General features: G+C 37.5%; 2 protein-coding genes across 4 annotated transcripts; one reads left to right on the top strand and one right to left on the bottom strand.

Annotated features, from left to right (window-relative positions):
• Nucleotides 1-6,978: 6,978 nt before the first annotated feature.
• Nucleotides 6,979-11,342, bottom strand: LOC137036302 (zinc finger protein 501-like). 2 transcript variants are annotated; one of them, XM_067410400.1, is made up of 2 exons: nt 11,106-11,342; nt 6,979-9,339 (listed from the first exon to the last, which is right to left on the bottom strand). In XM_067410400.1, exon 2 carries the CDS (start codon nt 9,332-9,334, stop codon nt 8,360-8,362), a length of 975 nt encoding a protein of 324 aa, XP_067266501.1. In that variant the 5' UTR covers nt 9,335-9,339; nt 11,106-11,342; the 3' UTR covers nt 6,979-8,359. The 2 variants fall into 2 exon arrangements, with proteins under 2 accessions (XP_067266501.1, XP_067266502.1); XM_067410401.1 differs by having other exon boundaries at nt 11,068-11,112.
• Nucleotides 11,343-11,922: 580 nt separating this feature from the next.
• Nucleotides 11,923-42,437, top strand: LOC137036376 (sacsin-like). 2 transcript variants are annotated; one of them, XM_067410514.1, is made up of 8 exons: nt 11,923-12,014; nt 13,929-13,982; nt 14,553-14,640; nt 14,748-14,859; nt 15,662-15,808; nt 29,597-31,025; nt 31,129-31,217; nt 31,322-42,437. In XM_067410514.1, the coding sequence occupies exons 2-8, from the start codon at nt 13,948-13,950 to the stop codon at nt 42,133-42,135; spliced, it is 12,714 nt and encodes a 4,237-aa protein (XP_067266615.1). In that variant the 5' UTR covers nt 11,923-12,014; nt 13,929-13,947; the 3' UTR covers nt 42,136-42,437. The 2 variants fall into 2 exon arrangements, with proteins under 2 accessions (XP_067266615.1, XP_067266617.1); XM_067410516.1 differs by having other exon boundaries at nt 11,983-12,014; nt 13,932-13,982.
• The last annotated feature ends 12,749 nt before the right edge of the window (nt 42,438-55,186 follow it).

Genomic DNA, 55,186 nt, shown 5'->3' on the forward strand with positions numbered 1-55,186 from the left:
TATATTCAATTGTTCGTTTTTGTGATGATTTAGATTTTAGCTAGCAATTTGATTCTATAAAAACGGGGCGTGTCGTCATGATTCGAAGTTGATTGACAGGTTGTCTGAGGACTGTCGGAGCTTCGAGGGGAGATTGAAGATGTATTAACTAACTGTTAATTTTCGATTTCTTTGTCATTAACACCAACAAAATGAGTTGTTCAGCAGTAAACTGTACTAACCGACCTACAGGATCTGACGGATCACTGAACTTTTTTTCTGTAACATCAAATGTGGGCGTTATAAGCTAATTAATAAATGTTATTAGTTAAGATAACACACCTAATGTTAGCCATGTCGGGAAAAAGCAGGTGATCGTTATCTGGCAGTTACTTATTATTTTTATGGGTATAAAATAATAATTAGCAGGACAAAACTAATGATAGCTTACTCTAATTACAGCAATCGATCTCCTGTAACGTTAGTTGAACTTGATTTAAAATGGCAGGACCGTTTCTGACGATTTAGAGTTGTTTCTAGTGGCATATTATATTGATTTTATCTACTGAATTTGCTGTTTCAAAAATATTATTGCTCTAGAAACAGAATAGCCTATTATTTTATAGGTAGACTTTTAAATTGTGTATAATTTTTATAGTCTATTTAAAATACATGAATGATGACGCAGTCGTCTGGGCGGAAGTTTGATATCGCGACTCCGCCTCCGGCTCAACGGACGATTCCTTCTGCGCATGCCCAGGCTCCAAACTTTTTTTTTTTTTTGACGTATTGCGTAACGTGTCAGCGCCCATTCATCAGCCCATTTTGGCTTCAGTTCAATACAATGGAAGGAAGCGACGTCGCGTCGTCCATCTTTTTTTACAGTCTATGGAGGTGACAGAGGGGGTAACGTTACGCGAACAAAATGCAGAATTTTGCCATTCATTTAATTCTTCTCTACATTAAAATAACATTAAAACTGATCATGTATTTTCTAACAGGTACAATATGCCATATAACATCCAATCAAAATACCACATCTTTTGCGGTCAAATCTGACAGAGTCCATTTCCACATGCAGCGCACATATGGGTGCATAGCCAGTATAGGTTGCGTGGGGAGTCTGCAGCCTGAGCAAAACGCGCAACATACTGCCATTCTGTACCTGCATATTTAGCACTTACTAGCACGGAGAACAATAGCCTGGCACAAAACGGGCTTAAATATCAATTTAAGATTCAAACTCTTGATCATACAAAACATAGCCTACCTTTTGTGAGTTCTTGTTTTTAATGTTGATAATATTATATGAGCAAGAATGCAAATCCAAATATCCACACAACAGTTCAACAAACAAAGGGGTAATATTAAGTGTAATTCTTCACAGTATTGTCAGTATTTGCTCTATTTTGCAACGAAAACAACAGCAGGATTACAACACAGCAGTGCTTCGAGAACGAATCTGCAACTTTGAATGAATTGTTCGTGAAAGTCATGATTCATTCATAAATACAGCCACTTGCTTCTTTGAATGAATGACTCGATGACTCAGGCATTAAGACAGTGACTTACCGCCATCTACTGGCGGTTTTAGTATTTAAAATAATCACTTTTCATGTTTTTAGCATTGCATATTTCTCTATTGAACATTTTTTAATTTAAAACATTATTATTGTTGTAAAAGTATTCATAAAGATCAAAAACTGCACTAGAAAGTCAATTTAGGGGGCAAATATTGTCCCTTAATGGAAAATTTACAATCTAAGTGGAAGAGAGGGGGTACGCAGAAGGATGGTAAGTGTCTCAGGGGGTACTCCACTCTGAAAAGTTTGGGAACCACTGGTTTAGATCATCGTATGTTGCTCGTAATAGTAAACTGTGCATATTTTGTCATGTATTGTTTTCCTGTAAACAGATTTATAGATTGTCTTCCATGTACAGTATGTCATTGACACGGGTGTTGGTTTATGAATTTGATCACATTTTAACACTGAGATTATAAAATTATAAAGTTAAGCAATAGCCTTCACATCAGTGTTTTCCCCAATATTAGAGCAATTGCAAATGTTTATTGAGCTGTTGTATAAATCAATATAGCTATAAGTTAATTTTGAATGTGTTTTTGCACTATTTTAATAAAAGGAGTATCAAACAAAGTCACAGCAGAACAGCTTCGCTCGTCTCTGAGCAACACAGCAGTGTTTCATTAATGAATTCCTGATTTGAACGAGAAGTTTGAATGAACTCTCCGCCACCTACATATCTGTATCTGTAATTTTGTTTTTATTTAAAACATTAATCATATAGTATTGTGCAATTATGTAGTTATGTAATTAAACACAATAAATGTGTGAATAAATCACTGCATATCAAATCCACCTGGTTTCTGTAACTATCTTCTCTGTAACACTATCGTAGTCAATGCAGAGATGATACATTCAGTCTTAGAATTAATTTACCTATGATCGTTTAACAACAATTAAGAAATATTAGCTACAGTAGCCTTAGCATATTAGCACCATGAGCCAAGTAATATTTTAACACCAAATACCATATATTATGAACATAAAGATTAACAATCATAAGTAGACTGCACAATAAAAAGAGGAATTATTTGTCCATAGTTCAGATAACTTTACAGATCGAAAGTCCTTGTAAAGTTTCAGATTAAACTGTTATGTTCTCCTGTATGAGTGTGAGCATCAGTAGCCATGAGTCGCATTGAAGTGATGTCATCTCCCTCCCTTCGATTGATTGGCTAGAGGAGGAGCTGTCAATCTAGAACTAGTGGACCAATGGTGGCGCTTAAGCCCGGCCTAATTTACATGAAACTCGAACTGCAACATTTGGAAAAGCAAGAGCAGAACGTAGAAAGAAGAGCAAAGAGAAAAACTGCACAAGCGCACAAAAGAGTAAAATATAAGCAGAAAATGTAAAGAGAGCAGAAAGAAAAGAGTAATAAAAGCAAGGAAAACAACTTTTAAGAATGCATAAACACAAGTTTAAGATTTGTGCAATATCATTTTTAATGTGTTTAAAGTTTTGATTCATGCTTGTTATGTTTTTTAAATGTGCTTTTAATTTTTCGATTTACGTTTATTATATTTTGATCCGTGACCATGTTCTTTGCCATTCCGATCATTTTGCATTATTTTTTTTTAAGTTTGTGCTATATATTTTTACATGTGTTATACATGTGGTATTATTTTTTGATCCGTGACCGCAATACTATTGGCGGGAATCTGATCCCATAGCTCTCCAGCCATCGGAAGAAAAAATGCAGGCATGGGTATGGATGCAGACATCATCGCCAGATTTTGTAATGTTTGAGATTCATAATGAAAGAAATTAAAAGGAGAGATGATGACTAGTTTCACAACATTATCAACACTTCTTTCTTCTTCTTTTTCTCAGTCCTTCTCAACAACAGAACATTGAGTCTCGCAGCCTCTGGTGGACTGGCCCAGTATTGCAGTCTGTGAACATTAACACGGGACATAAAAAAAAAAAAAAAATGATAATGGTTAAGAACTCGGGGAAGTGTTAACTGACCAAAACTGTAAAGTAAAAGTTTTCAAAACTGAGAATAGTGTAGTCTGTTTGAGCCTAGTATGATCCAACTAGATGACCATTTTTAAACTAATAAGCTGATTTATATAATGGCTTGAATCATTATTCATTGGCACAGCCTCTTTGTTATTATTACACAAGAAAAAGAGGACAAAGCAGTGAGAAAAATGTGATTGTGAAAGTTTTAACTTCAGATTTAATCTAAAACAGGATTTTTTATTTTTATTTACGCGGTCTGCATATTTATTGGAAATAGACATTAAACATGCCTATTTTTCACATTGTTGACTAGCAGACTTACCAAGGGGTTTATGGACAAGTGTTTGCTGTGAAAAAATTCACAAACCAAGCAGGTCAAGATGACAGTCTTCAAAGTGTCCAACTTTTGGAGCTATAGGCTTTATCAAATTTAGAGCCACTATGAAAAAACACCAATTTCAGACCAGAGGACCACGTCACCTGAATTTACAAATCGAAAGCACACTGCAATTTTAAACAAAATCTGAATATAAAACCGCAAACTATCTTTACAACTTTGTTTCTTGCTTGCTCTGAACTTGCTCCACACATGCCATCCCTGTCATCAGATTTTATATGAACATTCTGCTGATGTTGACAAGTTAACGATTAGCCAGCTATTTAGATAATTAGTTATTTACTATTTAAAATATTTACTATTGTTTGTCTTTCACAGAGGCTGAGGTAAAGACAAAAATAGACAATACAAGGACACAGTACAAATACCTGAAATCCTCTTCTTCTGGTATGGAGGACATCTGACTCCAAGGCAGGAATGATTTCTGAGGAGATTTAAGTTTTTAGAGGTGCACATGAAAAAGAGACTCTCAACATCTAACCTACTTTCATGTTCAAAATGTACGTTTATTCAAAAGAGCATGTTTACTTGTGTGTGTGTGCAGAGGAATATTTACAGTATTTTAGTCCATTACCATGGACTGTTCCTCTCTCAGAATTAAAATACTCCCATGAACCTTTCTTTGTTTGGTTAAAAATGTACTGTAATTTAAATAAAACATATATAGGGAACAGGCCCCAAAATACAACTTCTGTCATCATTCCCTCATCCCCATGTTGTTCTAAACCAGGGGTGCAAACTCAGCTCCTGCTCCAACACACATAGTTTTCATAAGCCTGAAGGACTTGATAAGCTGGATCAGGTTTGTTTAATTAAGGTTGAAGCTGAACTCTGCAGGGCTGTGACACTCCCTGATATATAAAGCCATATGACTTTATTTGTATCTTATTCAAAAAACCCTTTTGTGTTTAATGAAAGACAGAAGCAACTGGATTTGGAACAACATAGGAGTGAATAGATAACACAAGTGTAATTGGTAACACTTTTGTCATGGGTTGGTTCAATCAAGGTGAAAAAAAGGTCAGTCTTGCAGCAGTTTTAATAAGCAAAAACAATACACTAGAGCACTGGAGAAACCACAAGAACACCACAACCCAATTTAACCTGAGCGCAGCAGAGAGAGCGTGTCCCAAATAAACAAGGGCCAGTAACCTCTCTCCTCATTACTAGCCAAACAGCGCCCTCTAGTAGTGCTATAAAGCAATAACATTATTAGTGCACTAACACTTTTTTTTTGTACTCAAAGATAAGCAATGTCCTTTTTGCAAATGTTTAAATGATGCCCTTAGAATACACTACGCATGTTAACATTTCATTAGAGTGAGTGTAAAAAATACTCGTCATTAAACTTACTCCAAAAAGTAGCTTCCGAAAATTCCATGTGTTGTGATAAAAAATGACAGTAAACACTTTTACATACATTTTTAATTCTGTTTAAAGCAATAGAACACTGGTTGTGATTTGGTCACAGGTTAAATCCAGAAGCCAGATGTTTGCACAAACACATTCCCAGCTCAGGTTCTGCTGAGCCCAGACTGATGTCCATCACAGATGTTGTCTTGTGTTGCTCTATAACAACACAATCATCTAATATAAATTTAACAGCAAATCAAATTCATTTTTTAGCAATATTTTACATTTAAAACAAAATAAATAAATAAAAATGTACAGTATTAACACAAGTGATCCAATCAACAGCATTGTTCACTGTCAGACTTGAGGACATGATAACTGCATAAATTGACAAAGCATTCATGTATTGTGAGTTTCTGTGTATTTGTCTGTGGAATGAAACCAGCTGACTGCATATTATATATTAATTCAACAGCCCATTGTCAATAATACCTTACTTGGGCTCTTTGAAATTACACAAAAATCATATTGCTGTTTTGCTATATTTTCTTCCTCTTCAGATTTAACCTTATGTGCATTATGAAATCTGAGATGTGCATTGTGCAATATGACTAGGCCCAGATGGGATGTTTATCCAAATTTTCTGTGCTGATTTTGAGGGAAAATCTGCAGAAATCTAAGGAACGTTTTTAAACATTTAATGAAGTCAGACTTTTACAAGACTATTACAATCTTAGTATTAAAAAAGGAAAATAAAATAAATAAATAGCCACTCCAGGAGTGTCAATATGTAGAAGGTAACAAAAGAAAGGCCTTTCAATTCGGTGGAAACCTACAGATCTTTCTGTGGGTGCAGGTTTTAAGCAGGTCTCAATTCTTTTACATTTGTCTGCATTTTTATATGTAGTATGTATAGTAGTAAGTTTTAGTATTAATTAGGATTGTGCATAATTCAGAACTGAAGAATTGGTTTCATTTTAGTTTGAGTTGGAATTTGAATCAAAATGGCTTTAAGGATTAGTTCACTTTCAAAATGAAAATTAGCCCAAGCTTTACTCACCCTCAAGCCATCCTAGGTGTATATGACTTTCTTCTTTCTGATGAACACAGTCAGTTATATTAATAAATATCCTGACACATCCGAGCTTTATGATGAAGCTCAAGAAAGTGTCTCCATCCATCATAAATGTACTCCTCACGGCTCTGGGGGGATAATAAAGGCTTTCTGAAGTGAAGCAATGCATTTGTGTAAAAAAAAAAAAAAATCCATATTCAAGTTATGAAGAAAGCATAAACTGGCATCGTGTCAGTTAGCTTTTTCCGTAAGTTGAATAGGTAGCGTAAGCGTTTTGAACTTTGAGCTAGATATTTTACTTTGTAACTTGTTAAATATGGATTTTTTTTACACAAATGCATCGCGTCGCTTCAGAAGGTCTTTATGAACCACCTGGAGCCGTGTGGAGAATGTTTATGATGGATGGATGTGGATGGAGACACTTTCTTCAGCTCATACACTTTGGTCCCGTTCACTGCCTTTATAAAGCTCGGATGCGTCAGGATATTTATTAATATTCCTCTGATTGTGTTCATCAGAAAGAAGAAAGTCATATTCACCTAGGATGGCTTGAGGGCGAGTAAAACTTGGGCTAATTTTCATTTGAAAGTGAACAAATCCTTTAATTAATTTAAAACAGTGACAAGATGACAGATTTGTAATGCAGTAAAATTCAACATAAAAAGGTTCACAAAACTTACAATATTTAAAATAAATACAAATATTTAGGTACTAATCTGTTTGCCACCCCATTTCAAATTCAAGGAATTAAATATGAGGGAACAGAATAGGAATTTAAAAGACAAGCTCAGTTCGATTCTGCATGGCACACACATATTAAAGGATTAGTCCACTTTTAAATAAACTTTTCCTGATAATGTTTGGTGCCCATTGAAGTCTATTATATGGAGAAAAATCCTGGAATGTTTTCATCAAAAACTTTAATTTCTTTTCAACTGAAGAAAGAAAGACATGGACATCTTGGATGACATGGGGGTGAGTAAATTATCAGGAAAAGTTTATTTAAAAGTGGACTAATCCTTTAATATCTTCAAAGCTGAGAAGATTATCCCCCGGTTTCAGTCAAGGATTAAGATAGTCCTAGACTAAAATGCATGTTTGAGCTGCTTTAACTGAAAGTAACTTGTACTGACATATCTTAAAAAATGTCAAGAGCCGTTGTTTTGTCTCAAGATGCACACCGGTAATGTTTTTTTCTAGGCTATGTTTATAAAAGCTACTTAAATACCTTAATTGAAATAAAGCCTAATCCTGGCTTAGCCTAAACCCTGTCTGTGAAACCGGGCCATAGTGTTTTCTGATAAGTATGTAGAGATAAAAAACTAATTTGATTAAGTGTAAAAAGCTCTGCAAAGACAAGTGTTGGTACACATGCACATGATCCATAGGTCTGTATGTGTGCAGAGATGTTCATAAATACAAGCAAATGAAGGCATCATTTATATCATAAATCATAAATACAGTAGGACATTGTTAAAGGAGTTCTATTATGTTTTATATCCATGTTCATCTGTCTTTAGTGTGTAATGTTGCTGTTTGAGCATGAAAAGCTCTGCAAAGTCCCTCCAGCAGGAGTTCTTCTCTATATCAGTGTCAGTGTTTCTGAACTCCCTGAAATGCCTTCATTGTAGTCTTGAGTTTTCTTCCAGGAACAAACTTGCCGCAATATTCCTCATTTAAATAATTCCCGGCCCAAAATAAAAAGTTAGTTAGTAGTGTGTTGAAACTGGTGGTTATGGCAAGGGGTGGGACATTTCCCAAACACACTCAATGTGCTTGACCAATCACAACACACTGCTCCAGTCGACCAATCAGAGCACATTGTGCTTTTCAGAAGGAGGGGCTTCATAGAGACAGGAACTAAACAGAGCATTACTGACAGACTGGGAAGAGAGGAGCTGCAACCATGGAGAATATGAGGAAAATAATGAACATTCAAACATGAAAACCTGTTCTAGTAGCGCCCAAAAACAACATCAAGACTAGTTTTCCAAGTCAGTCCATTATTACGAGTTGTCCATTGTACTCTTAATTTTGGCTCTTGTTTTGGATCGTGTGTTGACTTCTGATGTCGATGGTGTCGGGGATGCAGCCGTGTGCAGCTCAAATGGGGGATCTTCCTCTTTTACGGTGTCGTCCTCACCTTCGTCCATCTCCATCTGATGTTTTTTGCAGTGTTTCTCAAAGGTGGACATCTTGACGAATATTTTGTTGCACACCTTGCAGTGGAAGAGCTGCTCTCCGTTGTGTAAGTGCAGTTTGAGCTGCAGATAAGAGGATTGAGCGAAGGCCCCCGAGCACACGCTGCAACAGAGCGTCCCGCTGCCCTGGTGGCTTTTCTCGTGCTGTTTCAGCATGGACACCGACCTGAAGCCCTTCTGACATGTGGCACAGACGTACCTGCCCTCACCCAACTCCAAAGCCTGATGGTTAAGCAGGTGGGCTGACGTGCGGAAGGCCTTCCCACACTTGTCACACTTAAAAGGGCGCTCCCCTGTGTGCAAGCGCAGGTGGATGATAAGTCCGGCCTTTTGAGTAAAAGCCCTATCGCACAGTGTGCATTTGAAGGGCTTCTCGCCGGTGTGGAGCCTGCGATGGGTTTTCAGGTGTGAGGCACGGCCAAAGCACTTGTTGCAGTCTGGGCATTTGAAGGGTTTCTCGCCGGTGTGGATGGTCTTGTGGCGCATAAGTTGGGACGACTGCATGAACATTTTGGAGCATACGCTGCATTTGTACTTCCTCTCTCCAGTGTGTGATCGCATGTGCAGTGCCAGATGGGCCGAAGAGATGAAGGTCTTGGAGCAAATCCGGCAGGTGTGAGGCTTCTCCCCGGTGTGGCTGCGTTTATGCATTCTCTGGTGTTTGGTGAGCATGGATATCTGGGTAAAAGATTTGTCACACAGGCCGCAAGGGTGAGATCGAGGCTTGGATGAGTGGGACATGTTGGATGATTCAAAACCCAGAGCTGACCAAAAGTCCATCACACCTAATGACAAAAACATTGCCTGAGTTATCAAATCATATTATTTGGCTGATTATGCAGTGAGTTTAAAAATGATTTCAGGTGTAATTGAAAAGAAAAACAGCCTTTTCCTGCATAAAATCACAGTGGAATATTCCAGCTTAAGCCCTGGGTATAATACGTTTTTTACGCGTACGCTAGTGTACAACACACAGCCTTGCAAAGTTTACTTGACTCGTACGCATACGCAGTTTTGAGCAATCTCTCTCCACGTGTTACAACCCATGTAAACATCTTTGTATTCTTTCATGCTAGAGTTGAGGTACTTTCTAACTCTCCTCTATGTAGGTCTCCATTGTCGCTGTAGCTTGCATGTGTTCCGGTCTGTTCTGTTTGTGCAGGTTTTCTTTGACTACCTTGTGAATTGACACACCCAGGGCATGGTTGCCACCGTGTGGATAAACTATTTACTTTCCAAAAAAATTCAATGCACCTTTGCGACCTGCGCCTTCAAGTAGGCGCGGCTATAAAAATCCAGAGGTGCGTGTACAATACATGCATACTCTTCTGATGACGTAATTCACATCACACACACTGTACGCTGACCCTCACATACGCGTAAAAAGTGAACTATACTTTGGGCTTAACGGGAAATGTTTTCAGAACTCTGGTTAATGTTGTGGCAATGTTCCCTCAAAGTTATGAGCAAACGTTCTTCCAATAAAGCTATTAAAGTATTTGTTCAAAGTTCTCTGGTGTGTAATAATGTTCTCAAAATGTAAGCATCAAAACATTTTCATTCATGGAAGGTTTCTTCTAAAAGGTTTTAGTTAAAACATTTCAATGTTAGCTACTATTTGTTTCGGAATGTTCAGAGAACATTCAAAAGTAACATTGCTTGCAAAATTCTGAAATAGAATGTTCTCTAGTGTTCGCCTAACCAAGAAAAACTGTTTTTAAAACATTTAAAAAACTGGATGTTTTGAACATTCAGAGAACATTAAGAAATAACCTTTTCATAACTTGGGAATGTTGGGAATGTTAGTAAAGAACTTTCTTAGGACATATTTTTGTTAGCTGGAGGATATTAATGACAAAATCTTTCCAACCAATCAGCTTGTGGTAAGTTTTAGTACCTCTGCATTATGGTTTTTCCTATTTAAATTGCAAATATTTCATCATATAGCAGATTTCTTTCTTTCTTTTGTTTTAACCAGTGGCTGAATTTTATGAAGGGCTCTTAAAAGTGTGACTTATATTTCCTTTTCTGCTTCCTTTGACGTCACAACTCAAGGTCTGTGTGTTGCCAATGGCAGCATAATGTATTATACTATATAGACTTTCTTATTTAATATGTATACAAAATGACTTAATAAAAGAGGGGATAATTAATTTCCTCTACAAATAGTAGCCTAGATGAGCATCTCCATTTAAATGTTTGGAAATATGTCTGAATGAAATGATTGTAAGGCGTTAAACAAATTTTAATATATCATCTATAGCAAAACCAGACCATGTTAAAGGTCTAAAAAAACATATTTAGCCTATAGTTTGTGGTTGACGACAGCAGGTTTGAGCAACATTTTGCATATTCCCTTCCTGGAAAACTGCCTCGAGCACCGCGACTGTCATCATCCAAAATGAAACAAAAGCACGCAAGCTGAGTATGTCCGCTATCTGACTGGGCGAGCTGTAGCTGTGTGTGCAACTCAATGTTGTATTCTCCACAAAAGACAAGCAAACATGACTTACGCAAGGGGAAAACCTTTCTTGAGGACTGATTTACTTACAGATTCCCTCATTGCGTTCCCTGTTCGTCAATATGCAGCATCCAGAGCAACGAATGCAAACATGCAGACTCACGCTTTCAGCAGCGGTTCCGCCCAGAACATCACACAACCCAGGCTGAAGCTTTCAGGGATCTCTCCAAGCTCGTTACATTATTCAGAGCATGAGAGTCGCATCAGATTGTCCATGTGGTTAGATACTGTAATTCACCACAGATGAACGGACAGTGATGTAGAATGGCGCTATGTGATGCATTGTCAGGGTTTGGGCGAAAATCACACGACTCGACAGCGATATTATCCTGTAAACAAAGGGAAATCAGTTCTCGCTTTCAAGGTGGAAGCCATACAGAAAGAAGCCTGGCTCCATGCTATCAAAATAAAAGTAGCCTAAGTATTTATATTTACTTATGTAGTTATGTACCCTTATGGTAAATACAGATTACAGTCACATTTATTACAGTAATTTATTTGCCAAGGTAAATCATAAAAAGGATATCCTTCAACCATTTTTTAAAGAGTAATAACTATAGGCCTGTTCATAGTTTTTTCCCCCCTGCTCTTTACTATTCAGCCAAAAAAACAACAACAACAACAACAACAAAAACACGGTTATTGTAGTTAAACCATGGTAACCACAGATTAACCACGGGTTTCAATTTTTCCTGTTTTTGGTTTGCAACAGTTTACGTTAAAGTTAACAGTTACGTTTTTTTGCGTGAAAACTGAAACTCATTCATTGAACTATGAAGGAAGGAGGAGTTAAAGTTTCGTTTTTGCTAAACAGGATCCTTCTAGTGAACAGAAACCTAGAGAATCAGTGAGCGTTTATCAGTCTCTTTCTGGTCGCTGATTTCACTCTGCTCTGGGTTCGAGAGGAGAAGCATCAGGACCACATCAGGACCACTGAAGGTATGAGAAAACCGCCTGCAGAAGAAGGACTACTAAGTTTTTGAAGATTATTAATATAATATAATATTAATATAATATAATATTAATGTAGTAGGCTATAATATAACATAGCATAAATGTATTTTCATTTAAAAAAGAGGGATCGTAAAAATTGCATTTTTTTTATTATTTAGCACACATGAATAAGCTTTTTTACATATGATTTTTAAAAATGCAGTCCATAATTGTTCTTATGTTATATTATTTTAATATTTTAATATAAATATTATGCATTTGCAATCATGTAAGCACCTTAATCAGAGATTAAAATTACTATTTTCAGCAATTTAAGGTAGGCTATTTTACCACAGAAGTATAACAATTTGTACTACTGGTTTTGCTGAGAAAAAACAGTTTTTATCCCTCCCCCACCCATACTTTTTTTTTTTTTTTTTTTAATAATTTAAAATATTTAAAACTTCGAATGACTACACTGGTTCTTGAGGCAAAGTTGTTCAGAACGAGGAAATCAAAAATACTAAAATATGATTTGAATAATGTGTGTCTGCAAGTGGCACAGAGCCAAATGGGTGGAGCTTAACCTCTGTGGATCTAAGGGGTGGAGCTTAGGGTGTACATAGACCAGATCCTGGAGGGCCATTGTCCTGCAGAGTTTCGCTCCAGCCCTGAAAAAACACTCACCTGCCTGTAACTTTAGTAATCCTGAAGATTTTGATCAACTTCTAGCTTCCGCCAGACCTCCTATTGTTTAATTAGGATTGGAGCTAAACTCTGCAGGACAATGGCCCTCAGGATCAACGTTCCCCACCCCTGACAAAGACAATCTAGCTCCACTGATTATGTCCAGAGAGAGGGAGCTGGACATCAAGCTCCACCCACTCAGTATCTGTGTCTCAATTTAGGCGTTGCATTCTTCGAAGGCCGCATTTTAAGGCTGCATACGTCATCGAGGCAGTCTCATTTAAGAAAAATAACCATTAGATTGCAAAGTAAGAAAGACATTACAGTATTTTACACCTCAAAAGGAACAACAGTCAATTTTATTATGGTTACTTTGCTTAAATAAGACATCGTTGATGATACAACCTTCAACTGCGACTTCTGGAGGACATAGCCTCTGAAATGAGATGCAGCACAGAGTATCTGTGACACTTTAGCCTTCTGGAGCATCAGTGAATGTTTGCAGCTTTTCTAATAGTTGTGTATGAGTCCCTCTGTTTTATGTGTGAAAAGATGGATCTCAAAATCACACAGCATGAATGTTTGAAATGGACAAATAATCACAAAATGTTGTGGAGAATCAAAAAATGTGCAGGAGCTGGAGGATTTTTCTAAAGAACAGTGGGCAGTTTAGCTCAAAAGCATCCTATGCATAAGCTGACGTAGAGACCACTGGTGGCAATGGTTCTAAGATAAACTTAGGCTTACAATGCTGTTGGGAAACACAGCCCAATCAAAGGACTCTTGACCAACTATCACAAAACATGAAACAGTGGAAGATCATCCAGGTAAAAACACACAGTATAAGGTTCAAGTGTGCTGTATGTAAAGTTTTGAACTGGTTCAGTTGTGAAAATTTGTCTTGTGACTGTATGGAAAAATCTGCTATGCTGTTTAGCTTATTCAGGGCAGTACAAAATAAAGGACAAAATGCAGTTTCTATGATCCCTCTTTTTTTGTTTAAATGTTTAACATTTAGCAGATTCTGCCAGCTGTATGTAATCTTATGAGCAGACTAACTAGAGAAGACTAACTAGTTTCTTAAATTTGTATGAAAAAAAAAAAGAGATGACATTTACAATATATTTTACAATATATATTATAACAATTACTATGGAATAACTGTTCAAAAAAGGCTTCTTTTGAGAATTTGGAAGTTAATTGTTTTTAAACAGTTTTCATTTTTAACCACAGGAGAATGTAAAGAAGCACAATGAGTTCAGCATCGAGACAAAAGAAGAAAAAGAAGTATGTGGTTTTATTCACTGCATGTTTTTGTAATGATTATGTTCAGTTTATGTTCCTGTTTGCCTGTGTTCCCTTTGTTAGTTTGTCTCTGTGGTTTTTGATTGAGTTCACATGTTCCTGGTTACGTTAATTATCCCTGTATGTATTTAAGCCCTGTTTTTTCCTCTAGTTCAATTGTCTGTTATCGTCATTGTTATATTGTGGTTGTGTTATATTTCCTGTAGATACTCCTAAGTGTTCTTTGTTTGGATTTATTACAGACTGTTTATTGTTTATTATCTACTCAGAGATAATGCGCTCATTACAGCCACATTGTGACAGTTTTATGCTTTACCCCAGAACTAATATGGTGGACTGTTAAAGTACACTGAAAGTCATCAGATAAAGCATGTTTATGAAAAAAAGAGTAGGCTATTATGTTTTACAAATTATGTGTTTTACAAATGATCTCAGGCATACTAACAATTAACTTAAGATGATTTTGTATTTAGTCTATTACACAGTGAACCTTTAAGTTGTTCTGTATGTGTTTTGTACAGTTTGTGATAAACTTTACATTGTTCAATGCAGAAATAAATTTGGTGCTACGTCTCCACCGTTCATTGATTACTTGAAAGAAATTTTGAGAAGGTACCCAGATGGGGGACAAATATTGAAGGTGGGCAAAAAAAAAACATTAAATATGAAATATCGCATCATTGTCATAGGGTATGCATCTTATATCTCATCATATCTGTTGATAATATTTATGCTGTATCATATCAGGAGCTGATACAGAATGCAGATGATGCAGGAGCTTCACGTGTGGTGTTTATTCATGATGAGAGGCATTATGGGACTCAGAGCCTGTGGACTGAAGAGCTCGGACAGTATCAAGGTATTTGTGTTGTAAACACTGGGAGCAGATTTAAGACGTGGTCATGTAATGTGAGCTTTCAATATTACTTTAGAGCCTGCAACAAAGATACTATACTATAGCACTTTGCATTTGTCCTCATTCACATCCATGAAGAGTTTTGCAACTATACCTTCTGCCTTTTTTCTTTTTTCTTTTTTTTTTATTGTAAAGGAGTTTTGAGCTCTGAAAGTTTTCTTTTGAGATCATGGAACTGACACATTTTATGTAATCTGCCAGTTTTGCTTACATAAACTTTGAATTTCTTAACTTAAAAAAAAATTGATGTAACTGATGACCTCAAATATTTGAACATATTCAGGTTTACAGTGTGTGAACATATCAGTAGAAGTGGGTTAAGGCTCAATTGAAGCTCTGTAAATGTTGTGAGTATGATTTTGCATGGGAAAAAATGATGTGATTGTTGATTGGACATTAATGATAGCTGGCAGCTTGAAGCAACCAAAATAATAAATTAGACTAACTTTTCCATTAAAAACTGCCCTCTGTACTTCTCCTCTTTAAGAAAAAAAAAAAAAAAAAAAAAAAAGCACCAGTCACCACTACTGTATCTCCAAACTTTGTTTCTCAAAACTAGGTCAAAATCACTGGTATGTTAGTACCAGTTTGATTCCAAAATAAAATAGAATGAGCTGAAAATAAGAGCATACAGTACATACAGTACAGTATGGGAGAAAAAACTCATTCTTTCTGTCATGACCAGTATTTGACCAGATACTGAAAGTCATTTTTGTTTGATCTGTTTGTATCTTTGATCTGGCAGGACCTGCTCTCTATGCCTTCAATGATGCAGCCTTCACAGAGGAAGACTGGGAGGGAATTCAGAGAGTTGGCAGAAGTATCAAGCAGGATGACCCAACAAAAGTTGGGAGATTTGGGATCGGCTTCAACTCTGTTTATCACATTACAGGTGAAATACATTATAATAACAGACTGGCTCATTTACCATTTGGGTATTCTTCTAAGTGTTTGCTGATTAGAAATCCTACACTATCACTTGTTGATTTATGTAGCGCTGCGTTAACATCACAATTGGTCAGTTCATTTCTTTTTAAATTATATTCCACTAGCGCTGGACGATACAACAAAAAAAAATTATCACAATATAATGTTTCATATTGATCAGTATTGATAATTATTAAAAGAAAATTGAGTAGAAAAAGTTAGAATTTAACCAATGCATTTTTAATTAAGGCAAACAACAAATAATTTTTTAAAACAAAGCAAAATAAAATGTAAACTAATCTTTCTTATATTTTATGAAGATTAAATACAAAACTGTTAAAGAAACTTAGAGCTGCACAATTCTGGATAAATTTAGAAACTTTTTTTGTTTGTTTCAAACCGAGATCACAATTCTAAATGTCAACCAAACAAAAAAACATGTCATTTACTAGAAGTTCTTACAAAATAATAATTGCTTCAGTATATTTTAAAATTTTAAATATATTAAAATTAATTATATTTTTTAAAAATTATGTTTGGATGTATGATTCAATGACATGCCCATACTCTTGTTTCATTACTGAATGAATCAGTGTATTTGAAATAATCTGTTGAATGAAGATTCGACCTCAAATACATTTTTTAACAGTCACTTGTCGCCATCTGGTGGTGAAACGATGTAATCGATAAATACGCTGTTTTTAGCGCGTTCAAGTTTCTTTCTAAAGCTGATTTGCTCTATTTTGATCAATAACATAGACAATAATGTTTTATCTAAACTATAAACTTGTATCTCAGTACTACTTCTGTGATAATTTGAATATTTGTAGCACAGAAATAAAGATAGCCTACTGTGTGGCTGAAAACACTTTGTTCAGCTGTTAATTCCGACATGACAACTGCTCTCTCAAGGCTAACTTTGAAGTAGGCCTAGATCAACTGTAAGACGTAAGGAAACCATGAAAATGCCACACTGATGAGCTGATATGGCATTTTTTTATTCACAATCTCCTAGTCGCCGGCAGGTACAGCACTCATTTTCATGTGTTTGTATGTTCTGATTTCACGTGGCGATTACGCACCTGAACTCCACAGCAGCTTGTTTGCGTGCCATTCGTAGCGAGTCTGTTTGCTGTTTGTGACCCAGGGACTGAGCGAGCTTGAGAGTTGTTCATGCAACCGAACTTCACGTCTGTTTACATTTTAATGCATTTAAGTGAAACTTTATCGAGAGATATATCGAACATTTTTCTATCGTTATTGATTAAGATGTACCGTCGATAAATATCGATACCGTTTTATTGCCCAGTCCTATATTCCACATTATGTAACCAAAGGTACTAATGATCACATGTGATATTTGTGTTGTATTTGAATTCTCAGATTCCTAATGGTTAGCATGTTAAGAGATTTGTTTGCTAAATTAGCACAGCTTACACAAGTTACTACCAAAGCAAACCTCCATAGAATGATGTGCTCAAAGTAATATCATAATAATTATTTTATAATTTTATTATGATGTTAAATTGCCAGAGGGTAGGCTATATGTTTAAAGTATTATTATTGTAGGCATCACAAAGGAAAGATAATGGGCCTAATTTTAATGATCTAAGCGCATGGTCTAAAGTGCACGCCACAGGTTCACTTAGGGTGTGTCTGAATCAGCTTTTGCTAGTTTAAGCAAGTGTTTTTTGCTAGTTTCAGCCTGATGCAGTTATCATTTTCATGACCTGCACCACGTTGTTTAAATAGCAATGCATTAGCGCCCATTTGTTTGCCATGGGTGTGCTGGTCTGAAAACGAGGTGTGTTCCGGTGCATTGTTGGAGCGTTACTATTTTGAGTTTTTTTGCTACTGAAATGGCGCAATATTTGTTTTGTTAATGAAATACCGCGTTAGTATATGCGCCTATATGCGGGTACACAACATGCATACACTCTGATTGTTACACACACACATAAGGACGTGCAGCAGCACACAAACATGCCAAATATAAAAAAAAAAAGTTTTACAATGTAAAAGATTATTATTGTGTGCATAAAAAATGTTTTGCTGTGTAGCGAATTAACTCAAAGAGGAAATATGAATAATTATTCATAACTCATTATGATTATTAATTATGATTAATTATGAATATGTAAATCCGTTAATCAGATTAACTGGATGTAGCTACATTAAGATTAATATTACAACCAATTAACCTGTTCGTCCAGTGAACACTCAGTGTTGATTGTTTATTAATTCTAAGAAGTGTTAATTTCCAGGTTATGGAAAAATAACATTCTTATTGTACCGTACTACTCAGAGCATGTAGTCAGGATCTAAATCACTTAAGAGGCAATTTAGTAGTAGACGGAGTCAGAACCAAACGTGTATTGTGCACAATCTTTATTAACTAACTCACAAACACATAACATACAACGAAGGTCACACACATACGTAGGTAAGAATGAGCAATGAGTTGAACCGGAAGTGGTACTATTGATAGAGCTATAGGAAAAAGTCAAAGGCAATCTGGAAAAGAATCATCAGTTTCTTCAGTAATAAAAACACATTTGCTGACAAAGGTAAGTTTTACAAAATAAATACTAAATCACTGTTTAGTGTTCAAATGTACGATACTTGCAAGATGCCTTTAGGCTGAGGAGCGTCGGATCTGCAGGTTGAGGATAAATCTTGAGGTTTTCGTCTGAAGTTGTTGACAGTCTTTTCTGTGTTGGATGTTGAGCACAAGGCTGGGTTGTAGGCTGAGGCCGGCAAGCCTAGGCCTACAAGCCTTGGCCTGAAGAGGCCTGCGGCAAGGAGATGTCTGTTCAGTGGTCCCAGAAGCAAGGAAAGAGAGGGAGTGGCATTGTTCTCTAGCTTTTAACCTCAAAGTCCAACCTCTTAAAGTTGATGTAGCCAATGAAGGTGTTGTATTGCCGGGCGAAAACACACCTCCTGTCAGGGCTTTTACGACCAAGAAAGATTAACAAGCTGAGTTTTTGAACAAGAGTTATTAAAGATTCTTGTAATGCTGATGTGTTGCACAGGTATGGACATACTGCATACACAAGCATTTAAATCTTTCCGATACGAACCCATAGACACTAAACATGGCATGATTGAAGTTACCTTAAATGTATCATAAAACATACACACACATATTTGAATATTATGGAAGCCCGTTTCCGCCACTAAAAAAAAAAAAAAACGCCACTTAAAAAAAAAAAAAAGATTAATTGCGACTTTTTATCTCAGAATTGCGAGATATAAAGTCAGAATTCTGACTTTTTTTCTCGCAATTAACTGATGGTCAGTATCTCTGTCTATAATAGTGCATCCAACGATAGCCGTGCTGCCGTGAAGTCTGAAGCTGTTGGTGTATAAAATGTGCCACTTCAGCTTTGTCTGATATATTGCGCCTCCGCCACAGCTGATTCTTCTTCTTATTATGATTATATTGTAATTATTGTGCAAAATTCATTAGTGTATCCATTCTGTTAAAAACAACTTTTATTGTCCAAATACCTCGACTGTAATTTGCAGAATTGCATGATTCTACCCTTGAGTTGCAAAGTTAATGAAACATGATGGTATTGGTTGTTTTAGTATTAAGCCCACTAGATGGCAGTAAAAGCTGTTTTTTCTCCTTGAAACGCTGTGTACAAGGTTACCGTGGAAACATTCTATATGCATATTCCTGCATAATGCATATGTCCGGAGACTAATCTTTATGTGTCTCCTCCAGTAAAATCAATATTTCTTTATTGGTAAATCGGCGCTAAAAATAATCCTTTATGATGTCCTCTATTTTATGTATAAAAATAACAAAGCAGCAATCCTGATGGTCTATTTAATGTATAGTATAATAATAACAAAGCAGTAATCCTGATGGTCAGTCACAAGGAAAGGAAACACAAGCAAAGTAAGAACTGTGAGAAATAACGTTTCACAGTCAGAATTCTGCAATTGCAATTGCGACTTTATATCTCAGAATTCTGACTTTATAACTCGCAATTGTGAGATATAAACACGCAATTGCGAGTTAAAAAGTCAGAATTCTGAGATAAAAAGTCGCAATTCATCCTTTTTTTTTGTGGCTTTTTTTTGGTGGTGGTGTTTTTTTTTTTTTTTTTTTTAGTGGTGGAAACGGGCTTCCATAGAATACAATGATTGTAATACAGCAACGGTAATAATGGATACCATTTCCTGGGCATGTGCATGTTCATTTATAGATCAGTCTGTCTATACATTAATGCAAGAGAGTCTGTGTTATGTGTGGATAATTCAGGAAAGATGCACGTTTTTGTGTGTCTTTTCTCTGCTCTCCATGTGGCATTCTTTGGTGCAATAAAACTTGTAACTGAGAACTTCTCGGGGGATGGAAGCCAGACCCCAGAGTGAACTTAAAACTACTGGTTAACTAACAAGTAACTGTGTCTGATTTGCCTCAGTCATTACGGGTGTAATCCCGTAGGTGGTCTGCTCACGCGTTTTAACCTCACACAGATCTGTTTCCTCACTAGAGAAGTTTTTTCCATTGAGTTTTTCCACTTGCAAATTCTGCCGCGTACAAATGCACCATGCCGCCCAAAACACACCCATTACAAATTAAGAGAATAGGGACAGCTTTTTTAAACCATGCGCCGGGGGTACCGAAATCGTTAAAATTGGGCCCAGTTGGTCAATAGTGCAGTCTATTTCAGTTGCCTTAAAATAGTAACGTGCCAACAATGCACAAAGAACACACCTCGTTTTCAGACCAGCACACCCATGGGCGCAAATGCATTTGCTGTTTAAAAACACATGAAACTGGACTTGAAAATAATAACTACGTCGGGCTGAAACTAGCATTCGCATTGCGCCGGGTGTATGATAGGGTACAATATGTTACACAATACAGAAAGCTTTTTTTTAATGGTTAGTCTATTATTAATATTAAAGGGATAGTTCACCCAAAAATGAAAATTCTGTCATCATTTACTCACCCTCAGGTTGTTCCAAACCTATATTAATGTCTTTGTTTTGTTGAACGCAAAGGAAGATATTTTGAAGATCGTGGGAAACCGAACTGTTTTGGGGCACCATTGACTTCCAAAGTATTTTTTTTTTCTACCTTAGAAGTAAATGGTGCCCCAAAGCAGCCTAGTTATTTCTTCAAAATATCTTCATTAGTGTTCAACAGACCAAATAATTTTATACAGGTTTGGAACAACTTGAGGGTGAGTAAATGATGACAGAATTTCCATTTTTAAGTGAACTATCCCTTTAAAATGCACATACTTAGATTTCCTTTTTCATCATCCAACACTCACTTAAAGTTAATCTGTTAAATGTACTATTTAGCCAATCTCAAAACTGTACATTATAATGTTGTTCTGATTCCTAAATTCACTTGAAGCAGTAAAACTAAAATTTATTTTATATTTGACAATTTTATCTTTAATCTATTTAGACAAAATAGTGGACAATTTTAATAAATTTAATATAGACTTATTGTATTGGGTAAAATTTTAATTCTAATTGTGTAGTGTGTATCAGCACTCAGTGATTGTTTAATAATGTGTTTAATGACTGGATTGACTGCCCTGATTAACTGCAACATCAGTTTAAAATATAGCTGCAAGCAGTGATGGCAGGAACATTCCCGGTGGCACTGCCAACCCAGTGGCTTCAGGGCAACTGTGCACAGTGGGCAATAGGTATTTAAAAGGGGTAAACATAAAAGGTCTATGTCAAAGTTATTTGAATACACCACATTTACTGCTGCAGCCAGTGCCCATATGATCACAAACCACAACAGCCACAACCATAAGATTTTGATGAATTTATATGAATTTCATGTCATAGAATGACATAGAAAGTCAATTTCAAATGAGTGCAGAATATCATTCTAATCTGCCATGTCTATGTTTTTCTCAGACACCCTCTACAAAAATTCCAGAGCAAATTATATACTGTTATTTGCTCAAACTCCACAGTGCTCTGAGAAATCTAATCCAGTCTAATGTGTATTCTAACACATCTCTTCATGTGTTTTTAGACCTCCCTGAACTATCGTTTGTGCACCAGTCCTATGCTCCAAAAGCATGCTTTCATTAAATTTAAATATGTATGGTATAAAAAATAAAATTATAAAATTAATAAATAAAGCCAAGTCACAGAACCTGCAAAGACGATTTTAATATCAGTCTCAGGTAATAGTAAGGTACATGTCTAAATATTTCTACTCACTTATGCAAGTTTATTTTAAACAGCCACCTATAAAATCAAGTGAAATTCATTTAATTCATTTAAAGACATGCATTGTACATGACATTTGAAAACACAGCACATGACTTTCTATAACACCCATGTTGAGAAAACACACATTCTCATTTATAACAACAAAACAAAACAAAAATTTTGTCTTGAATGAATTAGAACAATAATAATTGTAACTCAAATGACATCCAAATAGTGATAAAATGTCATGGTTGAATTTCAAATGAGTGTGAAGGTATCATTTACAGTTCAATATTTCTATAAGTTCATCAAAAAAATGGGTAAACACACACACACACACACACGTTTGTTTTTGTGAATTGTGGGGACTTTCCATAGGCTGCAATGCATTTTATACTGTACAAACCGTACTTTCTATCCCCCTACCCTACCCCTAACCCTAAACCTAACCATCACAGGAAACTGGGCACACCTTTATTTTCTCACAAAAACATCATTTAGTATTTTTATTAATTAATTAACATTGTGGGTCCATTTGGTATGTATAATATAAACAAAAGCACACACACTCAATCACTCACACACACACACACACACACACACACACACACACACAAGAAAGAGTCAGACTGGGGAAGGGGGGTACCACAGAGAGAGCGTGAAAAAAATCAACATTCAAACCAACTGTAAATTAGATAGTTTGGGGGCTTCCGGTTATGGCGTCGAGCTGAACGGCAGCATTTCTCCCCGCTCCGTCGCTGAACTTAAGATTTTCGCTGCAAAAACGCCTAACTCCTATTCTAAAGCTACTTAAAGTCAACCTAATGTCATTGTAAGTTAAACATGCCCAGGGGAGTATCAAAGAGTAAATATAAGAAATCGCTTAACTCTCTGGACTTTCAAATTAGTGAGGACAGTGTCTCAGAACCCGAACACAGTGAAGGAGACGCCATGTCGGTGGTCACAGACAGCGCGCAGGTGAACGAGGTAACCAGCGCTGATATTATGCAAGCCATCAAATCCCTCAAACATGACTTTCATGCAGAAATTAGTGGTGTGTTAACGGCTATTAAGGATGTTCAGGCGAACATACATGAGTGCAACGGGCGCATCACACAGGCTGAAGAGCGGGTATCCTCGGCGGAGGATTCAATTAGCGGCCTGCAGACAAAAGTCAGTGCGTTGGAAAGAAAGGTGAAGTTTTTGGAAACGAAGGCAGATGATCTGGAAAACAGAAGCCTTCGCAATAACATGAGAATCGTGGGCATACCAGAGAAGGAGGAGGGGGCGGATTCTTGCGCTTTTATGGAAAATGGGTTTACCGAAAATCTAAATGTGCAGCCGCCGGTGGTATTGGAGAGAGCTCACCGCATTACCGGATCGACGAGCGCCCCCGCCTCCACCCCGCGAACCTTCATTGTGAAGTTTCTAAACTATCGAGACAAGGAGCGCATATGGAGAGCATCAAGAGCAAAAGGCCAGTTGATCTACAAGAATAACAGCATCAGGTTCCACCCGGATTTATCGGCTGAAGTATATAAACAACAGCGAGAATTCTATGAGGTGCGGCAGAAGTTAAGGGAGAAGGGAGTTGACAAACACAGGATACTTTTTCCAGCCAAGTTGCTTGTGACCCATGGGGGACGCACATACACTTTCAACACGCCTGCGGCAGTCTATCAGTTCATTAGTGGTCTGGGAGGAGACGCATGATAAAGCTATGGTGACATTTCTTTCAAGGCCTTTTTTTGCTGCTCGCTTCCCTCCCTGCTCTTCCGTAATAATAACTTGCTGCGTGACTATATTAGGGAGGTAAGCCACTACTTGCTGTTTTCATAGGCAGTTTTCATTGGTTTCTAAATTGTTGGATGACTTTATGGGCGTAAAGGCAATAGCACTAAATCCTCTTCAGTGGCGGATAAAGGATCTTTTTTTTTATTATTATTATTATTACTATTTTTTTTTTTTTTTTTTTTTCACTTTATTTTAAAAGCTGTGGCGATGAGAGTGGGAGACATAAACGCAGGACATCTGTGATGGTCGGAGGGGACTCAGATTTACTGCGGGACTGCAATAACGAGCTTGCAGTCAAGGCCCAGTCTCCTTTATGGAGGTTCTGGATAATCCTTCACTTCCTTGCAAAACTTTTTCTTTCACGGCCGACTCAAGTGCTTTATATGGTTTTGTTAAAGTTACTGCAAGGAAGACTTGTATGTTTATGGGTGAATAAATTGGAAGCCTGGACGCAAAATGTTATCATGTATATAGTTACAGTGTTCGTGTTAATGTTTTATTTTACAACATGGGATATGTATAACAATGAGCCCCAAGAACATAAAAGAACCGCAATGTGCGATAAATGGTTTGCATACGTAAGCGTTAATGGATAGCATAAGAGTAATTAGCTATAATGTTAAGGGCTTACATAACCCCATAAAAAGGAAAAAAATTCTCAATGAGCTTAAACATCTTAACTGTACTATAGCCTTTATACAAGAAAGCCACCTATCAGATTCTGAACACATGAAACTTAAAAGGTCATGGGCCAGCCAAGTGTATTTTTCATCTCATGGTTCAGGGAGAAGGCGTGGAGTGGCAATATTGTTGCACAGCTCACTGCAATTTTGTTTACACTCAGAAACTACTGATAAAGAGGGGAGATTTATTTTGGTAAATGGATCCATCTGTGGTGTGAATGTCTCTATGCTGAACATCTACGCTCCAAATGAAAGCAATCCTAATTTTTTTAAGAAAATTTGTGAAATGATTATAGAAAAAGCTAAAGGAATCATTTTGATTGGAGGTGATTTTAATTGCATTTTGTCAAATAGGATGGATAAAAACCCACCATCATTTGCCAGGCTTTCAGGGACCAATAGGATTTTAAAACAAATGGTGGAGGATCTGGGTATGATTGATGCATGGAGACATATTCACCCAAGAGATCGGGACTACACATTCTATTCAAACCCACACTCCTCATATTCCAGGATTGATTATTTCTTTGTTGCTAAAAATGAGTCTTACAGAGTCCTAGATTGTAAAATACATAACATAACTTTAAGTGACCATGCCCCAGTTAGTTTGATTTGGGATTTGGGTAGGGGTTATAACCCAAGTTTATGGCGTCTAAATGTCTCACTTCTAAACGATAATGCATTTAAAGATCATATAAAGGCGGAATTGGACCAATACCTTCATTTTAATGACACGAGTGAGACATCACCAGTGACCTTGTGGGAGGCGGCTAAGGTAGTTTTGAGGGGAAAGATAATTTCATTTGCATCAGCTAAGACGAGACTTAGAGAAGCCAAACGTAAAGAACTTGAAGAACAAATTAAACAGTTAGAACAGAGACATAAAAGTCAACTATCTACAAAGGATCTAACTCAGCTTAAGGAAGCCAGGAGAGCTTTGGGAGACTTGCTCACAAATAATACTGAGAGAAATTTAAGATTTTTAAAACAGCGCTATTATGAACATGGGAGTAGAGCAAGTAAATTATTAGCATTCCAACTAAAAAAACAGATGAGTCTAACAGTTGTACAGAAAATTAAACATAACAACTCAGATAAGCCCTTTCTGTATAAGCCAGATGAGATATCGGGAGCTTTTGCCACTTTTTATAAGAAACTGTACTCAAATACAGACACATGTACAGAATTTGGAAAAATTGATGCCTACTTAGAAAACATAAATCTGCCAAAGCTATCAGAAGAAGACTCACAATCTATTGATCGACCCATTATGAGAGAAGAAATTGTAGAAACAATCAAGGGGTTAAAAAACGGCAAAAGTCCGGGCTCGGATGGATACTGTAACGAATTTTATAAGGCCTTTGTAGATGATATAAGCCCTATTTTAGAGAAAGCATATGCTTATGCATTTGAAAGGGGGGAATTCCCACCAAATTGGAAAGAGACAATAATTTCGGTTATTCATAAGGAGGGAAAGGACCCTACAGAGTGCAGTTCATATAGACCCATAGCGCTTCAAAACTCGGACTGCAAAATATTGACCTCTATACTGGCAAAAAGACTTAAAACAGTTATTACGACTCTAGTGCATCCGGACCAGACAGGCTTTATTACTGGTCGTCAGCTGTCTGATAACATTCGTCGGCTACTGAATGTTATGTCCTATGCCAAGTCTAAACCAGTGCCATGTATGGCATTAGCTTTGGATGCAGAAAAAGCATTCGACCGTGTCTCCTGGCCTTTCCTTTTTAGTGTTTTGAGGAAATTTGGTTTGGGTCCTGGATTTGTTAAATGGGTCCAACTGTTATGCTCATCTCCAAAAGCGACAGTAAGGGTAAATGGGTGTTTCTCACAAAAATTTCTGTTGGGGAGGGGTTGCAGACAGGGGGATCCTCTTTCGCCTCTTCTTTTTGCCCTTAGTATAGAGCCCCTTGCACAGCTAATACGAGATAGTACAGATATTAGTGGTATTGAAGTGAGTGGAGAGGAACACAGGCTGTCGCTATACGCAGACGATGTAATTGTGTATATCTCAGATCCCACAAAGTCTGTTCCAAATTTAATGAAATGTACTGAGACCTTTGGATTTTACTCAGGTTACAAAATAAATGTGACTAAGACAGAAGCACTCCCCATGAACAATTTAATCTCCCCACAGATGAAATCTGCTTTCTCATTTAGATGGCCCAAGGAGGGTATTAAATACTTGGGAATAAATATACCCTCTGATCTTAGTTTATATCAAAGTAATTATATTAAATTAATAGATAAAATTAAGCACGATTTGAATCGCTGGAATACACTTCCCCTTACTTTAATAGGCAGGGTGGAGGCTGTTAGGATGAATGTTCTCCCAAGGCTCCTTTTTCTATTTCAAACTCTACCAATCTCTCCGCCTAAATCTACTTTTAGTCTTTTAGATCGTCTCATCTCAAGATTTATATGGCAGGGTAGGAGACCCAGAGTTAGATATAAAGTCTTACAATTGGCAAAAACTAAAGGGGGTCTAGGACTACCCAACTTGAAACATTACTGGTTAGCGTCACAATTACGTGCAATGATAGTGTGGCTATCAGATGATACAAGCACAAGATGGCTCAATATAGAAAAAAGTTACAGTCCTGATATGCCTTTGTCAGTGATCCCCTTTAATAGGCTTAAATCCACCAGAGAACTTTTGGGAGAATGGTCGAACACAACATGTATAGCTTGGAAGGAAATACAACAAATGTTTAAGCTAACAGGCAATTTCTCTGTTTTGAGTTCAATTACTTATATTCGAGATTTTCTTCCATTGAGACTTGATACAGGATTCAAAAACTGGAAACTTTTGAACCTTCATTATGTACACCAATTATTTAGTAATAACAACTTCAAATCATTTGAACAACTGAGAATAGAGTTTAAACTACTAAGAACAGATTTTTTCAGGTACCTACAATTAAGGAGTTACATACTAAAACACCCAAACTGGAACAGATTAATAGAGCCCTCCCTTTTAGAACGGTATTTATTAAAAATTCAGGGTGGAGAACATATGAGGAAACCAATAACCAATGTTTATAAGATCATTGCTTCAATGACAAAAGACAATTCATTCTATGTGAAAGACAAGTGGACTAGGGAGCTACGGCTTGAAATAAGTGAAGAAGTTTGGTTGGAGGTATGTACTCAGGCTCATAAAGTTACGAATGCCAACTTGTGGAAGGAATTTCAATGGAAAATAAATAACAGATTTTTCAGAACACCACAAGTTATGGCTAAAATGAATCCAAATCAATCAAGTCAGTGTTGGAGGGGGTGTGGAGAGACAATGGCTACTCACTCACATATTTTTTGGGAATGCCCTTTGTTGGATAACTTTTGGAAATCCATTTTTACATATATTAATAAAGTTTTGAATGTTGATCTGATAAGAGACCCTCTGATAGCAATCCTAGGGATTAAACCAGTAGTGATACACAGTAGGAAAAAGATGTATTTATTACAGATACTACTGATAGCAGCAAAGAAAGCCATTACAAAAAAGTGGCTTAAAAATGAACCACCAAACCAAGCTGAGTGGCTAACAATTTTGAGAAATATTTACACTATGGAAAAAATTACTTATTCATTGAGATTACAAAGGGAACTTTTTATTGAAAGATGGGCACCATTAATGACGGTGATGGAGGACCATTAGAACTAACTGGTTATATTTGCCAGGGGAACTTGAATACAACCCATGTTTTGTTTTAAGTTGATGTTTGTTTTGTTCAAATTGTTTGCTTTAAATACTGTTAATGATTTTCTTATTTCTTTTTTTCTTTGTATTTTTGGACATATTTTCTGTGGAATTGATCATACATGTAAAGATGCGTGAATGTTATGATCCCCTGTAAAAGATATTGTTTCTGTGTGCAAGTAATTGTTGTAAAAGGAGATCTGAAGAACATTCAAAATAAAAAATGAGTAACAAAAAAAAAAAAATAGATAGTTTGGTGACTGTAGGTTAAATTAACCCCCCCACTTTTTTCAAAAGGTGGCGCTATAGAGGCCCTCCTTCCTGCCCGTTTCTGAGGCTTTGCCCATGTCTAGTGTATGACAATCCTGACATATGAGTCAAGTTTCAGGCAATTTGAGGCATGCTAAGTGTCTCGAACCCATCCAAAACAAATATGGAAGTTTGATCTGTTGCTATGGCAACAGTGTTTGAAAAATATTAAAAATCTTTTTACAGGTCTACATTCGTTATGTCTTGATATTATTCTAATGAAGTTTGAAGCAAATTGGGTAAAAAATAGAGGGTGATCTTAAAGCATTTTGAAAGTAACACACTTCCTGCTGCTAGTTGGTGGCACTTTAACTTTGACTCACAATAGTCACATCCATGTGATCGGCTTCCTACAATGAGCACACAGCTGAAGTTTCATAAAAATCAATCAATGTATGCAGAGGTTATAACACATTTCCCGTTTCCCTTTTCTCACCATAAATTTGTTGCCTCACCACGGCCAAACCGTTCGAGATATCAAAAATCCGCTGGCAATTTAGCATCATGAGTGTCTTGACTTCATTCTGACCGAGTTTGTTGGTGATCAGATTAATTCGCCTAGGAGGAGTATATCAAATTCCAGAGTGTGCGTTTTTCAAACAACCCATAATAGCGGACTTCCTGTTGAGCTGGCGTATAATTTAGAGCATGAAAGTTGTTCGGCCCGATGAGGTCTATATGAGTACAGAGTTTCATACAAATACATGCAAGTGTGTTTGATATATGGACCAAGTTTTCGGACACCATTCAAGGGGGCACTGTCGAGCCCCTCTGCCACATCCTTTGCAGCGTCCTAATGGCCACAGATTCCAATGTGTGTGCAAATTTTCAAGAGTTTTTGAGCACGTTAAGGCCCCCAAAAAGGATGACGGAAAAAAGAATTATCCTTAGAAAAACAAAAGGGCCCTGCACCTGAGTGGCTTGGGCCCTAATAACTGACCCTCAGGGTACAGAGTCAGATTCTGACATGGGAATTGGCACAACACTGGCAATGCTAACACTATATAATATTAATATTATTATTATTTATTTACAGACTTGCCGTGTGTATTCAGTTCTGAACACCTTGCCATTTTTGACCCACAAAAGAAGATGTTTGGAGATGATGAAGAAGGCTATCGATGGTCTTTGAATGACGAGGAGGACAGAGAGAGCCTTTTGAACTTGAGAGATCAGTTTCAGCCCTTTCAAAGTGTTGTCAGTCAAGTCAACAGTTGTTCCTGGGAGAAGGTCATCAGCGAGGAGCAATACTTCAAAGGAACGCTTTTCCGTTTCCCTCTGCGTAATGAGGCTTCTGAGATCTCCGATAACTTGTATGACTCCAAAAAAGTTACACAGCTTTTTGACAGTTTCATTGCTGATGCAGACATCAGTCTTCTTTTCCTGAGAAATGTGTCATCCATTACTTTGCTGCATATTGACACTGATGGCTTCTGCAACAATAGGTTAAAAGTTTCAGTGTCGAATCAATTTGACACTGACCTTTCTCATGTCAAGCAGGAATTATTTAACAGAAAAACTTGTTTCAAAACGGTATCACATGTTTCCCATCAAATGAAAGAAACAAAGTCCCAGTGGCTTGTGACAACTTGCCTTCTGAAACATGGATATAAACCAGAGATTGACTCTCTAGCCAGTAAGCTGAGCTTCTACCCTCAAGTTGATGCAGCTTTTCGATTAGATGACGACAGATCACTTTGCAATGGGCGACTAAGTTGCTTTCTGCCACTTCCAAATAATGAATCAAACAAAACTGGGCTTCCCATTCACATCAATGCTTGCTTTGGCCTGACAGATAATCGGAGGTTCATTAAGTGGCAAGAGGAGGATCAGAAGAATGATGAGTCTGCAAAGTGGAATGAGCTACTTGTAAAAGATATTCTTCCTCATGTATATCTTATGATGATCCTGGATGCCATTCAGTTATCCCAAAAATCAGACCTGCCTGCTGCCACTGTGTACAATCTTTGGCCTGACCTATCCAAGACTGTACATAAAGACAGATGGCATGAAGTTGCAACAGACACTCTGAAGGGTTTAATTGAGTACAATATCTTTCACCTTGCCGAAGATGAGAAAATCTGGGTGTCTCCCTCAGATGCAGTTTTTCCAGTCAACACTATATGTAGTGACACAATGTCTGCAGTGTCAAGATTACTGATTGCTGAAGGAGAGAACCTGGTCACACTCCCAGAACATGTTTTGAAAGATGTTAAAGAAATCTTTCCTAAAAGTGATACCTTGACATGGGTGACTCCATCTTATGCAAGAGATGTCCTTCACAGGAGTAAGGCTGAAAACCTCAGTAAAGATGACAAATACTCTCTTCTTGAATTTGCTCTCAGTGATGAGAAGTACACAGAACTACAAGGCCTTAAGCTTCTGCCTCTCAGTGATGGAACCTTCACTTCATTTAGCAATGGAGTGCAGGACACTGTTTTGATCGACAATGAGAAGTTTCCAAGGTAAGGAGTGATATAATTGTCTCTTTTCTTCTTGAATTCTTTAGTGTTTTTATATTGTGTTGTCAAAGTACTAATCAATAATCTTTTTTTTTTCTTTGTTTAGAGCATTACTGCCATTTTGTAAAGACAGATTTTTACCCAATGATCTGAGCCAATTTTGCACTATGCAACTAAAAAAACTAGCAACAAAGAGTAAGAAAATTGTTTAATATATTTAAATGTGAATGCTTATAATAATATGACATTAATATTAACCATTTGTGAAATTTGGTCTCATTCATTTCACTTTTTTTCAGGCACATACAACATAATCAATTTGGATGCTAAACATGTTGTTGCACTCACCAAAAAGCATTTACCCATCGACTGGAAGATATCCCATGGTCATGTGACATGGAAAACAGCAGAAAATCATCATCCACCAAAGAGCTGGCTAGCTGAATTCTGGAAGTTTCTTAGCACTGAATTGATAGAGTTAAACAGCTTTATTGACATGCCTTTAATACCACTGGAGCCACTACAAAGTTCAGGCAATTCTGTATTGTTAGCAAGGTTGCAGAGTAACACAACTTTGATTTTTCAAAGGAGCACAGCATCTAGCTTGTCAGATCATGTTCAGAAAATGTTAAGGATGGTGGGGTGTACAGTCATAAAAAGAGATGAGTGTCTTAGACATCATGACATTGAGAGGTATGTTCTTCCAGCTTCACCAAGAAGTGTCCTACAAGTCTTTGTAAACTCACACAGAGATCAGGTCATCAAAGGCATTGCCTCTGCTTCATCACAGGAAAAAGAGGAGTTGAAAGTGTATCTCTCTTCTTTAAATTCTCTCTCAAATGCTGAAAAGAACTTGCTTTCCATGTTGCCAATCTTTAGAATGATGTCTGGGAAATATGTTGCAGTTCAATCAAAGCAAGCAGTTGTTTCAAGCACCAGTCCGTCCATTCCAAATGATCTGCCAATGCCTGAGACCATTGTACAGTGTGCAAATGAAGCTGATCGCAGACTTTTGACTCTTCTGAATATTGAACTCTTAGATGCAGCCAAGGTGGCTGTTCGCTTGGTTGACTGCATTGAGACAGCCTCTTTCCAAAAAAGTGAGGAACAAATGGTAATGACCTGGATATTGAATAATGGTAGCATTCTACTCTCACAAAGTAAGCAGCTGCTTGCAAAAACCAGAAGTCTCAAATTTATTGAGACAACTAATGGAGAACACAAACAAGCATCAAACGTTTTTGATCCAAGAAACAGGACATTTCAGGATCTTTTTGAGGCAGATTTCTTTCCCCCACCTATTTACACAAAGGCCAAGGAAATGCTTCAGAGTTTGCAACACCTTGGCCTGAAGACAGAGCAAAAAGAAATATCAACAGAAAACATACTCCAAGTTATAAAACATATTAAAAAGCTTTGTGACCACTCACCAGATAAGGCATTCAAAAAAGCACATACTCTTGTTCGAGTCCTTAATGAGAATGATTTCCTTTCAAAATTCACCAAGGGGCAGATAGAAGAGCTGAAGCAAAGGCAGTGGGTTCCCTGTGAAAATCCAGAGTTCTTGATTGGAATCATTTGTAAAAATACTAAGAGAAGTCTCTTTAAGCCATCTGAAGTAAGGGATTCAAAGTACTCATCAATTGTTGGATATGCAATGCCACTTACATCTGAGCTAACAGGACATGTCTGCAAAAATCTTGGACTTTATGATCCCCCTCCTGCTGAAAAAGTCTTGGAAAACCTCACTGCAATGAGATCAGTGGTCAACCCAAATTCAGATTTTCAGTTTAAAACCAAGCTGCACAGTACTTACACATTCATGCAAGACAACATGAGAAATTTCACAAATTTATTGGACACAAAAAGCATCCCCTGGATTTGGAATAAAAGTGAGTTTGTCCGTCCAGGAGATATAGTTTTAGCCTATCCACCTGAACTGGATCTAAGCCCCTACATCAAGAAAGTGCCTGAAGAATTTTTGCAATATGAAAACCTGCTAACAAAGTTTGGTGTGAAGAAAACACTGTCCGATGAGGAGATTAAAGACATACTCCATGACATAAAACAAAGAATTAACTGCAGGTGTCCTCCTTATGGAAACTTGACAGAACTTAAAGTGTCAATTGCCATTCTTGACTGGATGCGAAAGAATGAGAAGCTTTTAAAAGACAGTACCCCTGTGCCTGTTATGGCACAAAATCAAAACTTTACTCTGCAGTCTTTGTCCAAAACCGTGTTCTGTGACATCAGTGCTGAAGGACTTGATGACCTGAAACAAGACAATGAGGAGTTCTATGTCATTCATGAAGAAGTTCTACCCATCACTGCAAGATGGTTGAAAGTCCCATTCTTAAGTACTCGCATCTTAAAACCACAGTTCATACAAGCAGAGCAAGATTCCCTTGGTATAGAACAGTGTGGGCAATCTGAACCAATTACTCAAAGAATTAAAAACATTCTTAAAGAGTATGATGAAGAAAGTGACATTTTCAAAGAACTCCTTCAAAATGCTGAGGATGCTAGGGCAACCACATGTAAATTCCTCCTTGACTTCAGAAAACACAAAGACCCCCCTGAAACACTCTTTGATCATGGAATGGCCCTCTGCAATGGACCATGCCTTTGGATCTTCAACAATGAGCTTTTTTCAGAAGAAGATTGGAGAAACATTGTCAAAGTGGGGTCAGCATCAAAGGAAAACAAAGTTGAGATGATTGGAAAGTTTGGGCTTGGATTTAATGCTGTTTACCATGTGAGTGATATTCCCTCGATTTTAAGTGGAAAAACCCTTCTCATACTTGATCCAAATGTCACCCATTTGGAAAAGCACATAGTCAGCAAAGGAAACCCAGGAATTAAACTTGACCCATTCCAGGAACGACTGTATAAAAGGTTTCCTGGACAGTTTAAATCTTATGAAGGAATTTTTGATTGTGATCTGTCAGTGCAAAACAGCAAGAAAGCTTACAATGGCACCTTGATTAAATTACCATTTCGCACTCTGGAGGAAGCCAACAAGTCAGAGATCAGTTCAAAGGTATATGATGAAAAGCGAATTAGGAGTTTTAAAAATCATTTGACTGACAACTCACAAACACACCTACTATTTCTGAAAAGCATTACATCTATGTCCCTTCAAATTGTCCCTGAAAATGCTTCGACTCCTCTGTTGAATGATCAGATTCAGACTCCTCTCAAAATATCCAGAGAAGTCATGAATTCATTTCCTGTCTCGAATGACACACATTTCCAAGAGATCGAGAAAACCTTCAGAAATGGTGATGTCAACAATGCACACATTGTTAAAATAGTTCAAGAGCACTCAGAGAAATCCCTCACCCAGTACTGGCTTTTGTACTCATGTTTTGGGACGCAGGATTCTTTGCAAATGTTTCAGAGAAGAAATGAACAAGAACATGCCTTTTCTTTTCCAATTGGAGGTATAGCTGTACCTTTGCATAGAGAGGCAAAAACTAACGCATGGTCCCCTGATGAAAACCTCTTTGGCCAGGCTTTTTGCTTTCTTCCTCTTTCAATTGGGACAGGTCTTCCAGTCCATATCAATGGAACTTTTGCTGTTACATCTAATAGGAAAAGTCTATGGGAAAAAGGAGTGAAGTCTGAGTGGAACAAAGCTTTACTGAAAGATGCCGTAACCTCTGCCTACATCACTACACTGCTTGAGCTGAAAAAAATGACCCAAAGTGGACATATCCATAACTATTCCTTCCATACATTCTGGCCTAACACACAGACAGTAAGCAAAGCATTTTTACCCATGGTTGAGTCATTCTACTCAGCAGTTGTGCAGAATGCCAATGGCATATCTCTGGAGCTTTTCAGCAATGGACAAAATTGGTGTTCAATGGACAAGGTGAGATTTCTGAATCAAAAAATCGAGGGAAACCGAGTAATTCGAGACATTGCATTGAAAGTGTTATTGAGCTTGGGAGCTTCATATTCCAGTGTTGTTTCTCTTCCATCATGGGTAAAACAGAGTTTCATCGATTGTGGCTTCAAGACAGAGATCGAACAGAGAACAATCAATTGGCCTGAGTTTTACAACATTGTTTTTAAGAACTTGAGTGTTGTGAACACACACAGCAGAAATACTCTTGTGCTGAATGCCATTGACTTGAATGATCCTGCTGTTGATGGCCTACTGAAAAGTTACCCTTGCATTCCAACACAGAGTTGTAAGAAGCTTCAATTTATCAAGCGACTTGTGAATCCTTCTGGCAAAGTGGCTTGTTTGTATGAACTTAAGGAGGGACGCTTTCTTGAAGGAACAGCAAATGACTTTCTCTCACCAAAAAGGATTCAACGACTTTCAGATTTGGGAATGCTGAGTGACCGCCTCCCTATAGAGGACATCATAGAAAGGGCAGGGAAGATATCCAGTGTTTGGCAACAGGATAAATCTAAATGCCATAAACGTCTTCAGTGCCTGTTGGAGTCAATGAAAGACTCCACAGAAGATGTGAATTCTCTGCACTGGCAAATACTGTCTCAAATACCATTCTTTCCTGCCGTAGTTCCTTTAGTTCAGCAAAACAAGAAGGTCACTGTTCTCAAAAAACCCTCTGAAGTTTACAATGACATTTGTCACAATTTAGTAAGCTTGACTGGATTCACAGTTGATCATTCAAATCTTCAAATACACAATTATGATCCAGTTCTGCAAAAATTAAGAGTACTGACAAATCCACCAGTTGAGACAGTGCTTCAGCAGCTGTTAAAAGCACACCAACACTGCAGTGCATTCGAAAAGACGGCTCTTTTCAGCATTGCTCAGTCTTGCTATGAATATCTCAACAATTACTTGTTGGAACAGAAAGATCCAAATCCCATTATTGGCCTTGCAAAATCCTTTCCATTCATTTTCATTGAGGATCACTTTGTAAATGTGAGGTCAGTGGCCAGAAGTGAAGAATTTGAGGAGAAACCATATCTCTATGTGCTTCCAGTCATCTTTTCCAAATTTGAGAGGCTCTGGGACTGCCTTAGTGTCAACAAACATTTCACAAAAGAGCAATTTGTTGCTGCACTTAATGAAATTAAGGCTTTATATGGATCTCAACCTCTATCCACGTCAGACCTCCATAAGTGTGTCACAATACTCATGAAAGGTCTATACAAAATCACAGATGAAAAGCTTACAAACTGTCTCATACCTGATAAGAGAGGTGTGTTGACATCTTCTAAAGAGCTGAGATTTAATGACAGCCCATGGATGCCTGTTGCAGCTGGTGTCAAGCTCGCCCATGATCTGATACCTCGGCCTGTGGCCTGTCATTTTGGTGTAATGACAACAAGGCACCACACTCTGAAGAGTCATTTAGTCAGTGGGTTTCCCTTTCATGCAGAAGAATTTGGACAAACTGAGAAACTAACTGTCCGAATAAAAAATATAATTGATGCATATCCATCAAAAAAGGATATTCTGAAAGAGCTCATTCAAAATGCTGATGATGCACAGGCAACAGAAATTCACTTTGTGTGGGACAAAAGACAACATAAGACAGAAAAGATATTTGGAAAGAAATGGGAACTGGTTCAAGGTCCAGCTCTTTGTGTGTACAACAACAGAACGTTTTCTGATGCTGATCTGCAAGGTATTCAGCAGCTGGGAGAAGGAGGAAAACATGGCACTTTAGGGAGAACTGGAAAATATGGACTTGGCTTCAATTCTGTGTATCATCTGACAGATTGTCCATCTATCCTGACCGGTGACAAATGGCTCTGCATTTCTGATCCAAATCTAAAATATGTGGAAGGTATAACAAAACAGTCCCCAGGCTGCAAGTTTTCAATTGATGATGAATTAAAAAAATCATTTGAGGATGTTTATCATACTTTTCTTCCAGAAATGTTTGCACTCAATTCTGGAACAATGTTCAGGCTCCCTCTCAGGACAGAGGAAATGGCAGAAAAATCTGAAATATCTAGACATAAAGTCACAGACCGTGACATGAAGGAACTTTACTGTGCCTTGACTGAAGACCCTGAAGGACTAATAGTCTTCTTAAAGCACATCACAAAAATACAGTTCTTGGAGATCAGTGAAGATGGAAAAGGAAAAAAAAGTAATTTCCTTATTGAAAAGAAATACACAGAGAAGAGCATGGTAAGCAAGGACAACTTTCACAGACATGTTCGAGATTCCCTCATGTCAGGAACAGCAGAACCCTGCAAAATCATCTATGGCATGCAAATCTCATCTGGAAATAAACAAAGTCAGTGGGTCATTGCAGAGAGCTTTGGCTTCTCAAAACAAAACCATGAGCAAAAAAACAAGCAAGATCATTTTAAAGTTCCTCAAGCTGCTCTGGCTGCATGTTGGAAAAGCTCATTTAACCACACATTTACTGGCAGGGCATTTTGTTCTTTGCCCTTACCTGGACAAACTGGTTTACCAGTCCACGTGAATGCAAATTTTGAAGTAGATTCTTCTAGACGGGACTTGTGGAAAGAAGACAGTGATAGTCTGAAAACAGAGTGGAACCAGTCACTGAAAGTAAACATCATTTCACCACTCTATGCTGACCTCCTGTTACGTCTGTGTTCAGTCATGAAGAAAGATACACCTACAGCTCTTGTATTCCTCAAGTCAGGGCTGGAGTCTTCTTGCCTTAATTACTTTCCATGCATTTCTCCAGGAGTAGACAAAGTCTGGCATGAGATGATCCATGAGGTCTATAAATCAATCAGCCAACGTGACCTTCCTGTGATACCCACTGTACACGCTGTTTCTGAGTCATCACATCTTTCACTACAAAAATACACAGTTACCTGGTGCAGTCCATCTAAACAACATTCAGAAAACTGTCCATATTTTACAACTGATGACTATGCAGGTATTTTCCAAATTTTTGATGACATTGGGATGAAATTAGTACCAAACTCTTGGAAAATTAATGAAATAAAAAAGAATTTCATAGGAGCTGGTGTGAATGTGACAGAAGTCAGTGCTTCTACAGTGATGCATTTCTTAAAGCAAAGATCGCTGAATGACCCTTCACAGACAACTAGTGATTTGCCTTTGCCCATCAGCCAGACATGGATCAAAGACAAAACACGATGTTCAAAACTTCTGAGCTTCTGCTTGACAAATGCCAATGAGAAAAATGTCCATGACCTCAATGAGCTCCCTCTTCTCCTCACAGAAGATCAGATGTTAAGAGTCTTTGACTCTAAATCCCCAAAGCTGATATCAAGATTTAGCAGTCTTTTCCAAAGACATCAAGAAATGTTTGCAGACAATGATGTCAATGTAAATCATGTCCAAATTCTGTGTAAGGGAAATTTTATTAAGGACTTAACAATTGACATAGCAGCAACATATTTGAAACCAGAACTTGCTCAACTGCTTAGTCAGTCATTACCTGATCAAAGGTGCCAGCTTTACAAAGTGGAGACAGGGATGATCAAATGGCTGAAAACATTATGGAGCTTCTTTGATGATCAAGAGAAAAGCAACCAAAATGAAAATCTGAATGTCTTCAGTGAGATAAAGAAGCACTTTGAAAACAGCCCTATCTTACCAGTAATCTGCCCCAGTCAAAATAATGCACATTTCTTACAAACAATGGGGAACATATCAAAAGTGATTCAGCATCAAGATGAAAAAATAGCTTCCATTCTCATAAAACTGGGGTTCATGAAATTAGACCTCAGTTTTTTTTTGGATGTCAGACTTGAGTTCCGTCTCAAGTATATGAATCCAGAACTCCTGCAAACAGGAGACAGCAGTGCTGTTTTGAAACAGGTTTATGATGTACCTCATTCACAGTTTGAGGAGCTGTTTAAAGAAGAATATGTAGATCTTCAATGCTTTTTACAACGTGGGATCAGAGATTCCAATAACAAGAGTCAAGATGTGTGGATGCTCAAGTCCTTGCCCCTGTTTGAGTCAATAACCGGAAAACGAGAAAGGATTGATTTACACACGATATACATTCTGAATTCTAAGCATCAGGATGACTTTCCAAACTTGTACCAGGTTGAAAGATGTGACAGTATTTTCCTCAAGAACACCTGGGTGAACCTAGAATTGGCAGAACATCTAAACATACAGACTCTAAATGATTTAGAGTTCTGTGTAAAGTTTATTCTTCCTTCTGTGCACACAATGAAAGAGGCCAAGCTGCTTGATTTAATGCTGTTTTTAGTGGAACTTGGACCAGTGGACCCCAGGGTTGTCTCTGCATTGAGAGATGTCAGATTTATTCGAGACATCCATGGCTCTCTTCAGGTGGCTTCATACTTCTATGATGTAAATGTACCCCTTTACAAGGTAATGCTTCCAAAAGAAAGATTTGTGCCAAAAACATTTTGGGAGATTTTCAGAGATAAACGTACTGAAGCTAATTTGCTTCTAAAGGACCTTGGATTGAAACATGAAGTGTCTCATGAGGAAATCATTCAGTTTGCAAAACAAATTGAACCTGAAACAAAAGGCAATACTCCTCTAGATGTTCTTAAGGAAAGATCAAAACTTTTGTTCAAGACGGTTTTGTCAAAGAGTAATGATAACTCAAATTTACTGAACAGTATTGCTAACATTAAATTCATTTTCCCAATGCAAATTCAGCAAACACTTTGTGATTATCATAAGGCATTTGCTCAAGAGAGGGAGGTTGTTGCAATCAGTGGATCACTTATTGACAGTGATCACCATTATCTGATATGGACTTCTATGCCAATCCTACCTACAGGACGCTGCTCTCTACATCTCATAAAGAAAATAAAGGATGCCGGAGCCTTGGAGACTCCACCTCCTGAACAAATAGCTGCTAATCTGAAAAACATCTATAGGTCTCAGTGTCGCACTGACACATTGCTGGAAACAAGAAACACAGTATTTAGCAAATCATACGCATACCTACAGTCAATAAATTTCGATGCCTCTCTGTTCTCAGACCTCCCCATTATCTTAGTGGAAAATGGGACAGAACTTGTGAAGGCCAAACAGACAGCACTTGTGCTACATCATGATCTTGAGTTTAGGCCTTATTTGTACCGCATTCCCCCAAATTATATGAAATTTGAAGAATTCTTCAAAAAGATTGGTGTAAAGGAGATGCCCACCGTCGATCAATATGTCACTGTTCTTCAAGAAATCTATTCTGATAGTTTTGACAAAGACAGCCTTCAGGCAAATCAGCAGAAAGCTGTGAAGCGTGTTGTACAACAGCTGTTTTGCCTGCTTAAAGAGGAACAGGACAAAACCTCTTTCCAAAACGATACACTTTATCTTCCATCAACAGATGGAAAACTCTATGAATCCAGCACTTTGTTTTTCAATGACACAGTCTTCCAGCCTGCAAGACTTGAGGGTCCTTTGGAAACCAAGCTGAAACTGCTGGAAAAATTAAACTGCTGTCATCTTGGAGATGATCACTATGAACATCAAACATTGTTGCAGTTCCTTCCCCAGCAAGTTCACCCGAAATTTCTCTCAGATGTAATTTCTGAAAACCTGGAGGAAACAAGTGTCCAGTACTGTGATGAAGGGGAATGTGAATTCAGTGGCTGGTTTGACAAACACTTATCTTCTGCTGCTTTTCTTCATGGGCTAGTCTGTCTCATCAGAGAAGACAGCAAAGGTGAGGTTTCACAGTCTGAAGCTGCAGGAAAGTGTGAAGAAATCTTTTCTAAGATTCAAATTATCTGTTGCAAAACACTTCAAACTGAACTTCTGTTAAACTGTGAGCCACTTGAAGGTAGTAAGGCTGAAACAGGTGTTTATGTGAAAAAACATAAAGATGAATGCAGTTTCTACTTGAAACACAATGATGACATGGCCCACAAAGTAGTAAATGAAGTTAATATGTGTCTTACTAAAGAAATCAATGCTCTTCTAAAGAACTGCCTGACCATCTCAAGCCTTCTAGTGCTTGGGCAACTTCTGCTGTGTGATAACATGGAGGATGTTGAGAAAACATTGGAAAATCATGGCATTCATAACAGTGGTCACAAGGAGGAAGGACACAGTGCCTTACCGAAACCTGGATGTCGCATTCCTGAAGAATGGCATGACTGCCTTGATATGAACTTCCTCAACAACTTTGAAAGTGGAGAGTATGTTGGCTTCAGCAAGGACGAATCTGGTGAATATTTCTATGCCATTGTTATCAACCGACTGGATGATCCACTTGGACAATTAAGACAATTTCCAGTCAGATATAAAATACAAGTTGGCAGTGATGACTTCATTGAAGTAAGTTCACTTGACCTTTACAAATTTAAACGAGAAAAAAAGGCAACTGTGTCAACAGGGTCCACTTGCACAGATATAGAACGTCTTTTGACATCCAGACCTCCACCCAAAGCAGTCTTTCCAGAGACATTTGAAGAGATCAAAAAAGAAATTGATCAAAGCTTAAATGAAATCTGGAATATGTCAAGTGAGGACAAACAAAAAGCCCTTAAACGTCTTTACCTCCGGTGGCATCCAGACAAAAACCCAGGCAATGAAGAACTTGCCAATGAGGCATTTAAATACCTGCAAAACAGAATTGAGGAACTACAACAAGGGAAAACTACACATAAGACATCCTCAACCTGGAGAGACTTTCGAGATTTCTATGACATGTGGAACACAGAGGCACGAAGCCACAGGAGGGGACGCGAGAGGTTCTATCAGAACTACTCTAAAAGGCATTATAACTTTTGGTCATACCACAGAGAAACTCCAAGGCCAAACAGAGGGGAGGCAAAACGCTGGTTTGAACAGGCTCAATGTGACATCAGAGCAGCTCACAACGACACTGGAGGAGATTGCTCAGAGTGGTGTCTGTTCAAGGTGCATCAGGCTGTGGAAAAGGCCCTGATAGCAGCAATGTACAACAAAAGTGGACAGCATCCCAACAACTGCTCAATAACTAGCCTTGCTCAGCAGGTGTCCCATTACAGCTCACAGCTGACTTCTTTACCCAACACTGTGAGACAACTGACTGAACTTGGTGTTGATGGCAAAAAAACCCAGTATCCGAACCATCACCAATTTCCTCACATTCCAAACAAGCAGTTCAGCCTTAATAATGCCAGACAGGCATTGGATATTGCAACAAAGCTTTTAGAAAAAATAGAAGAATACATTTCTTGAAATAGCTTAAAACTACTTACTATGTTCTATTGATCATGAGGATCTTTTCAAGTAACAATGTTGATCTTTTTATTATCCGTTTAGTACTGCTACTATACATACTGGAAATTCTTAATTCTTTGTAATCATGTTTTGATAATTCTGGTTCTGAGTCTGGTTCTCCTCTTGCTTACAATTATACAACACGATCACACGAGAATGTGTATAAATAGTATGAGTGTGTAATCTCGTAGAATATATACGCCAAAATTTTTCGCGTACATATGATACGCACTTTATTGCGTGTATATGACACGCTCTTGGTTAGGATGGGGTGGGGGGTGGGGGTTTCGTATGTATAATTCGTCATAAAGTGCGTATCTTATGCACGCGAAAAACTGCGTACCATAAATACGCCAAAACACATTTTGGCATATATATTCTACGAGATTACAAACTCGTACTATTGATATGCATTTTCGTGTGATCGGGCTCAATTATATGCAACATTTATATTATTGTATACTGGACAATCCTGTAGCAAACAGTAGTGCAATGTCAAGGTCATGTGTTCGATTCCCAGGGAATGCATTAAATAAAATATGTCTTGAATGCAATGCAAGTTGCTTTGGATTAGTGTGTTTGTAATATGTGCATTAAAATGACATTAGAATAATATGTTATTGTCAGTAATTTAAAAGTATGGTTTTTATTACGAAATATTAACAGAACTCAAAAGCTGTGTCAACCAAATACTCACTATATGACAAAACCACAAAAAAAAAAAAAAAAAATTGAACATTAACAGACACACAATCATTCTGCGATACTGATGCTGTATGTGCTTTGCAATTGAAACCGATTTGAGCAGCATCAGGTTTCCTCCATGCCACTGCAAAAACCATGCCAAAAGTATTCATATGTTTCTGGTGTCCCAGTAATATCTTATTACACAAAGTCTGTACATAATTACAGCAGGCATGCCACCTGTCCTTTATGTAATGAACACAATAAAAGAAAGCAAGCATTGTTAGAAGTGGTCTATACAGTGCTGGCCAACGCGGTGTACAATGTGTATGAAATTACAAGCAATTATCACTCAAACACATATAATCTAAATATATAAACTATATATAACAGTTAGGTCTGGTCAAACGATTTATTAATTACATTCTGATTGTATTATGATGGTAATATGCACATTAGTTTTGTGCCTCTGACAATTGCTTCGATCTTCTTTTTGCTCTGAATGGTATGGGAAATACTTGAGGTTTGCCACAGACTTGTCCCACCACCTACAACACAAATGAATGTTTCTTCAAGTGCTTCCATGCTTGAAAAATGCGCAGAAAACTACTTGTAAACAGGAAATGATGGAATTTTACCATACATATTTACAGCAGGTCTATTCAAACAGGATTAGTATTACCTGAGGTCATTTTTCCGGACCTTTTTACAGAAGGTAAAAGTCGCCGTAATCTTTACTGACATTGTCCGTAATGATTACTGTGATGGCACATTCGGATGGGACTAAAACCACTGAGAAGCTCTGGTAATGATTTCTTTACCCCACCTCCCCAGGTAAAACTAATCCCGTCCAAATAGGGCTTAAGACTCTTCATCTATTCACTGTTATTACCCTCATTCCTATCCTGCACAGTCTAAAAGCTCACACATGAATGAATCCATTTAATAAAGAATGGGGTTTGGGGCATTAAATACAAATACCATACTATCATATAAATATTTAAGGTAATGCTGTAAAATGAAATTCATTACACATTTCCACATGCTCTTGAAAATACAACTGTCCTGGAATCTGGATCCTGCTTTTGACATCAGGCACTCCTCTGCCCATTTGAGCCAGTCCTCCTCACACACAGATAACATTCAACACATATGTCGTATGTGCAGAACAAGTGTGATTGAATAAAACAGCTGGGAGGGAAAGCATGAGTGCATCCGCTGCTTTTCCCATCTGGAGTTGATAGGAATGACTCCAGGGTCCACTACCACAACAACCCCTACTACGAGATAGTGCTCTTCCAGAACCACATTGGTCACCAGGGCAACAAGATCCAGTGCTTCCTGTTCTGAGCCCTCAAGCTCCATGACCACCACCAGTAGATTAGTCCATGTGAAAACAGCACTGAGGAGAGAGTGAGAAGATGAAGGTGTGTTCATGTAGTACCCACATAGAAGGCGACGTTCTCAGGACCTTGCGCAACGTTCCCTAAAAGTTCTCTAAAGGTGACGAAAATTCAGGACCTTTACAGAACATTCAGGACATTCCTAAAACGTCCTCTTTTGGTAATGAAAGTGCTGCAGTTCAAGGTTCCTTATATGATTTCAGGGGGATGTTCCATTTAGTTTTTTTTTATGGTCAAAAAAAGAACGTTACAAAGAGGACATTTGGGACATTAACAGAACGTTCCCACCTGGTCCTCCGTTGGTCATTTAATAACGTTCCTGATATGGGTTTAGAGGGACGTCCTATTTTGGTTATTTTATGGTCGTGCAAGATCGTTACAAAGAGGACATTTGGGAAGTTATCAGAACGTCCTATAGTAATAGTCCCCTAAACATTCCAAGAACGTCCTGAATGTTCCTGAAGGTCCACCAAATAACGTTGCCCAAACCTTAAAAGAACTCCACATCGTGACCGTCTCTGAACGTACTGGGAATGTTACTAGGTGACAGGTTACCCCGCTAGAAATTTTACGTTTCCAAAACATTCTCAGAACATCCACTGGTATCAAGGAACCTTGAACTGCAGCATTTTCATTACCAAAAGAGGATGTTTTATGTCCCAAATGTTTTGTAAAATGTCAGAATTTTTGTCACTTTTAGAGAACTTCTAGGCAAAGTTGCGCAAGGTCCTGAGAACGTCGCCTTCTGCGTGGGTGTTTTATAGAAAATAATAAAGTTTGAAGTCACCGTTATGGAGTTGAGCGTTTGCTTTAGATGGGTTCTTGATTCTTGACATTTAACATTAGATTTTCTCTGGCTGCTTGAACTGTGTTATCAAAACATGTTAGTTATAGCAAAACATGCAAGAGAAATTCTGATTCAGATGAATTTGGTTATTTAGTGATGATGATTTGATGATTCAAATCATCATGGAGTGTCCTGATTCACTGATCATTCACTTTAGTTTTTTTTATTTATTATACAGAGTTTTGAGCGGTGTCTTTTAGACTCACACAACAATGGTGACACTAAACAAAAATCTTTTTTGTGAATTTAGTAGCTTGTTTTGTGATGTTCAGAGTTAATCTGTAAAAATTTTGTCACTATTGGTGAGGATCATATGCAAAATCTTGATGCCTGTGTGAATCTTCATGATGCTGTGTGAATAATTTCTGCACAATGATAAAAACTTTTTTTTAAAATATCAAAGCAGGGCAGGACTTTATCCATTATCATGGGACTACAACAACATGAAAGAAAATACAATATTCATAGATCAGTGAATAAGACCACTGTATGATGATAAAATCATCAGCAAAATCCATTTGATCAGATATTTTTTTCTCAATTTTTTTTTTTTTTTTTTGCAACAAATACTTTAGAAGTTACACAGTTACAACAATTTGAGAAAAAATAAAGTCAAATTGTCAAGGGTCAGGAGCCCAGCTACGGTGACATCTATAAATTTTGATAAAACATGAACACCTCATAAAGAAGATTTGAATGAAAGAAATAATCAATACTGGTTTGTAATAAGTGAAGATGCAGAAATCTAGAGAGATCTGTTAGTGTTTAATGTTGTTTCTGTTATCTGAGTTTTTGGTCACCATTGTCCTGGAGAGTAGATCCTGTGCTTCAGTCAGTGATGATCCAGAAACTCTGATGTTCTGCTGCATGTTGCTTTATTTAAAGGTTGCAGTAACTGTGTAGTTGCTGATGCAGTGATACAGCAGTTACATTAGCTCATGCATGTGCTGTTTTTTTTTTTTTTTTTGTCTTTTGTAAGACATTTAAGAAAAATTAGTTTTTGTTTGAACAGCCACATTTATTAGTAAATTCAGCTCTAATTTTCAATTCCAGTTTTTGACAAGGGCAGCAGGGACGTTCTGAGAACATTTCCAAATAAAATATGGTTCCCTAAACGTTCAGAGAATGTCCTGAATGTTCTGTGAAGGTCCGCCAAATAACGTCCCCCAACCCTTAAAAGAACTCCACATCGTGACCATCTATGAATGTACTGGGAATGTTACTAGGCAACGTCCTTAACACCAGTGGGGACGTTCCGAGAATGTTCTGGGAACATAAAATTTCTAGCGGGATAAAAGCCACTTATCTACACTGCAAGAAAAAATGGCTGTCGGAAAAATAAATACAAGAGAGAAAGACATCATACTGAAGATACAATCTTAAGGAAGTCTTGATGAATGCTTCCAGGTAAGTGAAGCTTGAGCAACAGCATTCTTGGCATGTGGAAAGTGTTTTTGATTCATCCTGATTACATCAGTTTCTCACCAGTTTCTCGCTGACATCAAATGTAGCTTGATTACATAAATGTTTTTTTATTGATGACAAGGACGTTTTAATTTATGGAACTTGCAGATGTAATAATGATACAAAGACCTCTTATATGTCAAAAGACCATTGTAAATTTGATTTTTCATGTCATGACCCTTTTGAACACAAGCTTCAACAGAAATGACTTTAGAAGAATTTAAAATTATTTTAGTTTACCATGAATGCTTTTCAGTGCATTCGGCAGCACACACAAGCCCTGAGTGTTTATGTTCAACACAGAAGTTCAGTTAATTAAACTCAGGGGAAGGCCTACATTTTATTACACATTTAAGTACCTAAACTACAGAAAATTATTTGCATGAGAACAGTAGTGTCAACAGTTTTAAGAAATTTATGGATGACATTTTAATTTGAAAGTTATCTAAAGTTAAAAACTAAAAACAGCCCTGACTGACTTCACTGCATAACTTTAAAAGAAGTCCATGAGAAAACATACCTGCCAATACTGCTTGCATTTGTGTAGCACATTTTTACTGCATATCTTTATTGTAGTCGGTGTTCTTCACTATATCTTTACAGCTTACACATGAGTTAGTAAGACTGAGGTTATTTAAAAAAAAAATTAAATATTGTTGATTATCATTAAACTGTACCATGTATTAGATACGGACAGCAATAATAAATAAACAAACATTAAGGCTTGATTTATTTGTAACACATTAACCTTGAATTATGATGTGAACCCCCTCGCTTGATTGTGCACTATTTTAGATAGGCTATTGCTTGGAAATGTCTTCTAGCCGTGTGATATATCTGATAGTTTTCTTTCTGCAAATTGTATAGTGTATACAGTGATACGACCCAGCACCCAAAATGCTATCAAAACAGACACGAGCCCTATTTGGATGGCAATTGTTTCTCATGTGGACGTCTGTAAAAAATAAATTTGCATGGCACCTCAGTGATAAAACTCGTGCATTCTGGTAAAGATAAATTTGCAGTTGATGTGTGAGTTTGTAATCCTACGGATTCCAGAGACTTCAGCAGCTGATGATATCAGTCTGCAGTCTTCAGCTCCAGTGAGACACCACAACCATGTAAATCTACTCCAGGTATGTTATGTTTACTGTAATGGAAAATAAATTGCCATTAAAAATAAAATAGTTGCAATGGATGTCAACTTGATTTTTGTGTGTCATATCACGTGCAGAAACGCAGAGGAAGTTAAAGTAAATTTATGGAGGCAATGGAGAGTTGTTCAGCTTATACAACACGACAGGGTTGAGGCAGTCAAGGTGCAGTTGCCCCAGGTCATCCAGGTGACATGGCATTTCCATCTGGAGCACCAACAACCCATCGGTTGTGCGCCAACACAGCAGGCTGACTGGTTTAACCTGCAAAACCTGCAGTAATTACTCCCACTGAAACAAAGCTCAGAGTAAAAATTGTTACTTTATATATTTTTTTATTATTTTGAAACATTTTAGAACTTTTGGTACACTACATGTTCTGTACAAGAGGCCTTTAATTATTTCAAAAGTAAATACTGTTAACAAGTTTGCACAACTTGTTGTACTTTAATTGAAATAGACTACCTCTTAAAGAAAAAATCCAGTTCTGTACTTCTACAGTGGATTCATTTCATCTATGTTCAAAGTTAAGAACAGAGGAAAATTATACTATTGATATTTAAAATATATTTTTTTAAACTACACATGGGAGTATACTGGTTAATTTTACTACACCACTGCACATTTTCAGAAAGGTGCTTGCACTCCTATTGTGTTGATACATGAAGCATTATTGCCTGTCAAATTTCTTCTGCAGTACAGGCTGATGAGTCAGGCTGTTCAGGACAGGTTCAACTCAGGCTCACCAGGAAAGGATGGAATATCCTGTGGTAAATCTGTGTTTTCTGGAGGCTGGTGGGGTGCGTCAACATACTTCAGGTTCCACTCTTCACAGAAGTCATGTAACACAATGCAGGTCACCACAACAGCCAAAAGCATGCACAACATGAATGCGAGCCCTGCTCAAGCATACATTAAAGGTGCCCTAGAACTTTTTTTTTTACAAGATGTAATATAAGTCTAAGGTGTCCCCTGAATGTGTCTGTGAAGTTTCAGCTCAAAATACCCCATAGATTTTTTTTTAATTAATTTTTTTTTAACCGCCTATTTTGGGGCATCATTATAAATGAGCCGATTCAGGGCTACTGGCCCTTTAATTCTCGTGCTCCACGCCCACAGAGCTCGTGCTTGCCTTGCATACTGCATAAACAAAGTTCACACAGCTAATATAACCCTCAAATGGATCTTTACAAAGTGTTCGTCATGCATGCGGCGTGTATGCATCGGATTATGCGAGTATTGTATACTGTTATATTGTTTACATTTGATTCTGAATGAATTTGAGGTTGTGCTCCGTGGCTAACGGCTAATGCTACACTGTTGGAGAGATTTATAAAGAATGAAGTTGTGTTTATGAATTATACAGACTGCAAGTGTTTAATAATGAAAATAACGACGGCTCTTGTCTCTGTGAATACAGTAATAAACTATGGTAACTTTAACCTCATTTAACAGTACATTAGCAACATGCTAGCAAAACATTTAGAAAGACAATTTACAAATATTACTAAAAATATCATGATATCATGGATCATGTCAGTTATTTTTGCTCCATCTGCCATAAATTCAATTTTTCATTTGAGGACACCTTTAAACTCTTCCTGTGGTCTTCTCAATGTGCCATCAGGGAAGAGGCTGGATTTCCACTCCTTTAATAGACCTTGTAAGTAGTGGAAAGAAAGTGCCATTTTCAAACTTTTTCTTTTCTTTCAATCCTATCAATGATAGATTGCAGGTCTTACAAAGATCTTGGTCTTTTTACTATTTTCATTTTGAGATGGTGCAAAGCCATGTTGTGTGCTGTGCTCACGCCAATGCCAAAGAGGTTGGCCAAATCATGAAATTCAGCAAGTCTGTAGAGGGTAAGGGCCAGTCTCTTATGTAAAGACACTGGGCATTTTATAACTGTATCAGTGGTCAAAAGGGTTTACAGAATGACTTTTAGATCAATCACCTTTTATAAACTGTGTGACATGGATTCAGATGGCAATTAAATTACCACATGCCCTTGGTGTTTGTCAAAAAAAAGTAGGTAATTCAGCTGGGGGACTGTTATGTGGGTGGTGGGAGAAAAACACTGACATTCTAGAATCGGACGGCAACAAAATCACAGACTAACCCCTGTAAATGCTGAAAATACATTACGTGCCCATTGGAAATAATTACCATCTGAATAGGGCTATGGCTGATTCACACAGGATTAAGTTCACCTACAACCTCTGCATTATTACAAATCACTAGAGGTCACCAGGCAATACTAATGCCATGTGAATAGGGCTTTAGGATGCATTTTCTATCACAATCCTCCTATTTATTCTGATTGGTGTGTCATCAGTTTTGCTACTTAAAGGGGACCTATTATGCCCCTTTTCACAAGATGCATTGAATGCATTTCTTCATCCAGAACTGGAAGTGTTTCAGATGTTGTTGGTGATACCAGAGACTTCACAATAAAAGGAGAAGAGGGAGATATGTTATTGGCCATAGTGCCACAGTCAATGTCCCTGGACAACGAAAAGGCAACATCACTATGTGTGCTGCATTTTTACTCAACTGGTGTTGTGGCACACAATACTGTCTTGGGGCAAAATAACATAACTCTGAAAGACTTGTAAGGGTGGAACTCCTACAGCGGTTCAGACTGTAAGGTTTGCCGAGCGACTAAAGAAACTTTATCAGTAAGATGTTAGAGAACTGTACATTTCTTGTCTATTACCACCCACTGCAACTTATACCAATGACGGAAATAAGCGCAGTTATAATAGCAAAATATGTGGGAGAGCGTTGCTATAGTGTGACAATATTGTATTACAATAGGGAGCACACTAATGTTAATACTAAATCAAAACTAGTTAGCACATCAATTGTAATTGAAAGGGTTTAATGACAATATGTGATGATGGTTACACTTAAAATAATTACAAAATAGATGTATGAGATGATAAAATCATATACCATTAATTGTACACAGCATGTATGAAAAAAGTTACCTGAGAGAGAAAGAGAAATAGAGAGAGAGAGAGAGAGAGAGAGAGGGCAAGGGAGTGCCCGAGATCCAAGGAAGAAGAGCATAGAAAAAGAGACCAGAGCAACAGTTAAAATCTTCTTTTATCCCTTCCTTGACCATGTGACTGAAACTCAAATGTGAGACATTCAAACTGACCAATCAGAATATTAAAACTCCCCCCCACTGTACTAAAGGTGTGACCATTTGTAGACCCCCGATGTACACACATCTTGGCCTACAGGCCTTGATCACTATCCCCTTTGTGCCTCCCAAATGGCCCTTGGCAAGAGAGAGGGGTGTGAAACAGTAAAGCAAATGTCTTTGTTTATTTTAAAATATCTTTGGATATTTTCAATTCTTACAGTCTCCTACATTTTTAAGCTCCCTCAATGATATCCTCTTTCCACAGGACCAAATGGAGCCAAATTGTGTAGTTGTTTGTTTGTTTGCAAGGCATTCTGACAGTTTAGCTCCTGCATAGCTCCATCAAGGACTCTTCATGTTTGTGGAGGAAGAGGCAAGGCTGTCCAAACCACCCCAAATACTTCATTTGTAAATTTGCATATGCAGATTTTTCTGGCATCTGGTTCCTTCTCCACATTCCACATTCCACATAGTATATGGGATCCAGCTGGTCGGCAAAGAAGCCATCGCCCAAGTGCATCTGCTGCTTCTTCCCTCTGGAGTTGATAGGAATGACTCCAGGGTCCACTACCACAACAACACCTGCTATGAGCTATGAGCTCTTCCAGAACCAGGGCAACAAGATCCATGGCAATCACATGACTTGACAGCGATATTAACACTGGTACTGTAAACAAAATCAGTTCCCCTCTTTCGTCCTGGAAGCCATACAGTAAGAAGCCTGTAATGTTTTGTAATCCAGTAAAGAAACAGTGTTGTAACAAACAATCTTTTATTTAATTTTAAGTTAGGAGCAGAAACAACAACAGAACATCTACTCTACTGACTCGTAATCTGCACACTTTACAGGTAAGTGTAATGAATTATGCATTAAATGCATTTCTTCATCCAGAACTGGAAGTGTTTCAGATGTAGTCTTTTTTCAACAGAATCCTCTGATTTCTCCTCAGGATTTGACCATCCTCTGTTCTGAGAGTGTAAGATCTTGGGTTCACCTCCTCCAGGACTGTGGCTCTTTTAGTCCAGGTACTGCAATCCTCCAGTCTTACTGTGTCAACCGTCCTGATTTGCCTTTTGAAGCCTTGTCATAATTTGCTGTTTGTCTCTGTTTCCAGTGCTTTTGTTTTCTTTTCAGGCATTTTTTTTTGTTTGGTTTTGATAAGAAAGTGCGGTTCGTAATCTGCATCCCATCATAATTTCTGCAGGGTACACAAGGTCACTGCCTGATAGGGCAGTCAGCTGCCTAAGGGTACTTATTATTTCTTATTTGTGCATCCTTGTTTCCTTCCCTCGCTTCCTTTCCTGGCGTCTCAGCTCCACCCACCTTAGGATGCACCTGTGTATCCTCACTCATAACTCCTCAGGAAGTGTCCTCGCTCCTCATTCCTTGCCTCCTTGTGGTACAATTAGAGAATTGAGATGTTCTTAAAGATGGCTGAGTTTGATCAGTTTCCAGGTCACAGGCTGGAGGATGGAGCCAAGAAATGTGGAAGCATCAATTTGAGTATTGAGAAGCACCCTAAGGGACCGTTTACATGACACCGTTTTCAACTAAAAATGGAAAACTTTTTATGCATTTTGGTTGTTCATTTTCACAACAACAGCATTTTGGTGGCCTAAAAATGCAAACTTTTGAAAAGTGCAAGTTTTTGAAAATGGTCTCTGTATAAACGACAAAAAGGTGAATCTATGAAAACGACGACGTCATGCGCATTACACGTTCAGTCTATGGTGTTTTATTGTCATCTAATGGCCTGCCAGCATTTTTAGTCATATTCACAGATTCGTGTGAATAGGGATGGTTTTGACAATGGTGTCGTCTGTACACGTAAAACTCAAAGGAAAAAATTCTCTGTTTGAAGCATATCGGTGTCATGTAAATGTACCCTAACTTTTCAGATACAGCCCTTATCTACACACTCTACTGGTAAATGTAATGCTACTGACACCTAGTGGTTAGTTATAGAACTCTAAACACTTGAGGGCTTGGCAAAGGTGTGCATCGAGGGCCACGCTTACGAGCACCCTTCTGAAACGAACATCGACAAATGGGACATGCTACGATCTTGTGGAATTAATGGACACACACACACGGCAGCCATTGTAGGTCCAGAAGAGCAAAAGTGCGTATGTGTCTTTTGGGACAGGGCCTATCACTACACAGCCTGGTCACTGCCATACTATCAACATAAAAGTAGCTTAATGGCAAGAACACTCTTTATAATAATATGTATTTAAGCAATTATAAATCCCCTAGTAAACAGGATGTATTGTTTCTCATTGCAATGGAGAAACTGTATGAAACAGATATATTTGTATTACATCTTAAAGGGATAGTTCACCCAAAAATGAAAATTTGATGTTTATCTGCTTACCCCCAGTGCATCCAAGATGTAGGTGACTTTTTTTCTTCAGTCGAACGCAAATTATGATTTTTAACTGCAACCGCTGACGTCTGTCAGTCAAATAATAGCAGTAGATGGGAACTTCAACTATAACAGTAAATAAAACTTGCTTAGAAAAATCAAAATTAAACCCTGCGGCTCGTGACGACACATTAATGTCCTAAGACACAAAACGATCGGTTTGTGCGAGAAACCGAACATTATTTATATCATTTTACCTCTAATACACCACTATGTCCAACTTTGTTCAGCTTCCTGTTAGTGAGGTCAAAAAACGCGTTCTGGTGACGGAAGTGATGTCTCGCCCATATACTTCAATGAGTGCGAAACATCACTTCCGTTGTCAGAGCGCGATCAGACATCACTAGCCGGAAGCTGAACGAAGTTGGACATAGTGGTGTATTAGAGGTAAAAAATTATATAAATACTGTTCAGTTTCTCGCACAAACCGATCGTTTCGTGTCTTAGGACATTAATGTGTCGTCACGAGCCACAGGGTTTAATTTGGATTTGTCTAAGCAAGTTTTATTTACTGTTATAGTTGAAGTTCCCATCTACTGCTATTATTTGACTGACAGACGGCAGCGGTTGCAGTTAAAAATCATAATTTGCGTTCGACTGAAAAAAAAAAGTCCTCTACATCTTGGATGCCCTGGGGGTAAGCAGATAAACATCAAATTTTCATTTTTGGTTAACTATCCCTTTAAGTCTGCACATGCAACAGTTGACAACAGCACTTCTCTCTCATGTGTGTCACTACTGACACCTAGTGGTTAGTCTAGAAATACACTAAATTTTTAAAAAAGCTTTCATAATCCTTCTCTGTTTCTTTCTTTTTTCTTTGTTTTAATGAATGTTTAATGCTAGTAACCTAAGTGTAACTTTAGCAGCCTCTGTATATTATATTAGGCCTGTTCTTTATCATTTTTTCTATAGGTGTCATCTCCCCTCCCTCACCATATTAATACTTTGGTGCTGTTCAGGTTAAATATTCAATCAAATATGACATTGATTAAAGTACAAATGAAAGCACATTTCAGCCTCAAACAGCTTCTCTATAGCTAAGCATGTGTACTGCAAAAGATCATGCATGCAAATGTAACGTCTAAAAACCATCTACTCCCTAATTAAGAATATAAGACTTTAAACTTTTATTTGTTCTGCAGTATTAAAATTATTATCACATTCAAGACAAACAAATATACAACATCAACAATAAATTAATAATAATAATAATAATAATAATAATAAATCTAAAAAAAAAAAAAACTTTTCTTTTGTAGATGAAGTTGGGTAATAGCACATGGTACAAAAGAACATGCCAATGTATGCTTTATAAAAAGTCATCAATGTTCTATAAATTTGGCTACATTCCTTATTATGAAAAATAAAATCTTTTTTGTCCTCCAAAGTAATGTCAATTCCAGAGATATCCTTAAAAAAGACCTCAAAATCTACCAGAATAATTTAGTGCAAATACAATAAAACAAAAGATGACAAATAGTCTCATCATTCAAATTACAAAAGCAAAACAGACATTTCAAATTAATATCTTTATTAAATCTTTATATAACCTTATTTACTGGGTAAATACTGCGAATAATTTTAAAAGAAACCCCCTGAATCTTATTGATGACACAGTATCTCCTGGAAACCATAAAAGTCTTCTCCCACTTAATGTCTCAGAAGCGTGAATTCCAGAAACTTTAAGCTGGGGTATCCTACATGACGGACAAATCTGTCTAAGCAAATTATTGTTGCATTTTTTATGAACAATACTTATACCATCTAACTTTAAACTAAAGTCAATAGTTACATTCACATCAACAGCATTAACACCATGCAACAACTGAAGGAGACCAGAAGGTATGAATCAAGACTATCTGCTTTTCACCATTGAT

This window comes from Chanodichthys erythropterus, chromosome 14 (assembly GCF_024489055.1).
Source record: "Chanodichthys erythropterus isolate Z2021 chromosome 14, ASM2448905v1, whole genome shotgun sequence".
Lineage (NCBI taxonomy): Eukaryota > Metazoa > Chordata > Actinopteri > Cypriniformes > Xenocyprididae > Chanodichthys > Chanodichthys erythropterus.

What these genes read in the sequence shown, in the direction of transcription:
- LOC137036302 (XM_067410400.1), bottom strand. Translation starts at nt 9,334, where the DNA reads ATGGACTTTTGGTCAGCTCTGGGTTTTGAATCATCCAACATGTCCCAC.
- LOC137036376 (XM_067410514.1), top strand. Translation starts at nt 13,948, where the DNA reads ATGAGTTCAGCATCGAGACAAAAGAAGAAAAAGAA. An exon ending in AGACAAAAGAAGAAAAAGAA is followed by an intron (nt 13,983 to 14,552) that starts GTATGTGGTTTT and finishes TGTTCAATGCAG; the next exon opens with AAATAAATTTGGTGCTACGT. An exon ending in GACAATGAGAAGTTTCCAAG is followed by an intron (nt 31,026 to 31,128) that starts GTAAGGAGTGAT and finishes TTCTTTGTTTAG; the next exon opens with AGCATTACTGCCATTTTGTA.